Below are 72,089 nucleotides of genomic sequence, written 5' to 3'. Positions count from 1 at the left end.
CTACTACTACCGATGAGAATGGCACAAGAACAGTATATGGAAGAAATAACTAGATGTTCTAAGTATTAATGTATTTGTTTTTGGTAAAGAGATATACCATCAAAGTGGGACTAACCTGGTCAAAAGAATGTCAACTGATAAAATAAAAATTAATGACACAGCTGGGAGGCAGCAATGACAGCCAACTATGGTAATACTTATGTAAGAAAGTGGGAAACAGAGTGTATGCTTCATTTGGGATATTGGATGGATGCACTATAAATTTATTGCATATATTTCATTTATAGAAGGGAACTGAAGGTGGCCTCATTCAATTTTAGGAATATGTAAATACTTCCAGAAGGATACAGTCCATCAGATCTGAAATGGATATAGTATTATTTTTATGGCGTCAGACTTTACAAACAACACAACAAGCTACAGAGTGGTATATATAACAAATCAGTAAAGAAATATGTATGCGTATCAAGCCCACACCCTAATTTCACTAAATATAATAAAATAATAATTATTCAAGGCCTATCAGATGACTATGGACGACAATATGCTTGCAGAAGTCTTTGTAGATTTTGCAAACAAATCTATGTAAAGGGGATATAAAGATTTTGTTATGAATAAACATATGCAAGAGGTAGTGTATGACATAGCAGTTGACATTCCCTTATTACTGCATGGCTAATACTGCCAAGAAAACAAAATATAGGATTGACAACAACAACAAAAAGAAATATACACTATTTTTTTTTCGTTATGAAAACAATCACTGAGAAAATAGCCTTTTTTGATTTTTGATCTTCTCATGACAAGAATGATGTTAGAGGATCTTTATAAGTACTTTAATGTTGAGAATCATGTTATACCCATAATTTATGGGTACCAAAAGTATATAAGGATCCTGTTCAACCACCAATGCACCCCATTGTATCTAGTAAAGGCTGGGCGACAGAATCCCTTTCTATATTTATAAACAAGATGCTCAGTGCAGTTTTTAGTGGTATGAAAACAGTTTTAACTCATTCCCTCCAGTACAGCTCTTTTGATTGTGTACCTTTAACTCCCAGTGGGTGTGGCTTGAGCCTTTAAACATGAAGTTATCACCTTGTTGTTCTAACACATACTCACTGACAGAGGTCAAACATCAATACAACTCTGTTTGCCATCATGTATGCTTCAAGATAAAATATTCTGATACTCTGTATCTAGCATTGTTTGGAATTATTAATGCAAATATGAACAATCAATATTTGACTCCTAGAGGTGTAGTAGGAGGTAACTGCAGAAACGCCTGGAGGCATCACTCAGCTGTAATGAGATACAAAATCATTACTGCAGAGTTTACACCATCAAATATCTGAGTTTACTAAAGTTCCTGATTTTTATTTTGTGACAATGGATGTAGCATCTTTATTAATGGTTTCCCCAATGCTTGGGGGGGGGGGTACAGAATGTGAGGACTTTTTTGACTGGGAAAGATGGATTTTTTCGTGACAAGATTGAACTTATCTGTACTCTTTTGGGAATTGTTTTAGAAAATAATGTATTTGTTTTTGATGAGAGTTTCTTTCTGCAGAAGGTTGTGTGGCAATGAGCACAGCATGTGCTAATAGCTATGCCAACCTAGCACTGGCACAGTGAGAAGTAAGTACAGTATTAACTGGTAATGTGTTCCATCAGCATATTTTGTACTACAAACAATTTGTGAATGATATCCTCTTATTATGGGAAGGCTCCCTTGAATTGCTAACAGAATTTGTTATGTTTTTACATTCTACCACTGATTTCCTGAGACTCACATACACAGCTTCTGACAAATTGCATTTTTAGACATATCCATCAGTAAGTCAATACTAGGATGTGTTAAGACCAAGGTTTTTAAAAAGGCCACTAGGAAGAATGTATTACTGTATAAGAAGAGCATGCATCCTCGGCACATACTGGAATGTGCTGAGGGGTCAGTTCTTAAGAACTATGAGGCTTTGTAATGATAATAGCCTCCTGCAGAAGAAGTTTGAAAGTTTGAGATCTGAATTTCTAGCAAGAGGCTATGCACAGGATGAGGTAGATAGCTGTATGAATGGGTAGTCAAGGGGTGAGCTTATTATGCCCAACAGCTATCTGAGGGAGAAGCATTACCTACATCTGTTCCACAATGTACAGTGAGGGTTCCACTTACATTTTCATGTGATATAGTGAAGAAGCACTGAGGGATTCTAACTGTCGCTGAAGAATTGAGTGGAGGTGTATCAGAAGCTCCATGGTTTTCTTTTAAGAACAGCCCCAATCTGAAGAGACAACTATGCTATAAAAAGAGAGCATTAGGATGGTTTCCACAGTCCCAGCAGCAAGGCACTTATCCCTGTCAAAGGTTTAGTGCATGTAGTGCTATACAACCTGGCATGGTTTTTAAATATCCCCACTTAAGTTTTTCTGTTGAGTGTAAGCTTTATGTAGATTGTTCTACAAAGAATTTAGTATATGTTTGCATTCTGCACCCTCTGTTATGCTTTTTACATAGGGAAAACCAATCGTTCCTTTAAGGAATGGATTTTGGAACACTTGAGAGATATTAAGAATGGGAGGTAGGAAAATGTATTAGCACACCATGTGGTAGCTGAAGAGAACTCCCATAAGTTTAAGTTTCTGGAGCTGGAGGTAGTTGGAACTGATATTAGGGGCTGGGATCTTGAGAACAAGACAGAGGCAAGGAAACAAGCCTAGATTTTATCACTCGAAGCAGATATGTTTCCAGGACTAAATGAGGTTGTTTCCCTGAAGCCTACGTTGAAGGCACACCCACTTCTACATTGAAATGTGTGTATATATATATATTTTTTATATGAATGTTTTAAAATTTTGTATTTTGGTGTTTTGTAAGCATATTGCAATTATGTGATATAATATTTTATTGTTGTTAAATATTTTTTTACATGTTTCTTGCAACAGGAAATGATGTCACAGTGTTATTGCTATATAGATGGCTTTTCTTTTTAATGTTACTGTCTGATGAAGCGATCTATTGTATTGTGAAACTGCTTACCCATTTTTATTTTTACTTTTAAGTTGAATACATTTAATAACCTAAACCCTTCTTGACCTGGCACTTTGTTTATTTGGATACCGAAAAAACATTGATGACAGATTGTAGCATATATCATCTACCTATAAAAATACATAGACAAGGGCTTTTCCTCAGATCTTTGGCAGATGCTGGAAGTCTTAAAAACAATAAAACACTTCTAAGACAATACAGAAAGTTCCCAAGTATAGAAATTCTGTCTCTAGCTGACATTAAGTAATTTAATTTCAGCTTATTTTCTGAAGTTAACCTCTGTATTCCAGTTTCCACTCTTAATATATATACATTTAAACAGTTACAATAGTATATGTACACTTCTGTTCTCTTCCAGCATGGTACACTGTGGATACATCATTAAGCTCAGTATTTTACAAAATACCTTTTTTAACACATATATCTGTACAGGCCAGTTTGATATACACGTGTCATACGGGTCTAATACAGTTGTAACACAAGCATCTTATATAAATCATGTTGATATTCACAAATGACATATAATTATTTACAAAATTCCAGCTAGCTGTGCTGGCAGTATCTCCCTTTGTCACACTTCATCCCCCCTCAAAGACTCAAGCTGGCTTTTCAAGTGACCGGTGAGAAATTTTGCTTGAGAGGGATGAGCCTATCTAGGAATGCATTATCCTATTCCCTGTCTTGAGACTTCAGCTGCCTTGGGTTCCTATCAGAAGAGTGAAAGCTAAAATTAGTGGATGCTCTTATATCGAAGTTTAAAACGCGAAACCCAAAAATGTTGAAGGCATGGAACATCAATTTTTTTTCCCATGGAAAAAAAATTGATGGGCCGTTCTCTGGACTTTGCTGTTTTCTCCACTGTGGTGCGATTTCAGAGTTGGTATATTTAAGTTGGGGGTGTGTGGGGGGCACAATCCCACCACACCGGGTTGTGTGGGGGTGAAGCCCCCCACTTTATTTTGCCTTTACATTTTTTTTCTTTTTTTGGAACAGAGAATTTTTTTCCCTGGGAAAAAAATGATCTGTTCCTTCAACATTTTTAGATTTCGCGTTTTTAAGTTTGATAAAAGAGCGTTCACTGTTTTTAGCATTCAATCTTCTGATGTAGACACGCTGCCTAGGAATTGTTGACATGAATACATTGCTGCACTGTTCTATCATATGCCTGAAACTCTTGGCTCAACCATAGCAACTTGGGATTTTGCTGGCTGGATCCCTGTAGCCATAGATCCATCAGACTTCTCATGCCTTCTACTGCAAATACTTAGCACCAGGGTCTCCCTATCATGGTATGGTTTCATGGTGTTAACATGGTACAGTTTGTGCCCCTGCCTCCTACTTAGCAGTTCTACCATGTAGTTAACAGCACTGACCTTCCTTACCACTTAGAAGGGTCCCTCACAAGCTGGCTGCAGCTTGTTGTGTCTGACAGGAATGAGAACCATAACCTGCTGCCCTACAGCATTCTCTCTAACTCGAGCATTCCTGTCATACCAGACCTTTTTCTGCCGATGGGCTTCTGCTAGGTTCTCCTGGACCAAGCCCCTGAATTCTTTGAGCCTTGTCCTGAGATTTAGAACATATGCCACAACTGACTCCTTGTGGGATTCATAGTCACCCTCCCACTCATCACAAATCACATCTAAAGGCCCCCTCACCCTATTCTCATACAGCAATTCAAAAGGTGAAAAACCTGTGGATTTGTGGGACACCTCTCTGTAAGCAAACAACAGATGGGGCAAATATTTTCCCCACCCTCTCTTGAACTAGTCTGCAAATGCCTGTAGCATGGTCTTTATTGTAGAGTTTAACCTCTCCACCAGACCATTAGTCTTTGGATGGTAGGGGGTGGTCTTCAGGTGCTTCACTCCACTGTGGTCCCACAGACAAGCCAGCAGGTCTGATGTGAAACTGACACCTCTGTCAGTCAGTATTTCTTTTGGGAAACCCACCCTGCTGAAAATTTCTAACAAAACATTTTCCACCTTTTCTTCCTCAGTGGAGGACAGGGCCACCGCTTCAGGGAATCTGGTAACATAATCTACTACCACTAAGATATACTTCCTCCCTGTGGAACTTGGAGTACTGAGAGGCCCCACAATATCCATAGCTACCCTCTGAAATGGCTCCTAAATCACAGGCAAAGGCACTAAAGGAGCTTTGACCTTGTCTCCTGCCTTGCCTTCTTTTTTGGAACTGCTCACAGGTCCTGCAGTAATCCATTACATCCCTGGAAATTCCAGGCCAATAAAAGTTCTGCATAATATGTCTCTTGGTATGCCTTATGCCCTTATGATGTGCAAAATGAATGTTATGGGCTATGGCTAGAATTGCCAGATGGTAGGCTCTGGGCACTACTCACTGCTATATTCTTTCTCCTTTAGCCCTCCCTCAGGGGTCCACCCTCTATACAGAAACCTTTTATCCCAGAATACAGATTCCCCCTTTCCTTGAGAATTATGTGCCTCACTGGCTACCTCCCTCAAGCCTAGTAATGTAGGGTCTGAGATCTGAGCCTGTCTCAACACTCTCTTTTTAATCCTTCCCAGCTCCCATTCCACAGGAAGTCTGGTATTCTCTGGCAGTGGTGCCTCGCTATCAGCCTGGGTACTGCTACTCACCTCTGCCCTTGTAGTCTCTCTGTTCAAGGGAACATCAGTACTCACCAGCAGCTGTGGCTCACCTTCAGTCTCACTGCTATAGGGTAGCTCCCTCCCTGAAGTAGCAACCTCCACTGTCCTGACTTCAAGTGGGCATGTAATGCCCCTGCACTAGCCCAGTAATCAACGAGCCTCAATACTCATCACTGGCAACAGTGAGGGACATACACATTGGGAGGATGTCAAGTACACACACAGTAAAGTGCAATTTCCATTAAGAGCACACAGAGATTACAGTCATTCTGGGACTGGTTTCTCCCACTCTCTCCAGATCCCCAATAAGACTCCCCACTGTCACAGCAATAAGGTTGGGATCTCAGCTGAGTGGTCAAGCCAAAACCTCCAGCACCCTCTCTGCCCAACCACTGCCTCATGTCCCTGCTCAAGTAGCTGACACACACACTCACTTTAAGATTTGATTTTTATACAAACACACACACACACACACAAACACACACACACGCACACACACACACACACACACACACACACACACACACACACACACACACACACACACACACACACACACACACACACACACACACACACACAGACACACAGACACACAGGCACACACGCACACACGCACACACGCACATGCACGCACGCACGCGCACACGCACACACACACACACACACACACACCTGAGAAAGGCTGGCACAGGTTTACTAGTTATGCCCCTTTCTGCCCAGACTATAAGGTAGTTATCACTGCCACCAGCCACTCTTATCAGCTATATATATACATACATACAATTCTGTTCTTTTCCAGTAGGGTACACTGTGGACACATACTTGAAGCTTAGTACTGTACAAACCCTGTTCAACACACACTTCTGTACTAGTAGTTTAATATATACATAACATATAGTTCTCTTAGATTTGTAAGGCAAGCATATGAATCATGTTGATATTCACAAATGACATGATTATTTAAAAAAATCCAGAAAGCTGGGTTGGCAGTATTTCCTTATGTTACATTTCTATAAAAAATCATATTAATATTCACAAATGACAGAGAATTATTTGCAAAATTCCAGCTAGCTAGGCTGGCAGCATTTCGATTTGACACACTTCTTCCCCCCGAAAACTTAAGCTAGTTTTTTCAGTGACCCTTGAGAAATGTTGCTTGAGAGGGTTGCGCCTATCCGGGAATACCTTACCCCATTCCCTGTCTTGAGATTCCAGCTGCCTTGACATTGCTGACCCCAGTACAGTGCTGCACTGTCTCATCATATGCCTGCAACGCTAGGCTCCATCATAGTAATTTGGGATTTGACTGGCTGACTCCCTGCAGCCACAGATCTCCCTCAGACTCCTCCTGCCTTGTACTGCAAATACTTAGCACAAGGGACTCCCTGTCATGTTAAGGTTTCTTCATGTTAACATGGTACAGTTTGTGCTCCTGCCTCCTGCCTAGCAGTTCTACCACATAGTTAAAAACACTGACCTTCCTTACCACCTTGTAGGGTCCTTCCCAAGCTGCCTGCAGCTTGTTGTGTCTGACAGGAATGAGAACCATTACCTGCTGCCCTACATAATACTCTCTAGCTCAAGCATTCCTTTCATACCAGACCTTTTTCCTCTGTTGGGCTTCTGCCAGGTTCTCCTGGGCCAAGACCATGAGTTCCCCTAGCCTTGTCCCGAAGTTTAGGACATATGCTGCAACAGACTCCTTCCAGGATTGACACTCACCCTCCCATTCATCTTGAATCAAATCTAGTGGTCCCCTCACCCTATGCCCATACAGTAACTCAAAAGATGAAAAGCTAGTGGATTCCTGGGGCACCTCTCTGTAAGCCAACAACAGATGTGGCAAATATTTGTCCCACTCCCTCTAAAACTGTTCTGTAAATGCCTTTAGCATAGTCTTGAGTATAGAGTTTAACCTCTCAATAATACCATTAGTCAGGGGATGGTATGGGGTGATCTTTAGGTGCTTCATCCCATAGTGCTTCCAGAGACAAGCCAGGAGGTCCAACATGAAATTGGCACCTCTGTCAACCAGTAGAACTTTTGGTAAACCTACCCTGCTAAAAATTTCTAACAAAGCATTTGCCACCTTTTCTGCCTCAATGGAGGACAGTGCCACTGCCTCTGGGTGTCTGGTAGCATAATCTGCTACTACTACGATATACTTTTTTCCCTGTGGAACATGCAATACTCAGAGGCCCAACAATATCCATAGCTACCCTCTGAAATGGCTTCCCAATCACAGACAAAGGCATCAAAAGAGCTTTGATCTTGTCTCCTACCTTGCCTTCCTTTTGGCACTGCTCACAGGTCCTGCAGTACCCTGTTACATCTGTGAAAATCCCAACTCAATAAAAATTCTGCATAATACGTCTCTTTGTACATTTTATGCCCATATGACCTGCAAAGGGAATATAATGGGCTATGGCTAGAAGTGTCAGATGGTAGGCTCTGGGCACTACCAACTGCTGTATTCTCTCATGCTCTAGCCCTCTCTCAGGGTTCCACTCTCTATACAGTAATGCTTTGCCCCAGTATACAGGTTCCCCCTTCACTTGAGAATCAGGTGCCTCATTAGCTACCTCCCTCAGGCCTTGTAGTGTAGGGTATGAGAGCTGAGCCTGTCTCAGCTCTCTCTTTGTAAACCTTCCTAGATCCCCTTCCACAGGAAGTCGGGTATCCTCTGACAGTGGTGCCTCACTGTCAGCCTGGGTACTACTTCTCACCTCTGCCCTTGCAGTCATTCTATCAAAGGACACATCAGTACCCACAAGCAGCTGTGACTCACCTTCAGTCTGACTGCTGCAGTGTAGCTCCCTCCCTGAAGTAACCACCTCACCAGTCCTGGCTGCAAGTGTGTAGTCTGTCTGGGTCTCCCCCAGGCTACCAGACTCACATGCTTGTCTCCAAGCTTGACTGCATGTAACTGCATGCACACACAGTATTACAGTACCAAAATAATTTCCTTTCAGGACATCTGCAGGGATATCCTCACCTACATGTGGGCTTCATTTTCCACCCTCCCAGTCAAGGTGAACCCTTGCCAAAGTTATTTGGAATAGGGTCCCTCCTAAAGCTCTGACTGGAGTAGGCTGCCCAAGCAAGTAGTGCTGTTTTGCAACAATTGCAGGCTTCAGAATGGTTAGGTCAGAGTCTGTGTCTTTCTTAGCAGTGGGCTCTTTCCCATCCACTAAGATATAATATAACCTCTTGTGGTGGTTTGGTACCCTTGTTGTTTCAAGATAACTTACTGCTGGCATTTGTCATTCCCACTTACTGGCACTCCCATCTTTTGTTCCTCACCTTGCCTCAATGGACATCTATATGCTACATGGCCCCACTGGTTGCATTTAAAACATTTAACCCTTGGTCCTGCATGTGATCCTGGACTAGTGGCTTCCTCTGCTACTGGAGGACTCTGTTGGGGCAGTCCGGGCTGCCCATCATGGATTCTTTTAGACCCATGTGCATCACTGGGTATTCCTTTCCTGTACAGTGATGCCCTGCTTGCTAGGTATAGGCTTCCCTTTTTCTCCAACTCATCTGTGGTATTGCATTCTCTATCTGATAACCAGATTCTTGTGTTCTCAGGCAAAGTGCTAATGGCTTGCTCTCTCACCAAAAGGTCTGTCAACCCTTCAAAAGTGGTGACCTGACACCCATCAATGAAGATAACTGCTTTGCTCAGCAATATATTCACACACACTTTCATCTACCTTGCGTCAATGCTCACAAAACCTTCTTCTATAAGTGTCAGGTGTTAACTTAAAACACTCTAATAAACAATTTTTAACTGCGTTATAATTTAAGCAATCAGTATCAGACAATTTAGAAATAGCAGTTACAGCTTTATAATGGAGTAAGGAGGTCAGGAACTGTACTCAGAGCCCTTGGTCAACATTATATTGTTTACATACCCTTTCAAACATATAAGTATCAAAATTATAACCCTCTGTAAATTGTGGAAGAAATTTACTGACCTTTATTGCTTCTGGGATTTGGCTATTCCCTTCTCCATTACCTCCACGACCCTGGCCAAAAGTCAGCATCTCTTTTTCATGTTGTCACTGTCTCTCATTTTCATCAGCTTCCAGATGTCTCAGTTTCTCTGCTGCTTCTAATTACATTTGTTTATCTTGCCACAGTCTCTCATTTTCTTCATCCTCCAAATGCTGCATTCTCTCTGCTGATTCTATTTCCAAATGTTTGCCTCCAGTTCAAGTCTCTTTAACACCAGACAGATTTTTAAGTCCTCTGAGGCAAAGTTGAACTGTCCATTTTTGAGAGTTGTACTTTCCCAAGGTTAGTCTGGTTGCCCTCCTGGTTGCTGGTCTGTGATAAAGCTGTGACTAAGGCTTCAATCATTTCTGCTTTAGTCAGGTTGGCATGCACCAGTCCTTTGGCTTGGCACATCTCAGCCAGCTGGCTCCTTGTCAGCTTGCCATAATCCTTTGCTGACATCCTTGCCTGCTCTCACTGACTAAGCTAAAAAAATAAATAAAATGGTTGTGATATGAAACTTTGAATGTTCAATGTGTGGCTGCTTGAGACCACAAACACCTTCTTTAGTGACCACCGTTTACAGGCTACAGGAGTTCAATATCCACACCACTGAATCCCAATATGTGGATATCTCACCACTGCCAACCAATAAGTGTGATGATCCCCCACTGGACCAGTAATCAAGGAGTCTCAATCCTCCCAAATGGCACCAGTGGAAGAAGTACACTGAGAGGATGACAAGGTTAACACACACTATTTCCAGATCTATCTCTCTGCATCAAGTGCAATTTCCCTTAAGAGCACACACAGACTGCAGTCAGTCTGGGGTGGGATTCTCCCTCTTTCTCCAGACCCCCAATAATATTGTCCACTGGCACAGCTATAGTGTTGAGATCTTAGCTGAGTGGCCAAGATAAGAACTCCAACACCCTCTCTGTGCAACCAGTGCTTCAGGTCCCTGCCCAACTAGCTGACGCATGCACTCTTTGAGGTTTGATTTACACACACACACACACACACACACACACACACACACACACACACACACACACACACACACACATTGGAAAGGCTGGGACAGGTTTAGTATCTATGTCCCCTTTTGCCCAGACTATAAAGTAGTTGTCACTGCTACCAGCCAACTCCTTATCAGCTACTTTAAGGCCCTTAACAAAGGGTGTCCAATCTTACTGTGTAATATTAATATTAATACAAATGGTAGTTTGATCAAGAGCAAGGCTGTTAGGAGTGGCCTACACAGTGTCACCAAATAAATATGCAAGTACACTCAAAACTTAAATATCTCTACACAGATCAGCCACAAGGAAAGGTTTAAATCTATTTAATAATAAATAATAAAAGAACAAGAAAATACTCAGTATATAATCACAGTGACATCAGAGTTCAAAACCATAGGAAATATTTAAAACAGCATTGCAGAACAGTCTCAAATAAATAAATAAAAACATCTAAACTATGCATCACTATATTTCTGACTGAATCTAAGAGAATTACTATACCTTAGTTAACTTTCTTAATTGGAGCAAGGCAGATGTGTGGTGAATGGGTTGTTTTGTTGCCAGGTCCAAGACAGAATACAGAATGCTGTGTGTCTCTCTCAGACACCTCTCAAATTAATATCTCAAATATTTTTGCTGGGCTAGCTTGCAGAATGACATAATTTCTTGTCATCTGACTTCTAGTCCCCAGCCCCAAAACAACCATTGATGGCAGCTGGAAGCATTTAGCATCTACCTGTAAACATACATAGACAAGGGTGTGTCCTCAGATCTTTTGCAAATGCTGGAAGTCATAGAACGATAAAAGAAGTCTGAGACAATATGGAAAGTTCCCTAGTATAGACATTCTATCTTTAGCTGCCATAAAGTAATGTAATGTAATTTCAGCTATTTCTCTGAAGTTAACCTCCTGTATTCCAGTTTCCACTATTAAAATATATACATTTAAACAGTTAAAATAGTGTATGTACATTTCTGTTGTCTTCCAGCAGGGCACACTGTGGATACATCTTTAAGCTCAGTACTTTACAAAATGCCCAGTACTTTACAAAATACCCTTTTTAACACACATGTCTGTACAGATCAGTTTGATATACACAATGTACAGTTCTAATACAGTGTAACACAAGCATCTTATATAAATCACATTGATACTCACAAATGACATATAATTATTTACAAAATTCCAGCTAGCTGTGTTGGCAGTATCTCCCTTTGTCACACTGGAGAAAATGTAGTATAACTGGCAGCTAATTTTCAAACAGACTACCATTCTTGTATGAATGCACTATTTTTCATTTTTTTATTTATGAAATCTTAAAAAAGTTTCAGAGTTATAAGTGTATTGCTTTTGTTGCTATTTTTAGCTATAGCTAAAGTGACACTAGAGTTTTTGAAACAATACCCACTACTTCATTAACCCTGCGAAGGATGCCATAAACATGGACTCCTCATTCACAATGCATTTCACAGATTCAATGTGTGAGTCACTAATCCTATCATGTTCCAAGAGCTGCTCCTGAAGGCAACCTATCTAGTGTCCCCTTGTATGAAAGAGAGGAATTTCTAGGCTATACTGATCAAATTACCTAAGATCAATATGAATACCTCTTTGTGCCTCACATGAACATATTGCATAGCTACTGTGACTAAACCACTCAACAAAAGTAAATTAATAAGTAAATGTATAATATATATGACTTGTCGCTATGACATGGCCAGCATTATATACAATTTAATAGTACTTCTGAACCAAATAGAATAATACCTAACTATATGTGCATTTCTTTTATTATTATGAATTCCATTTCAGTGAGAAAAAAAAGATTTTGAATCAGCATTTGCACAAAACTTATAAAGTTGTATTTTCTGTGTAGGGTAAAATCCAATTCATCCTCTTTGCAGGGGCTTTACTAGTGTACTCCATATTTAATATAATTAACACATAGTTTCGTATTTCTTGTGCAAAAACAATTTCTTCATGAAGTGCAGTCTTGTAAGACTGGAGTTAGTTTTGAAAAGGCATGCATTTATTTACTTCGCTCTGACTTCTGCTGTTCTACTTTCCTTTTCACAGACCATGAAATATTAATTTGTAGAAGGTAATTAATACTACTCCCAGTTTAACGCTAACAATTTTCCCTTACTTTTTCTGGAAGAACATAAGTTAGCCAAAAGCATAGTTTAATTGTTAACATAATAAGCAGTATAAAACATTATTTTGTCCTAAGAAGGAATTTAATTTGTGTCGCAAGTATAATTATGTATGTTATGATAAGTAACGACATGTCAAGGATGTCATACTTAATTGTAAATGCTTGTAGTTTATAAGTGCATTGTTATAAACTGCATGAAGTGCTCTGTATGACTGCACCCTTGTTCTGCCATCTCATACAGGTAGAGGTTGAATATCTCCTATTTACTGTTTTAATTTATTTATGACCCCAACTTCATTCATCCTGCTTTCTGCATTCATTTGCCTGAGATGGATTGACCTGACCTTCCCTTATTGTGCTGTTTATTGACATGCCGTCTTTAACTTACTAGAAGATCTTGTCCTTCATATTACAAAGCAGAGCCGAGCACAGCAGTCTGATGACCCACTACTGGCAGAATCATGAGTACTAGCCTTGAGCTTGTAATCTTATTTTATTGCGGTTTTATAATGAGTAATTACACACTAGTGATTATATTGCTGAGATATTTTTGTGGTACAGTACTTGGCAACATTCCTAACAGAACAGCATGTTAGTTTTACATTACAGAGCTCTTTGTAGGTAGTACTTCAGTGATAAGGGAATGCATGGACATTTCCAGAATATACTGCTACCTTTATATTACAGAAATTATTTCACTGTACTAGTGAATGCTTGCATTCTGAACTAATTGCTTGACACTCTTTGCCAGTAAACTAAATGTTTGTTCATACATATGTCTGTGTTGCTGATTTATGACCCACAATAGATTAAACAAAATATTTTACACCTAACCACTATCATATATTATTTTCTCTGTTTCAGTTACTTCCATTCTCACCAGTTAATAGGGAATGCTGTACATACTGCTCAAATGTCCAGATTTTCGCAGAAGGTCTAGATTTTTCTTCATATTTTGGGTTTGTTCCTCATAAAATTTGTGGTTTTCTGGATTTTTGTGGCAAATCAGTGATGATCAAATTCACTAAATAATGACAGGCATTTGAGTTTCAGACTTCATATTCTTCAGGAAATACACGGTAACACAAGCCCTTTTATTCTAGCAACTTCCTAAGTTTCGAAGAGCAATATTTAAACATTGCCCCTATTTTTGGGATTTGTCCTCCCATTATTTTTGTCTTTGTCCAGGTTTTTTGTGCTTAAAGGTTGAGAGCTATGATACTCTATTACTTCAGTTGTTTTCTACTTCCTGAGCAATGATGTGCTGCCTGTCATCAGGTAAAGCATTTAACCATTGCATTTGTTCTCCTTTCATTACTGCTTAGTAAGGCACTGCTCACTGCTGTTACTAATCAACATTACTGGTTACTAATTAACATTACTACAACAGAATGCTTTCTGCACTTACGGATAGATGAAGCATGCCCAGCTAATATGCATATGACTAATTATTTTTTTCTTTCTGTTGGGGTTCATTGTGCGTCATTTAACCCATGTACTTAGGATGTTCATTATCCATATGTTTTCATTCATTAGAAAGCACGTGCTGATGCTGATAGACATTCACGCTAAATAACACACCTAGACTTGGTCTTTAGTTCTGGCTTGTTTGTTGTCTTAATTTTGTTTCCTGTACACAAAAATGCCTGCTCATTTTCATGTCTTTAAGCATGAAATTTAAAATTGTTTTAAGATGACCTTTTCCTTTCTCTCTGTGATTACAAAATGTGCATTAGTACTTTTACCGAACCTGGCCTTGCTAATATGCCTAGCATCCATTATCATTTTTGCTTCTTCTCTTGTCTTACTTCTTTTTTTTTTCATTTGTGTCTTAATACATAAAATGTCTATTCAACCTATAAATCCATTGAACATGTTCAGTGTGTCGTCATTTAAAAGTTCTAATGGAAAAGGGTTTTATTTGTTAACCATATATGATGACTAGACATATATGCCTATTCTCAGTGGCAACCTGGAGGCACTGCTTAACTGATTTGTTCAACATTACACAGTTCATAATTACTGAGTGAGGCCTAACACCCTGCAACCATCCCTCTGACTTTTTATGCCTAACATCTCTTCACTTATTTATCTGACTAATTCTTCCCACACAAAACCGTCCTGTTTCCTTTGTATCTCTGTCACTCACCTGCTGGTTGTCATATGATTGTTTTAATAAGCAGGGCATCCTGATCAGCACTGCCACCTCTACTATGCTGATTCTCCTTTTGACATGCTCACAAATGTTCCCTACTTGTTCAACAAGTCTCAAATTACTTTTTATAAGATGTTACATTTCAACTCCATAGTTTCCTTCCAGATCTCTCTCCTTTATCCTCAGTTTCCTATATTTCTCATCCTTACCCAACAGGTTTTCAACCAGTTTACCAGTATACCTGACTCATCCTAGGATCCTCAATAATCCACCAGGCATCTAGAACTATTGCATTCAGGTAATAAGTAACCAGCACAGGGTAATCTGCAAAATGCATGAACTGATCTGCCTGGGCCCTGTAACCATTTTGCAACAGTCTTCTTATGTTTATAGCTAATTCTTCATTCACTAGCAAAAGTAAATATGACAAGATTAGCCATCCTAAATTGGGATGCCTTTTCAACTTTCACCTCTTTTGTCATGGACCCTTTTATGACAGTTCTTATTCGTGAATCATTATTAGGGACTTCTCTCAACCTCTTAGATATTTGCCACATCTCCACTTCCCATATCATTTCAAAAGTGAAGCTTCACTCAGTATAATCAAATGTTTTTACTTTAATATCAAGAAATATGGCACTTGTTTCTTTAACTGTCTTCTTGAACTTACTTCCAGGAAGGACCCAGCACACTCATTCTTTTTCTACCAACTTATCATTGACAAAGCCTCTGTGGTTGTTGCTTATTATGTGTGGCCACAGACTTTTCAGCCTATTCTGCAGCACTTTGACTAGTATCTTTCCGTAATGATTGATTAATGATACAGGTTTGTACTTGCCTGGGTTGGCACTCTTGAATAGTATAACTACTCATGCTCTTGTGTACCAGATGGGAAAACTCAGCCTTTCTTTGCTCTATTAAATAACTTCCATTTTTACCAGTTTTCCTTCTTGTAGACATCTCCACAGGGAGACCATCCTCCTCTGATATTTTGTCCATCTTCATATTCTTGAAGTCCACCTTAATTTTTTTGTATCTCAAACTCCCTTCAGGCAATCAAGTGATTATCTATTTCTGTTCCTTACTCGGCTTGTGTGTTCCCACTTATCCATGGGGTTTCTCAGGCTCTACAAGACTTAATCCTCATCTTGAGCTGTAAATCATATTGTACGACTCTGCCACTGTTTCCTTACCTCTGCTCCTTGAATGACTAATTCACTAATATAATTATGTATTTCCCAGAAAATAAACATCCTTTCTTTTGTCTTTCAACCTCCATGCCAGTGTCTTTCCATTTTTCCCTTGTCAGCCAACAAAAGTCATCCCTTAAAGTTTTTTTCTTTTTCGTCTCTGCCATTTCTGCTTCAGGTATTTCATTCCTTAGTCCCTCCTACATCATGCCCATTTTTTCCTCAGTTTCTTTCCTTCTTTTCATTTGTCTTTGTTTCTTCTCACTATCAACTTCAAAATCAAGATTTTCTTCCATTTACTTTCTTTCATCATCAGTTTTCCTCTCTAGACTATGTTAGTGTCATCACAGATGCATGTCTCAGCTTTCAGAAACATCACTGGAAATCCCCACTATGACTTCTTGTATTATAGCAACAAAGTGGCTCTGTCTCTCTGCATTTGTCTTTGTTTATTTGTTTGTTTTACTTTATTTATCTGTGGCCCAGAACCTGATGACTACCAGGTAGACATTCCTCACCATGGTGTTCTCATCATGCAGGCAGTCATGGGAATATCTTTTTTTTTTTTCATTTTTTTCACCCTGTTTCTTCCCATCCTCTCATTTGCATGCCTTGACATTTAACTCTTCTTCCAGCCTCAACTTTGTCCATTTGTTGCTTAGTTAGTTTGAACCAGACCCAATTATTTTCCTAACAGGATGAAAGCCTCATGGTCCATTGTACCTGTCTTGATGACAGAGATGAGAGTTGGAGATTATCAAGTGGGCCATTCTTTAGCTATATGGGTGAACTTATCTCCCTCTGCTGCCATGGTAATGATTTCTGTGAATGCATGACTGCATGTACTCTGTGGTGTTCCCCGGAGATGATCCTGCCTACTGTGGTGAGACATGAGCATCCAGTGCTGCTAAAGGAACAGGCATTGGAACAAACCCTCCCAGGATGGACACACCCACCTTTCACACATCAGCTCTTTGCTTAAACTGATCCCAGGTTATTTATTTTATTCCCTCTGCAATGATTCTTTTACTCTCTAATTCCCCTCCCCTTCCATTCTTTCTACTCACATCAATTTTAAATCAACTTATACATTGTTGAAAAAACATCTTTTCTTTTTCTCACACTCCTGGGCTTTCCACCACCATACATCTAATGTGAAACTTATTGAATATATCCTTTTAGACACAATCCTTAATAAAGTTATACTCGTTTGTCAATGTGTACCTATTGTGCCATGTATATATGCACTCCCCACACACTGCATTTTTTTTATCTGCTCTGATATTCAGACCTTAGCATATGTTTCCTCACTTGTCAAACTTTCCATCTATCTCAGGCTTCATTGTTACAATAAAGCATCTACTTATAATTTCATATTTGCCACCCCACATCTGCCTTTCCATGTTAAAGTCATCACTCAAGGTATTCATATTTGCCCGCATTCCGTCCATATATTATACCAGCTTTCTATAACATTTTTCATATCTTTCCACTATGAAGCACCCTGTCTTCATACCCAAATTTGATCAGGGCTTTTTGATCAAGATCTGTACTCTTGTCTGATTCCCCATGATGAATAAAACCTACCACATCCCAACTTTAATGCCACTTTTTTTCATTAGCTTAATCTTGTATAAAAGTATGTCTTCTCTTTTTATCTGTAATGTATGGATAATTCTTCCTTTATGGAATCTAAAACTCATCCTATGTTCCATGAAACCACAAAATTCCCCTACCTCCACCTGGCCTAACTCTTTGTTCCACCCTCTCCATCATAAACTAGGTTCCCATATATCCCTGGACAGAAGCACCCATACCAGGAATTGTATAAGGGAAGATGATCTTCCATCCCCAACATACCTCTCCTGTTTGGCTTAACATTCAATTTTGTTTCTCTCCCTCTCTCTGTCAGTTTACATACCTCTGAGTCTATTGCTCCCTTTCCATATGCTAATTCCCCTTTTGTACCTAGTGCATGTCCTCTGTTTTCCATTTCTTATTTGAGTCCACAGCTGTTCATAGGTTCATACTAGGCTATATGCCCTAGGGCATTTATAAGCCTAGCCAGAGTGTGTTTGGCTTTCGCCACCCATTTTAAATTAATTTTGCTATGCCCTTTTTTGAGGTTAGTATACTGTGCCTCTGTCTAACAGTGACACAGAAGTGATACCCGAGGTAAACCTACGATCTCCCATCCACTCATCAAGATTCCTCTTGAAGAGAGTCAATGAGGGACTCTGCCTAACCTGGACTGGGATTTTATTCCAGAGTGAAGGGAGCCTCTGGGTTATTAATCTGTCCCTCCAGCATGTCCTATTTATTTCAGTGCTGAGGTTCAAGTCTCTCAAGCGCGCAGCTCGATGGGATTTGGATTTTCTGAGGTGCAGCATGTCCATTAATTCCGGGTTGGACATGGCTTTATACGTCAGGCACAGATTGTCTCTGAGCAGGCGGTATGCCACTGAGTAGAGCTGGTGTTTCTTTAACCGGGAGGCATATGGCATCTGTTTGAGCCCTTTGATCCCCTTGGTGAGGTACTTTTGGGGTCTTTCCAGTTGCTGCAGGTGGCTGGTAAGGTAAATCCCAAAAGGGGCATTGTACTCAATTATGGGCCTGATGAGGGATGAGTAAAGAGGCATGATGACCTCCCCTGATCTAGATGTGAATCCCTTCATGATTAGGTGGGCTATATAAAATGTTTTTCTAACCACTTTGGCCACGTGGTTGCCAAATGAGAGATTGCTATCAACTTGGGTCCCCAGGTCCCTAATTACTTCTTCTGTACTTAATGGATTACCACCTATGTGGTAATTTGTGGGCACTTTGTTTTTGCCAAAGGGGATGACTATACACATTTTGGCGTTTAGCTTGAGGCCATGGCTCTGGCACCAGTTGTCTGTTTCTATGAGGCCCTTTTGGAGGATGCTTGTGTCGGCTGGAGAGTCTATTATGGCACCCAGTTTGCAGTCAACTGCGAACTTGGTCAGCCACAGTCCTTCCGTGTTGGCCTGTACCTCTGAGAAATATATACCGAACAAGAGAGGTCCCAGGACTGAGCCTTGTGGGATGCCACTTGTAACTGGTTTGGAGTCTGACATGGCTCCAGCAATTCTAACCATGTGGGTTCTGTCCTAGAGCCAGTTTGCAACCCATCTAGTGACATAGGGGTTTATATTTAAGCTGGTGAGCTTATCTACAATGCCCGAGTGGGGTATTGTATCAAAGGCTTTTGCGAGGTCCAGGTAGGCTGTGTGGACCACCTTCCCCTTGTCAATGGCTTTGGTGACTGTTTCAAAGAAATCGACCAGGTTTAAGAGAGGGGAAAAGTGGGCCATTCTTTAGCTATATGGGTGAACCTATCTCCCTCTGCTGCCATGGTAATGATTTCTGTGAATGCATGACTGCATGTACTCTGTGGTGTTCCCCGGAGATGATCCTGCCTACTGTGGTGAGACATGAGCATCAGTGCTGCTAAAGGAACAGGCATTGGAACAAACCCTCCCAGGATGGACACACCCACCTTTCACACATCATCTCTTTGCTTAAACTGATCCCAGGTTATTTATTTTATTCCCTCTGCAATGATTCTTTTACTCTCTAATTCCCCTCCCCTTCCATTCTTTCTACTCACATCAATTTTAAATCAACTTATACATTGTTGAAAAAACATATTTTCTTTTTCTCACACTCCTGGGCTTTCCACCACCATACATCTAATGTGAAACTTATTAAATATATCCTTTTAGACACAATCCTTAATAAAGTTATACTCGTTTGTCAATGTGTACCTATTGTGCCATGTATATATGCACTCCCCACACACTGCATTTTTTTTTATCTGCTCTGATATTCAGACCTTAGCATATGTTTCTCACTTGTCAAACTTTCCATCTATCTCAGGCTTCATTGTTACAATAAAGCATCTACTTATAATTTCATATTTGCCACCCCACATCTGCCTTTCCATGTTAAAGTCATCACTCAAGGTATTCATATATGCCCGCATTCAGTCCATATATTATACCAGCTTTCTATAACATTTTTCATATCTTTCCACTATGAAGCACCCTGTCTTCATACCCAAATTTGATCAGGGCTATTTGATCAAGATCTGTACTCTTGTCTGATTCCCCATGATGAATAAAACCTACCACATCCCAACTTTAATGCCACTTTTTTTCATTAGCTTAATCTTGTATAAAAGTATGTCTTCTCTTTTTATCTGTAATTTATGGATAATTCTTCCTTTATGGAATCTAAAACTCATCCTATGTTCCATGAAACCACAAAATTCCCCTACCTCCACCTGGCCTAACTCTTTGTTCCACCCTCTCCATCATAAACTAGGTTCCCATATATCCCTGGACAGAAGCACCCATACCAGAAATTGTATAAGGGAAGATGATTTTCCATCCCCAACATACCTCTCCTGTTTGGCTTAACATTCAATTTTGTTTCTCTCCCTCTCTCTGTCAGTTTACATACCTCTGAGTCTATTGCTCCCTTTCCATATGCTAATTCCCCTTTTGTACCTAGTGCATGTCCTCTGTTTTCCATTTCTTATTTGAGTTCACAGCTGTTCATAGGTTCATAGGTTCATACTAGGCTATATGCCCTAGGGCATTTATAAGCCTAGCCAGAGTATGTTTGGCTTTCGCCACCCATTTTAAATTAATTTTGCTATGCCCTTTTTCGAGGTTAGTATACTGTGCCTCTGTCAAACAGTGACACAGAAGTGATACCCGGGGTAAACCTACGATCTCCCATCCACTCATCAAGATTCCTCTTGAAGAGTCAATGAGGGACTCTGCCTAACCTGGACTGGGATTTTATTCCAGAGTGAAGGGAGCCTCTAGGTTATTAATCTGTCCCTCCAGCATGTCCTATTTATTTCAGTGCTGAGGTTCAAGTCTTTCAAGCGCGCAGCTCGATGGGATTTGGATTTTCTGAGGTGCAGCATGTCCATTAATTACGGGTTGGACATGGCTTTATACGTCAGGCACAGATTGTCTCTGAGCAGGCGGTATGCCACTGAGTAGAGCTGGAGTTTCTTTAACCGGGAGGCATATGGCATCTGTTTGAGCCCTTTGATCCCCTTGGTGAGGTACTTTTGGGGTCTTTCCAGTTGCTGCAGGTGACTGGTAAGGTAAATCCCAAAAGGGGCATTGTACTCAATTATGGGCCTGATGAGGGATGAGTAAAGAGGCATGATGACCTCCCCTGCTCTAGATGTGAATCCCTTCATGATTAGGTGGGCTATATAAAATGTTTTTCTAACCACTTTGGCCACGTGGTTGCCAAATGAGAGATTGCTATCAACTTGGGTCCCCAGGTCCCTAATTACTTCTTCTGTACTTAATGGATTACCACCTATGTGGTAATTTGTGGGCACTGTTTTTGCCAAAGGGGATGACTATACACATTTTGGCGTTTAGCTTGAGGCCATGGCTCTGGCACCAGTTGTCTGTTTCTATGAGGCCCTTTTGGAGGATGCTTGTGTCGGCTGGAGAGTCTATTATGGCACCCAGTTTGCAGTCAACTGCGAACTTGGTCAGCCACAGTCCTTCCGTGTTTGCCTGTACCTCTGAGAAATATATACCGAACAAGAGGTCCCAGGACTGAGCCTTGTGGGATGCCACTTGTAACTGGTTTGGAGTCTGACATGGCTCCAGCAATTCTAACCATGTGGGTTCTGTCCTAGAGCCAGTTTGCAACCCATCTAGTGACATAGGGGTTTATATTTAAGCTGGTGAGCTTATCTACAATGCCTGAGTGGGGTATTGTATTGAAGGCTTTTGCGAGGTCCAGGTAGGCTGTGTGGACCACCTTCCCCTTGTCAATGGCTTTGGTGACTGTTTCAAAGAAATCGACCAGGTTTAAGAGGCAGGATCTGCCCTTAACAAAGCCGAACTGGGTAGGATCCAGTGTCTGTAGGTCCCCAATATCTTTATTTATGAGGTCCATGATGATTCTTTCCATAACTTTGCAGACCAAGCTAGTCAGGCTTATGGGGCGATAGTTTCCAGGATCCGTTGAGGCACCACCTTTGTGGAGAGGGACCACTGTTGCTGTACGCCACTCTTTGGGAACATATCCTGTAGTAAGGCTGAGATTGAACAGTAGTTTTAGGTTTGGGTTTAGCTCTTCTTGGAGTTCATGTAGGACGCAGCCTGGGACACTTTCTGGTCCCATTGATGCTGTGTTTTTTGCTTTGGAGAGGGCGGCTCTTACCTGAGCATCTGAGATGTCAGGGGGGCAGCATTCTGCTGGGATAGATATTTGCCCTTTTGGTGGGGAGGGGGGGGGGGAGAAGTTTGCGCTGAACCTGTCAGCTAGGATGTTGGCAATGTCTGTGGGTTCGGTGTATTTTTTGTCATTTTGGACTAATTCCGAGCATATATGGGAATTCCCACCAAGGTTCCTACCGTAACTAAAGAAAGCCTTGTGATTATCCTTAGTGTCCTGTGCAATTTTTCTCTCGAAGCTGGCCTTAGACGATTTTATGAGTGCCCGTAGTTTTTTGCTAATACTGATCAGAGATGCCTTCCCTTTTTGGGATTTTGCTCTGTCATGTAGTAGCTTCATCCTTCTATTGTATAGTTTGTTTATGGCTGGGGTCCACCTGACAGGACGTCTGCCTTTGGAGGACTGGGTCTTGGTTTTATCTGGGATTGCATGATCTATGCATTCCTGAAGGTGTTCATAGAATGCGTTTATAAAGGATTCTGTGGTCTGGGCCGTATTTTCCACAGGCCCGTGGGCTTTGAAGGATTCCACCTCGGTTTTGAGGAGTGTGAAATTTGCTTTAGGGAAGTTTTTCACTGTGGTTTTCTGGGCAGGGGGTGGGGTCGGGATGTGAATATCCAGTGAGATTAGTTTATGGTCTGATCTTACCAGTGAGGGATACACTTCTGGTCTGGAGCATAGAGTCCCCATGTTGGTGATGATCAGGTCCAGTATGTTTTCCCCTCTTGTGGGAGTGGTAACAAGTTGTTCCATAGCATTTGAGTCATAAATTCTAGGAACCTTTGGGCTAGCGTGTTGGAGCTAGACTAATGCTCCCAGTCTATGTTTGGGTAGTTGAAGTCGCTCAATATAATGGTGTTTGGAGAGACCTTCATATTTTCCAGTGTTCTCAGGAAGGCCGAGTGGGGTTCCTGGGTTTGGGACGGTGGTGCCCTGTGGCTGTGCAATTGCATTGTCTTTTCTTTCTGTATAATCATTTCTCCTGTCACACAAAGTACTGTATCAGACTTCCAGACTTCCTCTGAAATAAATTGTCTTATCACAATGAAAGTGTCAAATATAAATGTAACCTACTTAACAGGCAAACGAAGGAAACACTCAAATTTTACACAACTACAATTACAGATCAAAATCTGTACAATGCAAAACATATGCTACTGTTCTGAAAAAAATGTAAACATCCTTGTGGGAATGACACCTGTATTGCATCTGCTTTTGTCAGACTCCATTACAACGGTTCTCCCTCTCTCTCCTTCCATTTACTGTCTTCCTGTTGCCCAACATTTACTATCAATTGCAAATTATTGCACTCATTTTTTTCCCTCTCTCTCATGTACACACCCTGATCACAATTTGCCCACTTGTTTCTCTTTCTTGTTAAACTACATACATTATTTTCCATGTTGAATGAAAACCTTATGGACCATTGTTTGTTATAAACAGAAATGTCTATTCCCCTTCACATCTTTAAGCATGCAACTCAAAAAGTGTTTTAAACTCACATTTTCCTTTCTGTCTGCAACTACAAAGTGTATGTTAATACTGCTAGCCAACCAGGTTTGCTAATATGCCTAGCATTTTTCATCATCATCCCTGTTTCAGGATATTTTATCATTGTTTTACCATACATGTGATTACACACACACACACACACACACACACACACACACACACACACACACACACACACACACACACACACACACAATATACATTGCACCATTTCTTAGTTTCTGCTTTTAAAACAGTGCAATGCATCCCATCTGGCATGCTTTTAAAACAGTGCAATGCATCCCATCCTGCATGCTTTTAAAAACTGCAATGTATCCTGTTCTGCTTGCTTTTAAAACAGTGCAATGCATCTCATCCTGCATGGTTTTAAAACAATGCAATGCATCTTTTCTATTCCCCCAAATGCTCTTAGTATGTGTTTTCTAGATGTCAGCTTTCTTGATGAGCTGTGTTATGGCAGTAGATATCTATATTCCACTTTCATTTTTCCAATGCCCTGATTGGTCCTCTGTGGAACTTAAAACACGTCCACTTCTTACTGCGCAAACACTGATCACACTAACTCTCTGGATACTCTCCCCTGCAAATCATTGCACTTCCGTCAATGTGAACGCAAATTAGGTTATGACTCCTTGCTGATCACAACACTTAAAATATTTAAGAAGAGTCACTCTGGATCTGATTATTACAGAATAACATAAATATAACTGTAGTTTTTTGGTTGCACACTAAGACATCCTACTTTCACAATAGATGCAACTCATGTCAGGAATCCCCAAGAATAAGTCATTACACTTAGTTCATAAATCATTAATCTAAGCCCAACCAGTTTTGAATTTGGTGCATCTGAGGGACCCTGTGGTCACAGACACAATCTTTACACTATATATAGAATGCACCTGCGCTTGCTATTCTCTTCTAAGACTGAGTCATACCTGCAAAATCAGCGAGCAATATACCACTCACCTGTCCAAATGTTCTCAGAATGTCCAGATTTTGCCTCATAATTTTGGTCTGTTCTTCATAAAATTTGTGGTTTCCTGGCAAATCCCTGAGGATTAAAGTCACTAAATAAGGACATATATTTAAGTTTCAAGACTTCATATTCACCAGAAAAAAAATGCATGCTAACACACATCCTGCTATTCTAGCAACATTATAAGTTCATAAGAACAATATTTAAAATATATCCCTATTTTGGAGCCTTTGTCCCCCTACCCCTTTATTTTAGTCTTTGTCCAGATTTCTTGCACTAGGAGAATGAGGGATATGGATAGCAACACACAGTTTTTACTTGATTAAGCACCCAGCATCCTGCCACCTTTACTAACATCTGCAGAGCAAGACCTTTTTGAGATTTGTTAATATATCTGTGTCAATCCATTGAGTCAGAGGCAAAGAATCCTTCAGAGATGCTAACAAACTGTGTTGGAAAACACACTGAGGTTCCTGGTGAGGACTGGCCAGAAGAAAGGCCTGGTGATTTATTCCTGTATCTTTGCCATGGATATTCTGTGGATGACCCAGCAGGGTTTCCAGGAGTCAGTTATATGTCAATAGTAATAAACACACACACACACACACATGTGCATGCGCGCGCACACACACACACACACACACACACACACACACACACACACACACACACACACACACACACACACACACACACACACACACACAGTATACATTTCACCATTTCTTAGTTTCTGCTTTTAAAACAGTGCAATGCATCCCATCTGGCATGCTTTTAAAACAATGCAATGCATCCCATCCTGCATGCTTTTAAAACACTGCAATGTATCCTGTTCTGTTTGCTTTTAAAACAGTGCAATGCATCTCATCCTGCATGGTTTTAAAACAATGCAATGCATCCCATCCTGCATGCTTTTAAAACCGTGAAATGCATCCCATCCTGCATGTTTTTAAAAGAGTGCAATGAATCCCATCCTGCTTGCTTTTAAAACAATGCAATGTGTACCACCCTGCATGCTTTTAAAACAGTGCAATGCATCCCATCTTGCACACTTTCCAGAAATTAGCCTGATAGGTAATAGTGACTGTAGTAAGGACTGCAGGTAGCTTCATCTTTTAAGATGCCTCATAGTAGGCCAGAATGCTTTTTTTTCTGACATTGTCAGTATAATACATGTTTTTTTCATGATCAGCTAAATCCCATCCCATTTTCCATATGTTAATGTTATATTTCCTAATGTTTGGGGTTATGCAACAGTATAAAGAAATGATTTCTCCCAGTCTCACTGACAAAGCACAGCATTCTGTACATAGATGATAAGGATAGAGGATAAATCCAAATAAATGGACATTTAGCAGCATACAATCACTTGCCAGGGGAGGGATAGCACTCTCATTAACTTTCAACATCAAAGATCACATAGCAATTTTCCTATTATCATGATAAATGTACATTCAGAAAAGCACCATACTTTATCATGTAGCGTGATGTTTTTTCATGTGTTTTAAGCCTGCAAACATAAGACCAGAAATATTGAAACCACTAGAAGAAATATGTTTTTACAGTTTAGGTTTTCAATATTTTAGCCAAATTTATTTTATGTGCGGTTTAAGAGATTTGGCATGACATAGCAAGAAGTGTAATGGTTTTTAGTCTCAAACTGCAATTGCAGTGCAATTACATTGCTTCAAGCAGTATAATGTCAGGCAGGAAGCAGTAACTTTTTCCATCTTGTGATGTTTGCTATTTACTCACAATTGTGTGATCATGGAGATGGCAGTATAAGTAAGATGGATCTGCACAGTCCATGTCCCCCATCACCCAATATCCTCCACTTCCACCACCACCACAACATACAGTACAAGACACCCCTAAAAAAAAAAAAAAAAAAAAAACATATATATATATATATATATATATATATATATATATATATATATATATATATATATGTATAAGTCAAAGAGTAAAAAGGTCACACAGACAAGCCGGTTAGTAAAAACTACAAGAAAACCCAGCCAAGCTAGACCTTTCACTGTCTGACACCTTAAAACTCCTGTAATAGAGGCCCATGGGATATATGCAAATGAACCTTTAAGGACATCAAGTGTTTCAGCAATATGGCTTATGAATGTCCATGACTGTTTACTTTTTCTTTCTAGGTCTTTGTGGATACATTCAGACCAATAAAGCCAAACTCCACTAGCTCTGAACATCCTTGTTTCAGCCTTCTTATGACCTTGTCAGCACAGCATAAGGGAATGTTTGGCTGTACTTTAGAAACACATAGTCTGTAACTCAGCTGATGTCCATAACCATTAAGGTGTCTGCAAAATATCCCAACTAGCATCCAATCCAAAGAGTAAAAAGGTGACACAGAGAAACCAGTTAGTAAAAACTACAAGAAAAACCCAGCCAAGCTAGAGTTTTCACTGTCTGATACCGTAAACCGTCTGTAATAGAGACCCTGACAGTTGATGTCCTTAAGGGGTCATTTGCATATATCCCATGGGCCTCTATTACAGGAGGTTTAAGGTATCACAAGTGAAAACTCTGCTTTTCAATTTTATTGCTGTTTGCTTTGAATTTTAATGGAGCCACTGTTAGAAGTCCAGTGTAGATGGATGCACATTTGGAAGATTTTTTTTGTCTCATTAGTGATCCCTTTATAATGAGTAATAATCATTGCATTTTTTCATGATACACCACTAATAATGATAATAATAATGATGGGCTTCTCATCTCTTTGGTCACTTTGGTCCTTCCATAGTCAGTTCATTATAAAGGGTCTGTTCTCCCTGACTACTTTCTCTGCTAGAGCACCTCTCTGAGTGCATATTATTGGCCATCCTTGGTCAGCATCCCCCAGTGAGGACTGACCTTGTCAATCCATTTTTGAGGGGAGCACTCCTCCCTGTGGCACCTCCTCCTCACTGATTAAACGGTGGTAATGCCTGTAAGTCTTGTTCGACTTAAAACCTGTCCATCACTTCCCTTCATTGTATCTGAGGTCCTCACACTTGCAAAAGTGGCTCCCTTCTCTTGTCTTACTTTGAAGGACAACATTTACAGTACCAATCTTCTCTTCTTATCTGCACTTCTCTTTGGCACCATCCTCAAGCATATACTTTTCTGTCTTACTTGTGACATACTGAGAAGCAGTCTCAGAAAATGTGACTTTTATTTTCCATGATCTGGGTAAAGACCAAAGGTGTCCAGGTCCCAAGTGTACACCTGCAATGGCCATCCCTGGAGATGACTAGTCAAGCTAGATAAGCCATCCAATGGACTATGGAGAGCAATTTCCGGGTATACCTGGCTTGTATTCAGAGACTTCCATAATTCTGAGATTATTACTTTACCCATGTTTCCCAAATAAGTTTGCCTTGAATTCTTAATTTTAATTGGTTATCGATGTTAATGTTTTCTTTGTACTAGGAACATAATCTCATCTGGTCTAAGTTCACTGACATCCTGTTTAGCTCTTCCTTTTGCTACTTCGTCTATGTATGTAACAGTTTTGTACCATGGGCTACTTTATTCATAGTATCCATTATTCTTTTCAGTAAAATAGGATATCTTACCCTTTCTGAGACTTTGTGCATGGTGAAATCATTCTATAACCTTTCCAGCTTCTCTTTTACTTGAACTCCCATTTATGATCATGTTTACTTAATTTATTTCAATCCACCAGGTGGAGTAGATGAGAGTTCAGTCTGTTATGTTGACCTCTGGTCCATCTCCGTCACATCTGAATTGGCTTCCACTACCTTTGGGACATACTATATAAGTCTCAATACCCAAGAAGCACCCCATCCAAGCTGGCCACTAAGAGTTTTGCTCTTCCTAAAATGAACTCCCAGTGGCATGGACAATACTTCAAAGAAAGCACAGAACAGTGACTTCTTGGTTCCCCTCAACTGCTTATCAGCAAGTTATCCAGATAGTGCACTACATTTTCTTCTACTTCTTATGCCTTCTCTAAACATATGGCAAATATCTCAAATATTCATAGGTTCATAGGAGATTACTAGGCTAATGTCTTAAGGTCCCTTACAAGCCTAGCCAATATAACCTGACTTTACCCAATATGTCTAACATACAAAGCTATATCAAACCCAGAGCTGTTCCACATGCTCACTTAAAGAAATCCCAATCCCTCTGAGCTGCACACTTTAGGGACCTAAACCTTGTCGCTACAATAAACAGAACATGCTGAAGGGATAGATTCCTGTCCCAGAGACTTCTCATACTCTGGAACAAACTACCTATCTATATCAAACAAAGCTCCTCATTAGCACTCTTCAAGAAAAATCTTGATGACTGGATGGGAAATAGGAAATTCACTCCGGGGATCACCTCTGTGGCTCTGCTCGACAGGGGCACAGGAAAATAATTTTTTTGGGTGGAGAAAGACAGGGTACCTTTTTGGCTAGGCTTATATAGTCTAATACCTACCTATGAACCTATGAACCTATATATATATCCCCTAGGGTCAAGAGGATGGCAAGGATTTGTGCCTGTGCATTGAGTATCTTACTGATTACTCCTGTCCATAAGGGACATAGGCACCAACCCAGCTATGAATTTGTGATTCCCCATCCATTGATCCAAAATTGTTTAACGAAGGCTAGAGAAGTACTCTGCTTAATGTGAATAGTGAAGCCTGTTCCAAAGAAGGGACAATCTCTGAGACACATATCTGTCTCTCTAGCATGTTTTGTTTGAGTCACTGATAGGTTTAGATGCCTAGACCAGATAACCCTTTTGTTTGACTTGTAGATGTGTAGCAACTCCATCAGTGCTGAATTTGTGAGTACCTTGTAGGTCAGGCATGGGTCACCCTTTGATAGCTGATAGGAGACAGAGTAAAGGGCTAGGGCTTTTAGTCTAGCACAAGCAGATATCCAACATAAAAACTTAATTTATCAAAAGAATGAATTGGCACACACACACACACACACACACACACACACACACACACACACACACACACACACATATATATATATATATATATATATATATATATATATATATATATATAGGGTCTATATTACATGAACAAGTGATCAATATGTCGAGTACAACATGCTCGACATACTTTGATCGCTCGATCATGTAACTTGAAACCCAAATACACTGAAAAAAACAAAATCGAAAGATTTTGTTTGTCCCATTACAAACATACAACACACACACATACAACCAATTCATACATACCCCTACACACTCACATCACTCACAAACCTAAACAAACACACATACTTTTAAAAGAGCCCCCCCCCCCAACTAAATATACCAACTCCGAGATCGCTGTACATTGGAGAAAGGGCAATTTCCTGGTAATCGCACAACGTTTGACACAAGCAATATACAGCGATCTCGGAGTTGGTATATTGAATAAAGCAGCCTCTTACGAAGCCATTCCTAACAGTGTAGCATGTTTATGTCACACGCTACACTCACCAGGAAGGCCGACCAAAACATTTTGGTACTTCAAATTTCAACATTTGGAGGTTCTGATTACATGAACAGTTGATCAAAGTATGTTGAGTATCTTGTATTCGACATTTTGATCACTTGTTCATGTAATATAGACCCATATACATATATGTGTGTATGTGTGTGTGTGTGTGTGTGTGTGTGTGTGTGTGTATATATATATATATATATATATATATATATATATATATATATATATATATATTTATATGAAAATCCAAACAGATGCAGAGCAACAGTCAAATTGCTGTAGATGCTTAGTACGGTACATACCGAATGGGATGTTATACTCAATTATGGGCTGGATAAGCACTGATTATAGGGGAGTTATATCTTCTTTTGCTCATGAGGCAATGCCTTTACTAATCAATTGAGCTACATGGAAAGATTTCCTTACAATGGTAGACACGTGGTGGTCGAAGTTAAGGTCATGGTCAACCTGTGATCCCAGGTCCGTCACCAATTCTTGGATACTTAAGATATTGTTATTGATTTGATAGTGTGAAGGAACATTGTTTGTGCTGAATGGAATGATGATGTATTTCTTTCCATTCAGTTTGAGACTGTGACTAATACACCAGTTGCTGGTCTGTGTGAGAGCATCCTTGAGTATACTGACATAATTTATGGATTCAATGATTGCGCCTAGTTTCCAGTCATCTGCAAACTTGGTCAGCCACAATCCTTTAGTTTTGAGCTAAACTTCTGAGAAGTATAAACCAAACAGTAGGGGGGCAGCACTGACCCCTGTGGAGCCCCCCTGGTAACAGGTCTGCTGGTTGATGGGGAGTCACCCACTTTGATAGTGTGTGTCCCACTAGGCTATTAGCCTCTTTTCAGTAGAGACCCAAGATGGTATTTATACTATCAAGGGAAATTTGACCAGAGCATTTAAGATATTCCCCAACACTTTTCAAAAAGTGCCATGGGACGTTTTACACCCACATGAGCTCTTACCAGCTCAGGCAAAATGGGGCCTTGGTTTAACATCTCATCCAAAGGGTGACACACTTAGGAGTGCAGCACACCGTTTATGCTGCACTACAGTGTCAACAATTCATCTACCTGGTATGGGAATGTAATTCACAGCTTTCTGTACCAATGCAAGTATGCTACATGTTGCACTACTGACACTGTTGAGTTGCCCTTGGATGAACCAACAAGCATGGGACATAGGGCAGGGAGTGGGTAGGGCATTTAAAGAAACCTGCCAATGGCAGAAGAGGAGATTGCTGAGCTCCCAGGACTGCCTTAAGATCCACTTCTGGACCCAGGTGCATCAGAAGTAAGTCTGGAGGGGCTAAGAGATAAGCTGGTAGACCTAGCATGGATGTGGTACACTGGGGACCATGTCAGGAAATAATGATGTCCCAAGCAGACCAAAATAAAATAAAAATAACAAAATGGATTAGGAAACCCCATGCTTTAATTTGTGACAGGTGGGAGGCAGAATGTGGTTTTGACAGGAAGTTTACTGTGGAGTACATTCTGTATTTCAGAAATAAACTTAAGGAGCTCATAGGCTTGGCAAAGGAACATACTGCACAAGTGTAATAGCAGCAAAAGTGTAACACAACTGGACAGATACAGTAGAGGTCTATGCAGTTAGATAAACATCTGTGAGCATGTGAGGGCCCTTTCACTGTTGTGAGCAAAGAAAGAAATGCTAGTAATGTGGTGGAGATTCCAGACAGGAACCAGAAACACAAAATCTACCATGTTAATATGATGAACCACTACCATGGTAGGAAGGCACTGGTACACAGGATTTGCAGTGAATCAGAAGAAGGACTGGGGGGGGGGGGTATTTAGGCTTGGGTCTACCACTTCTGTGAATGAGGTATTGCTGTCACAGTAGCTATCCTCCACTCAGATTTAGTTAATCCATCCATTTGGTGATAAGCATTGGTGTAGCCAGCACACAGAGTGCCATGTAGACACAGGAACTCAATATCCAATCAGGAAGTTTGAATTAATGATCAAGATATAAGTTGCCATAACAAAGTGGTCCTCTTTCCAAAAATGCAAGTTACCTTTCTGCAGAAGGATTTGGGTAGTGTGACTAAAAGAATGTGTCTTTATCGCAAAGCTGTATTTTTGAGTGACTCAGAATCAACCATGACACAACAAAATAATAGACAACAGTTCCCTTACTGTAAAAACACAAAAACATGGAGTTTAGTTGAGTGCTTTCATTACCTTTATTAACTACCACAGAACTTCATCAGATAAAATGGTGCTTTTTGTTCCATCCCTTTTATATAAAAAGTATCCAATTACATGACTTTATTAATAAATTAATCCAAGCCCTTAAAGGTCCATGCACATTAAAATTCACAAATGCTCCCTCCTATGCAAAGCTGCTTAAAATCTTAAACTAATGCTCTAAAATAACAATGACAATGAAATAAAAACATAATAAATGAAACATTTTTTTAAAATAACAAAACCAGAGCTGGTAATTCTTAACTAACCCCTTAATGTTAAAATATTTGACCTTATCAGCCTTTAATGATAACAAACTACTGATAGATATCCTGTAATTTATTCCTGGATATTGTGCAGCATTCAACAGTACCTGCTAATATGTCTATATTCTAAAGAGGGAGATCCATTACTTCCCCATTCATTTCTGGTGACCTTTTCTAAGATACAAAATACAATTCTTTTTAATTACTACACTTCATACTATGTCTGTATAAAACATTAGTATTGTTTTTTTTACTGTGTACTCATGTTGATATATCATTTTCCTTAACTGATTCTCTGTTTTTCCAGCATAAAAGGCAGCGCATGACAAGCACAAGGCCACATACACTACTCCCCTAGTAATGCAATCAAAGTTACCCTGTACCGATAACACCGTTTTGTTGTGCCATATGTTGTGTCATATGACAATATCATTAGTTTCGTAGATATATCTACAGTCTCTGCAAGTATTGCATTTTCTCATTCTTCCAAGCAGGATACTAGTGTTCTTTTCATTTTTCTCAAAAATATTTTCATGTTCATTCCCTTTCTGAACACTGTCCTAGGGGGTTGTCTTAAATTTTTAGTCAACCTAAATGCCCCAAACACACCACTCCATTTTTTTTCCATAATATGTCTAATACTGTGGGAGTGTTAGTCAAAAGTTAACACGCAACAGGTAGAGTCAAAAACTTCCTTCTTATTCCCTGTAAAACTTCTATCTGGATGTCTCAAAAGGGGGGCATATGTAGTAGCTCTATCCTCTAACACAAAGACTTCTTGCTTGTCTAACAAGGGTACAGGGTAACTTATCTCTTTAAACATTTCCTTTAGTATACTAATTCTGTTTTGTAATTGTTCTTCCTCAGTTATTAGTCTCGAGAATCTTATCCTCTGGCCCTTTACTAAGTTCCTTTTTTGCCAGTGTGGGTGTTTGCTTCCATAATGCAAAAAAACTATTCTAGTAGGTAGGCTTTCTGTAAATGGAAGATTCAAAATAGTTAGTTTTCCTATTTTTGTAAATGTGTAAGTCCAAATAATTGCAACTCTTCTCTTCCACCATATATGTAAATGTCAAAAAATTAGTTGTTTAATAAACTTTAAGTGCGTTCAATAGCCATACACTTTTCGACAAGAAAATACCTGACTTCGTCAGAAGTTAACAAAACAGTGAAACCCACTAATGGGCTTGGTTTTATACTGATTCGTTAATTAGATAAGTACTCAGTTTAACAAATTAAAACCAGTTTACTGGTACCCATTAATTTATTATGTAAGCAAGGGTCCAGTAAAGAACAAATTGTTTTTAAAAAACTTGTAAAACATCCCTAATAATGAAAATAGAAGAGGTATAAAAGTTAAAAACTGGAAGTTAGCCTTTAAAAATTAAAAACACTCAACAATTGGCAGCAGCAAGCTATTGGAAAGTACAAAACCTAACAAAAACATTATTGTGAACGTTGTTAGAGGTTTTACCTAAAACTTGGAATCCTTGCAAAATTATATCAATACTACAATATCCATCAAAAAACACCAAATATTTCAAAATATTTTATTCTGCAAGTTGTTGTACGTAGTGTGGACAATCGCAAGTTTCTTGTACGACCCACTACCCTTCCAAATAAAATTGGCTACAAAAATGGGGGCTAAATGTACTGGTTTAAGGTACATTCTTAAAGGTGTTATACTTATACTGAACTTGAAAAATTAAAATATTTAGTCGTGGAAGATGATAAATATAATAATAATGACACACCCATGTAGGTCTCCTACTATAGGTCTACAAAATGTTCCTACCTACAGACTGTACAAAGTGTATTACCCAATCGATGTGCACATAAGAATAAGTGGTGATCAAACTTAGTTGGTACAGAATGAAATGCGTGTCAATAGGACCACTCTATATATACTCTGTCTGTACATTAATTTCCAAAGCAGATTAAGAATATATAACAATATATAACAAAGATGGGTACATTTAATATATAACACCTGAATGTTTTCAAGTGACTACCACTATAGATTTTCCCAAATTTAACCAAGTATTAATGCATTAATGCTCAACAACCAACTATTTCCAACAACTACCTATCAAGATTTTTCAGTCTTAAAATACATAATATGGAGCTCATCTCATTAATACCCGGTCTCTGATTAGCGTTTACCCTCAGTTGCCAGAGTAATTCTTTCCTTTCGAGTTTTAATGAGTCGTGTCCTCCCTTTACATCCCTGACCTGTTGGTCTATGACTCTAAATTTAAACTCATGTCCCGGATTATCATTGTTATGTCTGGCAAGGGCATTAGACAATTTATTACACCTAATACTATATAGGTGTTCGTAAATCCTTTCATTCAACCTCCTGTCTGTCTTCCCAATGAAGAAGGCCGGACATTGACAGCACTTTGCCAAGTACACAACTTGTTTCCTGCTACAGCTGAACTTGAAATGTGTCTTAAACCTGAATTCTCCTATTTCAAAATTGCAACCTTCATCAATGAATTTGCAATACTTGCACATATTGCACATAAACATACCCTTTTTAGTTGTGTAAGGTTGCCTACTATTCTCAAGTAGTTCTTTTAGGTTACTATCCCTTTTATAAACTATCCTAGGTTTAGTTGGTAGTTTAAACTGGAGTTCACCATCATGAGACAAAAATCCCAATTTTTTGAAATAATGTTGTAAATGTATTGGGAGTCTAAGTTAAATGTGCAACAGAAACTAGCAGAAAAACTGGCATCACACATTTCCCTAACTTCTTGATTTGATGTCTGGTTCTGAGTACTAATTTCGTTGTTCAGCAAAGGCACATAAACTTTTAAAATTCTTTTGAGTTTTACCTCTTCCATGATCTCATGTAAGAAGTCATGGGGGTAACCCCTTCTCAAAAAGAATTGAAGTAAGGTTTCACATTCTAACAAAAAATCCTCATCATTTGTTGTCATTCTAGCCGCCCTCACCAGCTGACCTTTTACCACTGATTTCTTTTGGTGTTTTGGGTGGCAGCTAGAAAAATGTAGAAAGGAATTAGAGTATGTTTCTTTCCGATATATCTTAGACTCCCATCTTTTCATGTTGTAATCCTTCCTAAGGTCCACATCCAAGTAGTCTATTCTGTCACTATTGTATTTGAATGTAAAGGAAAGGAAATCTGTCGAGTTATTGAGAAAACTCATGAATTCCTTGATTTCTATTGTAGTTCCACTGAACATTACGAATATGTCGTCGAGGAACCTTGTATAGAAGAACAGTTTGGAGTTATAACTACCATCGTTTAACAAAAAAGATCTCTCCCAATATGCCATGACTAGATTTGCTATACTCCCTCCACATGGGGAGCCCATGGCTATCCCAATTCTCTGATGGTATAGGCATTTTCAAATTTTAAATAGTTGTATGAGAGGACCACGTCAATTAGCTCTCCTACCAAATGATTTTCATCATTTGGTGCTCCCAATAAGCTCAACATTGCAGGTACCAAGTCTATTGCTATGTTGTGGGGGATAGAAGAATAGAGGTCCTTCACGTCTATGGTTACTAACAGGCAATCAGGGTGAAACCCTAAAGTGTTGATGGAACTAAGGAACGACCATGAGTCTTTTGTGATTTGCCTTTCCTTTTTCACGTATTTTTGTAAAATCCTGTCCAGCACCTTGGCACAAGTATACGTAATACTGTTCCTCCCGTCCACTAAAGGCCTCATAGGAGGGTTATTGATGTTTTTGTGGATTTTGGGGATACCGAACAGCATTGGGATTCTAGGTGTTAATTGCTGCATGTAGCTATAAGTTTCCCTATCTATACGTGCCTCAATATAAAGTTCCTCTATGAAACTCCTAACCCTAGAGTGGGCTATATTCATCTCATTAATAGTTGTTTTTGAGTAAGTATCACTGTCCAAAATATTATACATTTTAGTGGTGTAATCACCACTGGACATAATAGTGATACCACCCCCCTTATCTGGCTTCATCAAACGAATAGGGGCCTCCCTAAGGAACTGTAACTCAATTCTTTCTTCCTTGGTAATGTTGTGGCTATTATATCCATACCTAGGTTTTTGTTTTTTCAAGTTCCTTAGGTCTATTTCAGTTGCCCTCTCGAAGATGGCTAGTGTGGGATGTAATGGGGGGTTATAAACACTAGGTACATAAAATTCAGATTAACTATTTAAATCTTTGCCCATAAGACATAACAAATTGAGTTTCCTAGTGAACAATTTCAAGTCAATCAGGGTACAAGCTAGATCAAAGTGGGAGGATGGTACAAAGGTGTATCCCTTAGCCAACAATTCAACAGTCTTTGTACTGATGTTATAATCGGTGTAATTAAACACCTTGAAATCACCACTCTTATTGACTAGGATTCTACAATCCTGATTCATAGGCAAAAGGGGGTCATCACTTTGTGCCACATTCACCACCTTTTTCTTCTGGCCCCCCTCCTTTTGTTGTTCTGCCCCCGTGTATTGGAGGCTCCCCGTCGAAAATTTTGGCCCTGGTGGTTACCATTTGGGTTCACTCCATTGTTATTATTAACAACTGAGTTCTTATTCTGGTTCGCTATCCTTTCACTCCTCCTAACATCAGTGTTGTTGACTGGTTCATTGTACGCCATGTCATCTTCCCATTGACACTCGTTTTGGTTACTCGAGTCACCCTATATAGCCACAGTGTCTCCTCCACTCGTACTCGCTCCTCCAATAGTTAAAGGGGTAAAGTTAGAATGCACTGGTGGCTTAGGGTATGCTTTACCATTCTTATAGTCATTCAAGTCTCTAGTGATTTTTTTACTTTTAGTGAGGTTGAGTCTACTGAGGTGCTCGTCGATGCTTGTAAAGCATCTCTCATATTCGAACTGATATCTCCCATAGTCAGTGTCATTTTTAATGGCCTTATCCAGTTCATCAATTTCAGTCAATAAAGCGTTAATTAAGATTTGATATTGCTCACAAAATAGGCCTAGCAACTCTAGCCCATGTCTGTCAAACAATGTTAGTAGAGCAGCATGGAAAGACGATCCTTCCACCAGTCCTGCAGGGAACTGCCACTGCCTTAAGCCTTTTGGTACTATTTTTAACTTCATACATTCTCGGAAGTATGCAACTTCCAGTTGTAACTTCCGAACTTTGAATAATTTGTTGTCAAAAATAGTAAGCTTAGTTGCTAAATCATTGCTTACCTCTTGTTCACTCACCGGATTGGCAGTCGTTCCCCCATTATTAAAATGAAACTCTCTATGCACCCATATATCCAAAGTTTGTGCCGGAATAATAGTCCTTTCAGCTTGTACGGTTCTGATTCCCAGATTCACTGTTTGTGTAGGTAGTTGGTCACCATCAACCCGGTTCCGATTCCCCGGGTGTTGACCTGTACCGTTGCTGCCTCCAGGTCGATTAGGCACACAACCGGTTCCACTGCTTTGTTCTCTTTGCGTATTCATTACGCTTCCTCGGGTGTTGTTGTCTCTGTCCTGTAATTCGCATTGTATGCAAGCTGTAGCACTAACTTGCTGTGACAAACAGTCCACTTTTTGAGTTAAAAGCTTTATTAGAGCTGTTAAATTCCCTTCACTCTCTTGGGAATTGGTGTTAATCATGAGAGGGCTTCCTGGATCCATTTCGTTACTGACACAAACCACAAAACCAACGAAAAAGCGACCAGCAATTAAAACACATAGAAACGGAAACCTCTCCACAGAAAATGGTTGAAGCAACTGTTGTTTAATAAACTTTAAGTGCGTTCAATATCCATACACTTTTCGACAAGAAAATACCTGACTTGTCAGAAGTTAACAAAACAGTGAAACCCACTAATGGGCTTGGTTTTATACTGATTCGTTAATTAGATAAGTACTCAGTTTAACAAATTAAAACCAGTTTACTGGTACCCATTAATTTATTATGTAAGCAAGGGTCCAGTAAAGAACAAATTGTTTTTAAAAAACTTGTAAAACATCCTAATAATGAAAATAGAAAGGTATAAAAGTTAAAAACTGGAAGTTAGCCTTTAAAAATTAAAAACACTCAACAATTGGCAGCAGCAAGCTATTGGAAAGTACAAAACCTAACAAAAACATTATTGTGAATGTTGTTAGAGGTTTTACCTAAAACCTGGAATCCTTGCAAAATTATATCAATACTACAATATCCATCAAAAAACGCCAAATATTTCAAAATATTTTATTCTGCAAGTTGTTGTACGTAGTGTGGACAATCGCAAGTTTCTTGTACAACCCACTACCCTTCCAAATAAAATTGGCTACAAAATGGGGGCTAAATGTACTGGTTTAAGGTACATTCTTAAAGGTGTTATACTTATACTGAACTTGAAAAATTAAAATACTTAGTCGTGGAAGATGATAAGGATAATAATAATGACACACCCATGTAGGTCTCCTACTATAGGTCTACAAAATGTTCCTACCTACAGACTGTACTAAGTGTATTACCCAATCGATGTGCACATAAGAATAAGTGGTGATCAAACTTAGTTGGTACAGAATGAAATGCGTGTCAATAGGACCACTCTATATATACTCTGTCTGTACATTAATTTCCAAAGCAGATTAAGAATATATAACAATATATAACAAAGTTGGGTACATTTAATATATAACACCTGAATGTTTTCAAGTGACTACCACTATAGATTTTCCCAAATTTAACCAAGTATTAATGCATTAATGCTCAACAACCAACTATTTTCAACAACTACCTATCAAGAACTCTAACAGCGAACAAGTTGTGTACTTGGCAAAGTGCTGTCAATGTCCGGCCTTCTACATTGGGAAGATGGACAGGAGGTTGTATGAAAGGATTTACGAACACCTATATAGTATTAGGTGTAATAAATTGTCTAATGCCCTTGCAAGACATAACAATGATAATCCGGGACATTAGTTTAAATTTAGAGTCATAGACCAACAGGTCAGGGATGTAAGGGGAGGACACGACTCATTAAAACTCGAAAGGAAAGAATTACTCTGGCAACTGAGGGTAAACGCTAATCAGAGACCGGGTATTAATGAGATGAGCTCCATATTATGTATTTTAAGACTGAAAAATCTTGATAGGTAGTTGTTGGAAATAGTTGGTTGTTGAGCATTAATGCATTAATACTTGGTTAAATTTAGGAAAATCTATAGTGGAAGTCACTTGAAAACATTCAGGTGTTATATATTAAACGTACCCATCTTTGTTATATATTGTTATATATTCTTAATCTGCTTTGGAAATTAATGTACAGACAGAGTATATATAGAGAGGTCCTATTGACACGCATTTCATTCTGTACCAACTAAGTTTGATCACCACTTATTCTTATGTGCACATCGATTGGGTAATACACTTTGTACAGTCTGTAGGTAGGAACATTTTGTAGACCTATAGTAGGAGACCTACATGGGTGTGTCATTATTATTATATTTATCATCTTCCATGACTAAGTATTTTCATTTTTCAAGTTCAGTATAAGTATAACACCTTTAAGAATGTACCTTAAACCAGTACATTTAGCCCCCATTTTTGTAGCCAATTTTATTTGGAAGGGTAGTGGGTCGTACAAGAAACTTGCGATTGTCCACACTACGTACAACAACTTGCAGAATAAAATATTTTGAAATATTTGGCGTTTTTTGATGGATATTGTAGTATTGATATAATTTTGCAAGGATTCCAGGTTTTAGGTAAAACCTCTAACAACGTTCACAATAATGTTTTTGTTAGGTTTTGTACTTTCCAATAGCTTGCTGCTGCCAATTGTTGAGTGTTTTTAATTTTTAAAGGCTAACTTCCAGTTTTTAACTTTTATACCTCTTCTATTTTCATTATTAGGGATGTTTTACAAGTTTTTTAAAAACAATTTGTTCTTTACTGGACCCTTGCTTACATAATAAATTAATGGGTACCAGTAAACTGGTTTTAATTTGTTAAACTGAGTACTTATCTAATTAACGAATCAGTATAAAACCAAGCCCATTAGTGGGTTTCACTGTTTTGTTAACTTCTGACGAAGTCAGGTATTTTCTTGTCGAAAAGTGTATGGATATTGAACGCACTTAAAGTTTATTAAACAACAGTTGCTTCAACCATTTTCTGTGGAGAGGTTTCCGTTTCTATGTGTTTTAATTGCTGGTCGCTTTTTCGTTGGTTTCGTGGTTTGTGTCAGTAACGAAATGGATCCAGGAAGCCCTCTCATGATTAACACCAATTCCCAAGAGAGTGAAGGGAATTTAACAGCTCTAATAGAGCTTTTAACTCAAAAAGTGGACTGTTTGTCACAGCAAGTTAGTGCTACAGCTTGCATACAACGCGAATTACAGGACAGAGACAACAACACCCGAGGAAGCGTAATGAATACGCAAAGAGAACAAAGCAGTGGAACCGGTTGTGTGCCTAATCGACCTGGAGGCAGCAACGGTACAGGTCAACACCTGGGGAATCGGAACAGGGTTGATGGTGACCAACTACCTACACAAATAGTGAATCTGGGAATCAGAACCGTACAGGCTGAAAGGACTATTATTCCGGCACAAACTTTGGATATATGGGTGCATAGAGAGTTTCATTTTAATAATGGGGGAACGACTGCCAATCCGGTGAGTGAGCAAGAGGTAAGCAACGATTTAGCAACTAAGCTTACTATTTTTGACAACAAATTATTCAAAGTTCGGAAGTTACAACTGGAAGTTGCATACTTCCGAGAATGTATGAAGTTAAAAATAGTACCAAAAGGCTTAAGGCAGTGGCAGTTCCCTGCAGGACTAGTGGAAGGATCGTCTTTCCATGCTGCTCTTCTAACATTGTTTGACAAACATGGGCTAGAGTTGCTAGGCCTATTTTGTGAGCAATATCAAATCTTAATTAATGCTTTATTGACTGAAATTGATGAACTGGATAAGGCCATTAAAAATGACACTGACTATGGGAGATATCAGTTCGAATATGAGAGATGCTTTACAAGCATCGACGAGCACCTCAGTAGACTCAACCTCACTAAAAGTAAAAAAATCACTAGAGACTTGAATGACTATAAGAATGGTAAAGCATACCCTAAGCCACCAGTGCATTCTAACATTACCCCCTTAACTATTGGAGGAGCGAGTACGAGTGGAGGAGACACTGTGCCTATACAGGGTGACTCGAGTAACCAAAACGAGTGTCAATGGGAAGATGACATGGCGTACAATGGACCAGTCAACAACACTGATGTTAGGAGGAGTGAAAGGATAGCGAACCAGAATAAGAACTCAGTTGTTAATAATAACAATGGAGTGAACCCAAATGGTAACCACCAGGGCCAACATTTTCGACGGGGAGCCTCCAATACACGGGGGCAGAACAACAAAAGGAGGGGGGCCAGAAGAAAAAGGTGGTGAATGTGGCACAAAGTGATGACCCCCTTTTGCCTATGAATCAGGATTGTAGAATCCTAGTCAATAAGAGTGGTGATTTCAAGGTGTTTAACTACACCGATTATAACATCAGTACAGAGACTGTTGAATTGTTGGCTAAGGGATACACCTTTGTACCATCCTCCCACTTTGATCTAGCTTGTACCCTGATTGACTTGAAATTGTTCACTAGGAAACTCAATTTGTTATGTCTTATGGGCAAAGATTTAAATAGGAAATCTGAATTTTATGTACCTAGTGTTTATAACCCCCCATTACATCCCACACTGCCCTAACTGAAATAGACCTAAGGAACTTGAAAAAACAAAAACCTAGGTATGGATATAATAGCCACAACATTACCAAGGAAGAAAGAATTGAGTTACAGTTCCTTAGGGAGGCCCCTATTCATTTGATGAAGCCAGATAAGGGGGGTGGTATCACTATTATGTCCAGTGGTGATTATACCACTAAAATGTATAATATTTTGGACAGTGATACTTACTCAAAAACAACTATTAATGAGATGAATATAGCCCACTCTAGGGTTAGGAGTTTCACAGAGGAACTTTATATTGAGGCACGTATAGATAGGGAAACTTATAGCTACATGAAGCAATTAACACCTAGAATCCCAATGCTGTTCGGTATCCCCAAAATCCACAAAAACATCAATAACCCTCCTATGAGGCCTTTAGTGGACGGGAGGAACAGTATTACGTATACTTGTGCCAAGGTGCTGGACAGGATTTTACAAAAATACGTTAAAAAGGAAAGGCAAATCACAAAAGACTTATGGTCGTTCCTTAGTTCCATCAACACTTTAGGGTTTCATCCTGATTGCCTGCTAGTAACCATAGACATGAAGGACCTCTATTCTTCTATCCCCCACAACATAGCAATAGACGGGAGCACCAAATGATGAAAATCAATTTGTAGGAGAGCTAATTGACGTGGTCCTCTCATACAACTATTTAAAATTTGAAAATGACCTATACCATCAAAGAATTGGGATAGCCATGGGCTCCCCATGTGGAGGGAGTATAGCAAATCTAGTCATGGCATATTGGGAGAGATATTTTTTGTTAAATGATGGTAGTTATAACTCCAAACTGCTCTTCTATACAAGGTTCCTCGACAACATATTCGTAATGTTCAGTGGAACTACAATAGAAATCACGGAATTCATGAGTTTTCTCAATAACTCGACAGTTTCCGTTCCTTTACATTCAAATACAATAGTGACAGAATAGACTACTTGGATGTGGACCTTAGGAAGGATTACAACATGAAAAGATGTGAGTCTAAGATATATCGGAAAGAAACATACTCTAATTCCTTTCTACATTTTTCTAGCTGCCACCCAAAACACCAAAAGAAATCAGTGGTAAAAGGTCAGCTGGTGAGGGCGGCTAGAATGACAACCAATGATGAGGATTTTTTGTTAGAATGTGAAACCTTACTTCAATTCTTTTTGAGAAGGTGTTACCCCCATGACTTCTTACATGAGATCATGGAAGAGGTAAAACTCAAAAGAATTTTAAAAGTTTATGTGCCTTTGCTGAACAACGAAATTAGTACTCAGAACCAGACATCAAATCAAGAAGTTAGGGAACTGTGTGATGTCAGTTTTTCTGCTAGTTTCTGTTGCACATTTAACTTAGACTCCCACTACATTTACAACATTATTTCAAAAAATTGGGATTTTTTGTCTCATGATGGTGAACTCCAGTTTAAACTACCAACTAAACCTAGGATAGTTTATAAAAGGGGTAGTAACCTAAAAGAACTACTTGAGAATAGTAGGCAACCTTACACAACTAAAAAGGGTATGTTTAAGTGCAATATGTGCAGGTATTGCAAATTCATTGATGAAGGTTGCAATTTTGAAATAGGAGAATTCAGGTTTAAGACACATTTCAAGTTCAACTGTAACAGCAAACAAGTTGTGTACTTGGCAAAGTGCTGTCAATGTCCGGCCTTCTACATTGGGAAGACGGACAGGAGGTTGAATGAAAGGATTTACGAACACCTATATAGTATTAGGTGTAATAAATTGTCTAATGCCCTTGCAAGACATAACAATGATAATCCAGGACATGAGTTTAAATTTAGAGTCATAGACCAACAGGTCAGGGATGTAAGGGGAGGACACGACTCATTAAAACTCGAAAGGAAAGAATTACTCTGGCAACTGAGGGTAAACGCTAATCAGAGACTGGGTATTAATGAGATGAGCTCCATATTATGTATTTTAAGACTGAAAAATCTTGATAGGTAGTTGTTGGAAATGGTTGTTGAGCATTAATGCATTAATACTTGGTCAAATTTGGGAAAATCTATAGTGGTAGTCACTTGAAAACATTCAGGTGTTATATATTAAACGTACCCATCTTTGTTATATATTGTTATATATTCTTAATCTGCTTTGGAAATTAATGTACAGACAGAGAATATATAGAGTGGTCCTAGTGACACGCATTTCATTCTGTACCAACTAAGTTTGATCACCACTTATTCTTATGTGCACATCGATTGGGTAATACACTTTGTACAGTCTGTAGGTAGGAACATTTTGTAGACCTATAGTAGGAGACCTACATGGGTGTGTCATTATTATTATACTTATCATCTTCCACGACTAAGTATTTTAATTTTTCAAGTTCAGTATAAGTATAACACCTTTAAGAATGTACCTTAAACCAGTACATTTAGCCCCCATTTTTGTAGCCAATTTTATTTGGAAGGGTAGTGGGTCATACAAGAAACTTGCGATTGTCCACACTACTTACAACAACTTGCAGAATAAAATATTTTGAAATATTTGGCGTTTTTTGATGGATATTGTAGTATTGATATAATTTTGCAAGGATTCCAGGTTTTAGGTAAAACCTCTAACAACGTTCACAATAATGTTTTTGTTAGGTTTTGTACTTTCCAATAGCTTGCTGCTGCCAATTGTTGAGTGTTTTTAATTTTTAAAGGCTAACTTCCAGTTTTTAACTTTTATACCTCTTCTATTTTCATTATTAGGGATGTTTTACAAGTTTTTTAAAAACAATCTGTTCTTTACTGGACCCTTGCTTACATAATAAATTAATGGGTACCAGTAAACTGGTTTTAATTTGTTAAACTGAGTACTTATCTAATTAATGAATCAGTATAAAACCAAGCCCATTAGTGGGTTTCACTGTTTTGTTAACTTCTGACGAAGTCAGGTATTTTCTTGTCGAAAAGTGTATGGATATTGAACGCACTTAAAGTTTATTAAACAACAGTTGCTTCAACCATTTTCTGTGAAGTGGTTTCCGTTTCTATGTGTTTTAAAAAAATAGTTGTGTTGATATAATCTATAAACTGTGGAATTATCTTGGCATCCCCTTCCCACAAAATAAGGATATCATCCAAAAACCTATAATATTTTTAGATAAATTTCTGGTACTCTGACAAATATAAATATAGTTTCCTACTACCACAATACTATATTTTCAAACACCAGGACTGCTGCTGCCCCCATTGCTACCCCCTTAGTTTGTTTAAAATATTCACCTTGGAACCAGATAAAATTGTTCTTCAAGACCAAATCCATTAATGCTGATAAAAATTAAACTGAGTCTTGTGAAATTCTAGTGCCTAAGCTCAAGACTTCATTAAAGTACTCAATACCCTTGTCATGTGAAATAGTCATAAATAAGTCTTCTGTATCAATACTAAGAAAAATAATATTTTCTTTGTAATCACTTTTAGCCAGACATATTAACAGATGCCACAAGTCTTTTAGTATGTGGTCTTTTCCCTCAAAAAATTCCTTTAAGTGGTGGTCTATAAGTTTAGCTATAGGCTCAGTTTTAGAGCCTCTTGCCACCAGTATAGGTCTCTTAGATGGATCCTTTATAGATTTATATATTTTTGGGATATCAAAAAAGAAGGAATTAGATGATTTTGTACTTTTAAATACTTAATTTCTTCCAAACTGAAGTTGTATTCCTGAAATAATTCTTCTAATATCAAATCCAGTCTATGACTATATATATTTACTTAATTCAAGGAAGCTGTTGTAAAGCATTCACTATTGTATAAAAATTCAATCATTTTAGCTTTGTAATTGTGCTGGTCCATAATCACAACGCCTCCATCTTTGTCTGGTTTCACAGTCCTGACAGTACTGTTATTAATGAGTTCAGATAATGCTTTCTGCCCTTCATTAAGCTTAGAATTATTGCTGTACACTGTTCTGATATCTAACTCACACAATTTTTCAAATAAAGCAACAGGGGGTAATAAAAGGGGGTTGTATGTACTGTTCCTATAAAGTCTTTATGGAACGTTTTCAGTAACTGTTTCATTGTCCAACATCAATTTTAAATTAATATTTCTTGCAAACTTTTTTATAGCCAAAATACACTTGACCATATTTGCTTTACACTGAGGTATAACATTAAACCCCCTGGAAAGCAATATTCCATGATTTTCAGTTATTTTGATATTACTATAATTATGAGTTTTTAGTCCGTCATATTATGCAATGATATTTATTTATTTATTTATTTTATTTATTGACATTTGTTAACCGGGTTAGTCCAGCAGGGTTTGTGACTCATTTTCAGTGGAGACCCAAGGAGAAAAACTCCAATTTAACAACACAGTATACAGAAAAAGATATAAACTTGACAATGTAAGACAAATCTGCTTAATTAATAAAAGTAAGTGGAACAGTAAGACAGGTGGTGAACTAGGTAATACAAAGTATATATAATACAGAGTATATGTAATTACAATTCAGAGGCAAACAATTTACATATTTACAAGAAGTAGATTAGTCATTAGGAGAGAGGTATAGTGAGTAGAATAACTTGTTTGTGTTTGAGGCATTGAGATTGTACATGCGGTAGATAAGGGAGAGGTGTTGAAAGTTTAGGTTTGGGCTTGGTAGGGACAGATCTTAGTGTTAAGTAGATGGATTTTAAGTTTTCCTTTAAAGTGGGATAGGTGGATGATGGCACGTAAGTCTTTGGGAAGGTTGTTCCAAGCTTGGCTAGTTGAATATTTATATAGGAGTTTTCCTATTGTTTTTTGGGTTGATAAGTATGGAGTAGTAGTTGATTAGAGGAGCAGAGAGTACAACTTGGAGAATAGCAAGAGATGAGAGAATTGAGAACAGGACAGAAGGAAGGTTTGTAAAGAATGGTGTGTAGCATTTGAAGTTGGGATAGAAGCAGTACATGTGGGAACTCAAGACATTGGAGAGAATTTAAAGATAGGCAGTGATGTGCATTATATGGGGCATTAGTGGCAAATCTAGCTATCTTATGATATGTCTGTTGGAGTTTATTTAAGGTTGTAGTTTGAAGGTTAGTGAATACAGGGGCTGCATAAGTGAGGGAGGGTAGGAGAAAGACTTGGGCAAGGGAGTGTCTTGTGCTTGTTGTTAAGGATCTTTTGTTACTGTAAAGTAAGCCCAGTTTCTGGTGTGTCTTTTTTAGGCTTTGAAGTATGTGCATGTTGAATTTAAGCTCACCGTCAATGATTACACCTAAGAGTTTGGTGTGGGTTTCTGGTTTGATAGTAGTGTTATTCGAGGAAGTGATTGTAAAGGTTGATTTGTGGAGAGAGAGTGAGTGGGGAAGAAAGAGTAAGAGTTTTGTCTTTTTGGGGTTAAGGATGAGAAGGTTACTGATTAGCCATTGTTCAGTAGATAGGAAGACCTGTTGTGTGCAAGTGTGAAGTTCAGAGATGTTGTCAGAGATGGAGATAAGAGTGGAATCGTCGGCATATTGGATGAGGGATGATTGCTGGCAGGCTGCGAGGAGGTCGTTAGTAAATACATTGAAGAGGAGGGGACCCAGGATGGAGCCTTGGATTACACTTGTTGGAATAGATATGAATGGAGAAGAGGAAGAACGCCATTTCACAGATTGTTGTCTACAGGATAACTAGCTGGAAAACCAGGCAAGGGAGGAGGAGGATAGATTGAGCATAGCTAGTCTGATAGCAGAAGGGGATGGGAGACTGTATCAAAGGGCTTGGAAAGGTCGAGGAAAAGACAGCAGATTAGTTTATTATTGTCTAGGGCTTCTGCAATAGTATGGGTGAAGGACAGGAGGGCAGTAGTAGTGCTATGGTTAGGACGAAAACTATGCTGAGTAGGAGTGAGAATATTGTATGTGAGGAGGTGGTTTAGGAATTGTGAGGGTATGCATTTTTTGAGAATCTTGGAGGGGTGGTAGGATAGCTATGGGGCAATAGTTAGATGGGTCAGTAGTGTTTTCACCTTTATGTAGCGGGATGATGAAAAAGGATTTCCAGGGGGTTGGGACAGTGGATTCCTGTATAGATCAACTGATTAGTATGGACACTGGATAAGCTATGGGGTCTGCAGCTAGTTTGAGGAATTTAGGAGGTAGACTATCTGTGGATGGGGAATAGGGTTTGAGCTTATAAAGGAGAGAATGAATGTAGGAGGTAGAAACAGGATGTATGGAGAAAGGAAGGATGTTAGATAGGTTGGGAGGGATGGACAATATTTAAAAAGTCATCACAAATGTCTCTTACTGCTGGTGTTGAACAACGGTTCTCCCCTTCCTCCACCATTGACCCCTCACTTGGTGTTGGTAGCTTTGTTGGTTCTATTGGTCCTGTTGTTGTGTCGGAGAAATATTCTTGTCCCTCAGTCTTACTGATCTCCTTGGAAGGGAAGAAAAATCCTGTCGTAAACTGGTCTCCTCTTGTTTGGAAAAATGGCTTGTTTGTCTGATTCAGTAGGACTCTGTTGAATAGTCATCTCATCCATCTCCACAAAAGATACTCTGTGGTCTGGGTGACCCTTGGGTAAGAGATAAACCCATTTTTGCTTGTAATCCTCCCAGTCTTGTGTGAGTTTCTTTTTCTTTCTATTTTTTATTATCTCCACATGTTGTTCAATCCAGGAAAAACACCTTTATAAAATTCTTCATTAGAACCAAAGAGGGGATCTGTTGTAATTTCTTGTTGTGACAAAAGAATTTCTTCCCTGACTAATTATCTCATAAAATCCAAACCATTATGGTCAAACAGTTTGAGGAGTTCATGGTGCAAAAGAGAACCATTCTACATGTTATTCAGAAACTTACAGATTCTCAGTCCTTTAGGTACTCACTCTAACCTGATACAATCCTGGAAAAAGAAGATTGTCTAATTGTAATCCCCTATATTTCTTTAATGTTTTTTCAAGTTTTCTGTTTAAATTTGTACAATGGTTCTTCCTTTGAGTTGAAAGCCTGTCTAGAATTTAAATTTGTTAAGACAAACCCCAGAATTCATGAAGCTTGCTCCAGGTGCAGGCGTACCGTTGGCGTTCTAACACCAAATATGGCCTCCGAGAGATTCAGGTACTAGCTGTTTCCACATGCACTACCTGCATATGCTACGACCGCACAACTCCCGAGCCTTGTATGCTAATTATCCCAAGTGCAGCAGTGTAGCATGCAAATGAAGGTATGTAGCGATTCAGGAAGTGGTGCAGGCATAGTGTAAGCATGCAGAAATGTAAACCGTAGAAAACGTTTTACATTTTTGCAAACATAAAATCGGAGGCATGACAGCTGACCAAACACATATATCATATTGTTAATATATGCCAATAGCTAAATATATAGTCATTGGCATAAAAAACATGTACAAAATATAAAATTAGCATTTAATATATATATAGTTGCACTATTGCAACATGGAAGCGCAGGGCAGCGGTGCGCAAAGGTGATCGCAAGGAATATATAAAAATATAGAATAAAACAGCAATGAAACACATATCACGATTTCCCCATAATAGTCAGTGGGAGACATGCTACACCATACTTATGGCATAAGGGTTGCTAAGGGGTAGTGACAGTGTTATGCACAGTAGCTAGGAATTAGTAGGCAATGCCATGCAAATGAGAGGAGTAATAGTGAATTGCAGATTCCCCGCTGGTGTAAGGATGCACCTCACAGTGTAGCGTTATAAAATCAAGGTGTGCCCTTCAGATAAAGATGACATCAAGAGAGGGGTGTGTCACCACTGCTGTAAGCACATTGGAGCATTGCTAAACATGTCTACCCCTAGCTAGGCAAAGCTGCAGGATAGGGGTGTGTCGAACTGGCCATAGCTATGCTTAGCTGAGAGTACACAAGGTAACCGAGTATAAATGTGAATAGAGATGAAAACGCACGTAAACCCGGTAAACGGGTATGTGCGGCGCGCACTGCAGCTGAAACAAGGAGGATATAGGGAAGAAATAAAGAAATGCTGCAGCAGTGAAATTGGAGTACAAATGACTAATTAACACCTAGGAGCCTACAGTGGGCCATTGACAACAGCTAACAAGGCTGCAAGCAGCTAACTGCAGAACAGGAAAGGGGAGGAGCTGTACTGCAAAGAAAACAGTAAAGTGTCAAAGCTGAACAAAGCCGATTTGCAGTATGTCAGCAACAAGGCACATTTTGCCATGACTGGGTAGGGAAAGTACAAAACAAGAAAGATGGCAGGTGGATGCATGCCTGATAATGGGAGGGGATCCAGGTCTAAAAGTGAATTAAAGGGCAACAGATTAATCAAGGCAGGTAAGTACATCTCCACAGTAAAGGCCCCACACTTGCAGTACTCATTGCAGCTGGAATAGCTCATACACACCCACTGACATCAGCAGCATCCATAGCACAATACTATAAAGTGTGAAAGCACCTCACACACATTTGTGTATTCCCATACACTCTGCACCAGTGGTGTATACAGACAGGGAACTTTTATTATGTACATGTTAGAGGCTGCCATAGCTTTGATCCACCAGCATGTGTTGGAGACTGAAGGTGGTGTGGAGGATGATGCACACGACCACCTCAGGCACCAGAGGAGGAGAGTGTTCAGACCCAGGTAACCTACCAGAGGCTACATGATCTGGAAATAGTAGAGCATTACAGGGTGGACAGGGACATCCTACTGCAACTTGTGGAGCTGTGCCGGCCACATCTCAGAGCCAGAACAAACAGAGGGGAACCCATCCCAGTGGATATGAAGGTATGTGTAAGCCTGAGAATACTAGCTACAGGTACCTTTCAAAGACCAACTGGGGATATCATGAGGATCTCACAGGCATGAGCATCCAGGGTACTACACCATTTCCTGGATACCATGTTATCACATGCCAATGAGCACATATACTTCCCCTGAATGCAGGAAGAGTTGGCCAGCAATATGCGTCTCTTCCACCGCATGGCAGAATACCCAGTGGTACTGGGTGCAATAGACTGCACGCACATACACATCAAGACACCACCCAGTGAGCAGGGTAGGCACTACAGAAACTGCAAGGGATATCTCTCCATCAACTACCAGGTCATGTGGAATGCCCAGGGCATTATCATGGATGTGTGTGTTGGCAGCCCTGGAAGCTTTTATGACTCCCACATCTGGCATGCCTCACAGCTGTATCAGTTATTTGCCAGGGGGCCATCCCAAATGGCCACCTGTTGGGAGATGCTGGCTATGCACTAGAACCGTGGATGATGACTCCCATCAGAAATGCGTACATGCCCATGCAAGAACGCCATAATGAGGCACACGCACAAACCAGAATCATCATAGAGCGTGTGTTTGGGATGCTGAAATCATGGTTCCGTTGCTTCAATATATCTGGTGGAGCCTTGCAGTACTCTCCAGGCACATGTGCCCACATCTTCATAGTGTGTGCCATGCTAGACAATATGGTTCTGCAGAAACAGTTACAGCAGGGACAGAATGGTGAAGACCCTCATAGCCCACCACCACTGCCAAGGGCCCCACAGGCACAGAGGTACTCAGACCTTGAACACCCTGAGCCAGCCCCAGTAGGCAAACAAAGGCATGCCCTGTATGTCCATGCCTTGGCAAAGAGGGAACGTATAGCACACACACTGACAGTGTAGGCACCTAGGGACTGACACCTTTCTCCACCTGCACACACAGTAAAAATGGATGGCACACACACAAAACTACCTGTAAAGTGTCATGTATAGGCAGTCTACTGTGTGCATCCAACATAGGCAGCCATCAACTATTGCACACACAACTGCCATTGGCACAAGGTAAGTCAACATCTGAACAATAAATTAAGCTATCGGCATATGCAGATACTGTATGTATAGATTCATATGTAGGTACTTAGCCAACTGCCAGGGGCCATTCATAAGCCCAGCCAAAATGTGCCAGCTTTTGCCACCCCATTGATTCAATAAGTGTCCCTCTGTGGAGCAGAGCCAATGGTGGGATCCCTGGGGTGCATCTACTGTTCCCCATCCATTCTTCAAGGTTTCTCTTGCAGAGTGTTAGTGAGGGGCTCTGTACCATGTAGTTAGGGATGTTGTTACAAAGTATGGGGAGTGTCTGTGACAGGAGGCTGTCCCTCCAGCATCTTCCAGTTATTGTTGGGGCAAGGTTCAGTTCACTACAGTGTGTGGCTCACTGTGACATGGATTCCCATAGGTGGAGCATATCCATCAAGCCTGAGTTCAACATGGCTGTGTTGGCCAGCGGAGATCATCTGTGGGTGAATGAGATGCCAATGAGTAAAGCAGGGGTTTATTCAGTCCGGCTGCATAGGCCATATGTTGGAGGCCAATATTCCCCTTGGTAATGTACATTCGTGGACCCCCCCCCAGCTGTTGGACGTGTCCTCTGAGGTACATCCCACATGGGTTATTATACCCTGTGATGGGACTGATGAGTGATGAGTAAAGGGGCACTATATGCCCAGTATGTCTAGATGGGAATCCTTCAGTAATCATATGGCCTACATAGAAGGACATCCTAACTACTGTGGAGATATGATTGTCAAAGGGGAGATCACTATCTACCTTGGACCCCAGATACCCCATTACCTCATCCATATTAAAGTGGCTGCCACTTATGTGTTAATATGTGGGTGCCAATTCCACAATGGAATGACCATGCAGTTAGTGGCACTTGGCTGGAGGCCATGACGTTGACACCCTGTGACATTCTCTGTGAGGCCCCTTGAGGGATGTCTGTGTCAGCTGGACTATCAATCATGGCTCCCAGTTCACAGTCATTGCCAAGCATGGTCTGCCATAGTCTACCTGTGTTTGCCTGTACCTCTATGAATGTATGTATGCCAAACAGTAGGGCTCACAGGACTGAGTCCTGTGGGATACCAGTCATGACTGGTCAAGAGTTGGACCTGGAGACCGCTAGTCGTACCATGTGGGTTCTCTGTGTAAGCCCATTGGCAACCCAACCTGTGATGTATGGGTGTATGTACAGGCTGGTGTGTTTATCAATAATAACTGAGTGAGGCATGGTGTCAAAAGCCTTGGCGAGGTCCAAGTAGTATGTGTGAACCACCTCCCCTGTCATCTAATGTCTTGGTGACTGTATGTAAGACGTCAAACAGGTTCAGTTGGCATGAACTGCACTCAACCAAGCTGACCTGGGTTGGGTCACGTGTTCGGAGGTTATCAATGTCTTTGTTAATGAGTGCCATGAGGATGCAAACTATACCACTGCAGACCAGGCTAGTCAGACTTATGGGGTGGTAGTTACCATGGTCAGTTGTGATTCCACCTTGATGGAATGGAATAACCATTGCCACGTGCCATTGTATGGGCATATAACCTGTGGAGAGGCTGAAATAGGAAAGCTCAATTAGGTGGGGGGCAGGTTGTCTTGTACAGTTTGCAAGATGCAGTCTGGGACAACATCTGCCTCCATTGATGCTGTGTTCTGCTGTTAGAGAGGACCATTTCCACCTGTGTGTCTCTGATGTGTGGGATACTGTACCTTTTGGGTAGTGTTGTGGGCTCTTTAGGGGGTGAAGTATGCACTGAATGTATCTGCAAGGATTTTGGCGATATCAGTAGGGTCAGCATATTTTGTGCTATATTTCACCAGTACAGTGCAAATCTGTGTGTCACCACATAGATCCTTGACATAGCCAACAAAGGCTTTATGGTTATCTTTTGAATCCTTGCGTATTCTCCTGTTGATGTTAGCCTTGGATGATGTCATGAGGGACCTACGTATCATACTAATAGTGGTCACAGATGCCCTTTGTGGGATTTGCTGTTTGCCTGGAACACTGTCCTACTTCTTTAGTATAGCCTGTTTAGTGCAGAGGTCCACCAGACCGGTGTCCTTGTCTAGGAGGAGTGAGTATTGGTTTACCAGTGATGGCATGATCCATACCTCCATGTAGGTGCTTATACACTGCATTTGTAAATCTGTCTGTATTTTGAACAGTGTTTCCACTTAGCATGGGGGCTGTGAAAACCCCCACTCCTGTCACTAGTAGTGTAAATTTAGCTGTAGGAAAGGTATACACTGTGGTATCCATGGGTGGGGGAGATGCTTGGGTGTGGAAACAGTGAATAGTTCATGGTCAGATCTAACCAGTGACTGGTTAACCTCCGCTGTGGTGCACCTGTTGCCCATGTTGGTGATGACCGCTTCTAGTAATTTCCACCCCACATTAGGGAGGTTACCACCTGATACAGGGCATATGAGGTGATAAATTCCAGGAAGCGCTGGGCCTGGACGTGAGTACCGGAGTAAGTTTCCCAGTTAATGGTATGGTAGTTGACATTGACCAATGCCAGGGTGTGCATTAGGACTGTCATGTTCTCCACTGTCTCCAGGTCGGTGGAGTGGTGGTCCTGGGTCATGGAGGGTGATCCGTAACAGGTCACAGTTTACATTGCAGTTGTGGCTGATGTTAGCTGCACATGGATGATCTCAGAGGTATCATGCTGCCCCACTAAACTGGAGGTGTAGGTATTCCTGATGAATATGGATACAGACCCTCCATGTCTGTCAGTTCATGTTTTGTGGCTGAAATGTGCGGTATGGATTGTAGTCTGGTAGTGCTGGTGTGCTCTCAATAGCCTTGAGACAGATCTCAGTTATGGCACAGATGTTCATGTTGTCCATCCTGAGGAGTGCTGTGAGTGCAAGCATGTTGTGATCACAACCCCTGGTGTTGAGTAGCATAACCCTCATTGAATCTGCTGTTGTGCTGTTTTCGGAGCTGGTATTCATCTTCGAGACTCTCCTAAATAAGGCACCATGGGGACACCAATAGCCTTGGCCAGTATTCCAAAGCCTAAGGCTGACACATAGGCAGTTATGGTATCGTTGCATGCATGTTCCCCATCTGTGCTTGTTTTTCATCTCTCCTGTAGGTAACTTACTGGTAAGCAATAGAAAGCCTTAAACTTATACAAGTCTTCTAGCTTCCAAGATAGGCTTTTGGAGTGACTAAGTATCAGTGTTCTGTATGTTCTTGCTGTAATTAACTGTTTCCTGACTACATGGTAATTTCTTACTGTATATTGTGATCTGAAGGTCTGTTTATTCACGTATTATGGCTGTAATGGCCTGCACTTTAGAGGTTCACAGACAGCCTACTACCTATCTGCCTAAGGGCAATTAGAATCATAGCTACAGTGTGTTGGCTTTCCCCGCACCATTGATGAAGTAACTGAGCCTCTGTCAGGCATAGCCAATGAAGCAATTCCAGGCAGAGTTGCTGAAAGCTGTTGAAGGCTGGGGTTCTGGAGGGTGATAGGGGCACTTAGTGATCTAAAGAGGGCATGTTAATGTGACAATTCAACACCATTCAATTCTCCAACAGGTCTCGCAGCTATCAAATTGGACAGGCTTCCCCACCCCCTGGCTGTATGGTTCTGGGACACATGATCCCAGGGGTGTATATTCTGTTACCCATTCACACAACAAGGTTTCCCTTGAAGTGTGTCAGTGACAGGGCTATGCCTAATGTAGTTAGGAATGTAATGTATTGTCTCACAGTACATTTGTTATATGTTGTTATTTCAAGAGTATGTGAAGCTCAGTGAGTTTGGGGGCCTCCGCCCTTTGCTTAGCCTAGCTTACACATCTAAATAGGAAAAAGGCAGAAGCAATGTTAATGTCAACAGTGTAATGGTTACAGCATCTGCATAGTATCTGTGCATTCAAGGTTCTAATCCCGATAAAGGCAGGGATGTGTATCATGTTCAATAGTATACCTTAACCACAGCTTGCATATATAGGTAGTAATCATCTGTATAATAAACATTCAAAACACCCATATAAACCCATGTGTGCTGGAGAGTACAGTCAACAGAGAATGTAATGTTAAGTCAGCACATAGTGAGATGTCACTTCACTGACATGTATATACCCTGAGTAGCTAGCGGATGTGGCCATGTTTGCACGCATAGGATATACGTTACAAAGTTTGTGTAACTGTGTTTAACTGCTGCTATAATGTCACACAAACACTTTTAAACATGCTTACAGCTGCTTAAATGAGCCTTGTTCTGGAGTAAAAAACATTTGTAAAGCATCGCAGGTGATAAGCCCTGGACCATGCACACTATAGTCATGGGACTTACCACTAAGCCATCTGAAGGGTATACATGTTTTGTGGTCTTGAGACTACACATTATACCATATGCATTCTACTCCACTGTAGCCATGGTATTGGCTAAGGCAGTAGCAGCGCAGCTAATCTGCATGTAATTAGCTACTTAGGAACACCAATTGATTATCGGGATAGCACATGTTACTGATCTGAAACTATAAAAGGTTGCCTTGTCACACATTCAAACCATCTGTATCTACTTGTAGGACAGTACAAAACAATGAAAGACAAAATGAAAATGAGTATTATACTAGTCAATAACACCTCCGATTACTAAGAAAGTATGTAGAACATGTAGTATGTCTGTGTATGTAGTACCTGTACTGTAAGAATTACAGTGTAATCAATGCATATAGTGGAAATAGCTATCTTGTAGTGATTTATTGTTGAGCAGTAGTAATGATTGTAGTATTCTATATGTGTACTGCTGTAGGTCACATGGCAAACTCGGCATACACCACAAGGAATGATATGGGCTTGAAACCCACCAATTCACTTCCAGCCACTGTCAGTGTCAGGATTGGTCCAACAAGTATGTGCTATAACAGGGGATAGTATATGTCAATATATTGTAACAGTCGACGTATATATGGGTGTATAAGTAAGATGAACATGTTAAAGGTGGGCTTACCATGCAAATATGGTATGCAGTGTGGGATATTGTGCCAATATCTGTGTAATGTACAGTATTCTAGGCAGATCTGTATTCTATTCTACATAGCAGTTCTGTTATGTTATGCAAACAGTAGTTATGTCTATTGGCAATTACAATACTCAGTAACAGGATACATATCATTTGTATTCATCTGACAGTTTAGCAGCATGATAGCAAAGATAATTGGAAGAGCCAGGTAACTATCCATGTACATAACACATGTAATATTCACCTCTCTAGTAATGTTTGCAAGCAATAACAGCTGTGCATGTGTACATGTTATGCAAATGTGTAGTGACCCTTGTTACAGGGCTGGACCTCTCTAGTATCATTTGCAAGCAATAACAGCTGTGCATGTGTACATGTTATGCAAATGTGTAGTGACCCTTGTTAGAGGGCTGAACCTCTCTAGTATCATTTGCAAGCAATAACAGCTGTGCATGTGTACATGTTATGCAAATGTGTAGTGACCCATGTTACAGGGCTGGACCTTTCTAATTCTAATATCATTTGCAATCAATAACAGCTGTGCATGTGTACATGTTATGCAAATGTGTAGTGACCCTTGTCACAGGGCTGGGCCCAATGGCTATATGCACACCGACATAGAGTGGATAGTGAGAGTAGAGACATACTCGTTGAACTACCAGGTTTGTGTAGCTCAACCTCTCATTGCCAACCTAACAGCTGCTTGGCACATACTGTATGTAAGGTAGTGCACAGCACTGGCAATGAAACAGGTTGCATATCATCTTTAACTCCAGTGTAACATCTGCAGTAGGAGTGTAAGATGTAGAAGACAGCTGCCCATGTGTAATAGCCGCTTTATACGTGATGGCTCACTCTATCTGATTATATCCTGATCATGTTGATAGTGGCATCAGAGTCTATTGATACATGACTCTGTTTGGAGAGTGAGTGTCTGCGCCCAACAGAGCTCATGGTCCTGGTGGATATGTGTATACCCAGAGAAGGAAACAGACCTGTGGACACTTGCATCATCTGTAATCAACTAACAGGGTGTGATGTGCTCCTCAGAGGAGGATTGCTGCTAAAGATAGCTACAATGTTTTCGTAATAGCCAGTGTTGTCATGTCCATAACACAAATATTTACGTGAGCATCACTGTCTAGAACATCTTCATATGCAACACGTAAACTAAGTACAGTACTTGGTACTTTTAGTACTGAATGCTCATACAGGCATGTCCACTAGTCAGTTACTGGTGTTTACTAATGTCATCTTTGTGTATGTGGCCATCCTGGGGGAATGTAATCTCTATGCCATGTACACTGCCAAACCTACCTCACACCACTCCACACACATTGTTTGGGATGCAGATACAGGGGTAAGCTGGAAGGCAGCCCAGTCTACAGCCATGACTGGACTGGACAGTCATGAGGTGTAAGTTAACACATGCAGCTCATCAACACAACCAACACATACCCTTACCAGAACACAGTAAGGACACCAACACACACTACCAGAAATCACGAACATTCACAGATGCTTCTAAGTATCTGGCCAAACAAGTGACCTCCCCAAGCAGGAAGAGACAGACACCAAAATACACAAACTGTATCACATAGTTTGCATAATTGTGCCACACCTCAGAACACGTGACCGGAAACCTGCCCAACAGTACTCATTTGTGAATGCAAACTCTAGCACTATGTTACACACTGACATATATGAGGGCATACATACTGTCAGCTGCCTGTCTGCCATGATTGGCCACATACCCATACACTCAGACAACCTTTTGAACTGTACATATGGCTCTGGCATATACCATGTTGTTGTGCAGGACCTGTGATGCAGTAGCCTGGACTGCATGGAAACACATGTAGGAACTGTCAGGTCTTGTAGCCCATGCAGGTATGTCCCAAGGCCTGGGTAGCATTCTGCCATTGGCCAGAATATACTGCAATACAGGGACAGAAGGACTATATTCCACAATTGTCTAGTGTAGTGGTGTGAGTCAAAGGGTATCCAGTATCTGTCGTTCTGGGATAACATGCTTGACAGACTATGATGCTTTGCCAGACATGGCCTGTACCTGTCACCCCTGGGAATCTGGATACTGCCAAGGGCTCATGCTTCCCCTACAGTGCCTTCATCATGCATGGTTCAAGTGAAGGTCCACTGCTGTTACAGGGACAGCCAAGCAATAAACTGCAGGTCTCGCTACACAATGATACATGTCAGAAACACTATACAGACACATATTTGTCAATCCCTAACATGGAGAACATATATGTGCAGTGGCTGAGACATATTTCAATGCTCCGGAGAGCATACCTGCATGACCATGTTATAACACATACCTCGCCTCTTGCCCATTATCCTTTATTAAAACATACGGGCCGCAGGTGTGTCCATATTCCTGAAGGATATGTACACCCCCCACGCTAGTTGCACTTGCATAACGTCAGATGCATTATGCTGAACAACTACCTTTGTGCCAAAGTGGAATTCAAATTGCACCTTGAGACAGATCACCCACCAGGCTGCGGATTTCCCAACTGTCATAATGTGCTGTAATGGGGAAGATTAGGTCTGAGACAGAACCATAATAATGGCTACTCTCAACTATTCCATTATGAACTGGGAAGACTCCTCATGTACCAACACCTGCGCTCAGTGCATGTTGGATTCCATTGACCCCACTGACCTGGATCACAGTGGTCACACAAACAGGGCTAACAGTATGCTACACATAGTTAGTTTCCAATGCCAATGTTATGTTTCCTAAGAGCAGAGTGGTGACTGTCATGGCACCCATGCAGATGGGCAATGCATGTGCAAATGCTGAATCCTACACAAATGAACCTTAAGCAGTCACATATGTGCAGTGATTGTGCCATTGAAACAGAACCAGGATGCAACCCAACACAAACAAGAAGGCAAACTGGTGGTACCATGCTTTAAACTGTACCACAGAAGGTAGTAACTGTTGCAAGAGTGAACACACATGAGTGCAGGTGATCCCTGGTCAGCCTCAGTAAGATGCAGATACACCATATAAAACCACACAAAGCTACTGTGAAACTAATCAGCCACATATTATGAGGCCAAGCACAGAGCATTCTATAGCTGTGTCATTAATCGTAATGGCAACAACAAGACCTGCCGTGCTGCACAGCACTATGACATGGGAAGTACTGCACCTACAGAAATAGCACCTGTTCATCCAGATAGGGTCTTGAAGAACCTAAACCCACTCCCACCTCCCCCCCAACAGGTACACTTAGTAATATATCCATGTACACTACAGGGCCCCTGTAATAACGACTATGCAGGTACAAGCTGCACTCTCTAAAGCCAGACATACAGCTTTCATGAAACCTGTCAACATCCTAGGGTGTATCCTACACAAATGTAAGAACATTCTGCTATCCACATACACATCATGTTCAATCATAGCTCCATGTCAAGCTGTATACACACCGAATGGTGTACAGCAACAGTTATCACACCCCACAAAGGGGGAGACACCATTGATAATGGGAAACAGTGCACAACTACCCTGCTGAGTCTGGCCTGTAAAGCTATGAACCATGATCAACATATTTGATATACTTGGTACAGATGTAGATGACAGTAGGGTTGATTCACACTGCATACCATGACCTTGCCAGGTCGTAGGACACCATCACCCATACTGTGGTCCAGCTACACTCAGTAAACTAGGTGTATATTCCTATGTTACAGGAGTGGTTGGCAACTAGACTGCTGGCAGAACCAACACTACAGAAGGTGTCTGATTAATACACGCACATCAAACCAGTGCCAGCCACAGTAATATATGGTTCATTCCTGGTACTCCCCCTCTTTGTTATCTATACCACACACACTAACACAGAAGGCATCAGCCTATTGATGCTTGCAAATGACTATGAATTAGGAGCAATAGTCGACTCAATGTGTGCTCCGTTCAACATACAGAAGGGCCTTAGTGTGTCAGATGTGTGGTGTGTGGCGTATGGCCACAATCTGACAGCTACATATTGCATTGTCATCCCCTATGTTACAAACCCTGTACCCATGAACTACCACCTAGGCAGAGGTCAACACAATGGCAACTGTGTGTATGGGATGCACCTGGGCAGTACTCATTCCTTTGATAGTTACTTCACCACACCAGACAGGTAGTCATATGTGGCACCCCTAATCATGACAGGGTGCCATGCTCAACACCCATGTGACCCATAATAGATCACATATTTCCTTTAAGGGTTATTGCCCATGTGTAGATAGCCTACACTGCCCTTCACAACCCCTAGCTGCACTAAGTAGCATGCAGCCTACCCTGAATAAAGCCATGTCCAACCCAGAGGTGTTGGGCATGCTACACTTAACACATCCTGATTCCAAATAAACACATACTTCATGGGCATCCAGCTTTCTCGTACAAGGATCACAACATGCCTGACAGTTCTCTGCCCCATACACTTAACATACTCTAGCCATACTATGCATCCCTGTCCAGCGAAGCTGCACATTGCCCTTCTCTGTGACATGGTGTGATGACCGCATGCCAAACATATCAGTAACCCTGTGGATGAGTTCTGTGGCACTGCTTGAACTGGCCACTGAAACTTACCTGTCTGTTGCCTACAGCTAGGTAACCTGTCTGCCTAGGCTCATAAATGGCCCAGGGCATATAGCCTACTAGATCACTATGACCATACATGCTATAGTTGATATCCAACCCTGCAAATACTATCAGGCTAGCTATTGTTCCATGTGTTACACATGTGCAACACAGGCAATACATGGCAGGATGCTACACTGCTGTACAGTGCCATGTAGATGTATATGGCAAAACACATACATGCTTGCAAGTCAGCAGGGTCACTGGTCATGTCCCTAACAGCTATGTATGACTATATATGTGACATATACACAGCATTAAGGTTGATTGCATTAATGTGAACACATCCAGGCATGTGCTGATAGGCAAAGACACCAGTACAGGCAAACAGACATGCCCACATCAAGACAACGTCCACATGGTGTATGAGAAATGTCATAACATGACACACATATATGGCGATAACATCACATCACCAGTAAGTGTCAAATGTGTGTGACTTATACATGTCAGTGGTGTTAGTGTCATGTAGATTTGCAAAGACATATTTGTAATCTTAATAAATGTGATACGCATGTATGTTCAGTTGTACTGCTGTACTTCTCTATGAGTTACTGTGACCTGTCTCCATCATTATGTCTTCCAGGTATGCCACATAGCAGACTGCCGGCGTACAGCTGCTTGGAGGATGAGGTCCTCATCCCATACCTCCTCAACAACCACATGACACTCTTCAGCCATGTGCCACAGGATGCACAACAGTGGGATGCCCTGTGGGAGAAACTTTGCAGGAGGGTAAATGATGTTGGCAGTCACAATCACACCTATCAGCAGGTGCTCTGCCACTGCACTGACCTCATAAGATGGGTTAAACAGTGTGCTAATGCAATCGCCAGGGAACAAGGTGCAACAGGTGGGGGCCCACTCACCCAGCCCCCACTCACACGTACTGAGGAGCTACTGGCCAACCTTGGGACACTTGCAGACCTCCATCCACAAGCTTTAGCTGGTATTGTGGAGGTGGGTGTCTCTCAACCACCAAGCCTGGAGTTGCCTGGTAAGTCACTACTGCACATATAACACAACTATATTTCACATAGTTACATGTGTTACTGTACAATATGTAATGTAACATCATATGCAATGAATGTATGCACATGCCACATACTATAGCCTGCTACTCTATGTATGGTCTGCTACTCTATGTATGCACAGATGTGCATACTCCATAGTATAGTGTAGTGTACTGGCTTATGTGCTAACATGGACATTGCACCCTGTAGCTATCACACAGGTGTGGATAATGATCTTAATGCTGTGACACTCCTGTTTAGGTACCTCTGGCATTTTGCAGTGACAGCAGCCTGTCAGGTGAGATTACTATTATTTACCAGGCTTGATAATGCATGGAACATATTAATTGCATGCTATCTGCCATAACACATGTACACATAATGTATGATGGTCCTGTTAATGGACACTGGTCAGACCTGCAATGCATCACAGTGTTTATCTATGTGAAACAATTGAAGACTATATGAAACACCTACACTAATCCTTCCAAACTGTCATTGCCAGATGTGTGGACAACAGTGAATACAATGGTGGAGGTGTGTTCCACTGTAGGGACAGGTACTACATATCAGCATTACACATGTTTGGAATACAAACAGTACTGTACAGAGAGCATATGTGTGCACACACTCTAAATGTGTTGGAGCTAGAGTATGACCGGTCCACAGGATACACCCTTGTGGATAATACCCTTGTTATGAATGTCACACAATTTCATGTGCTATCTGACAAGTCCATGACATGTAGTGGGCTGACTGCAACACTGCTCAACTATCCTGCAAAACATGTCTTACATCCCATACATACCACCCTTTGTCTGCATAACCATGTCCTCAGTGGAGCATATGACATCTATGGGTGTATGCCATATGGGATAACACTGGCATGTGAAATAGGATGGCCATCATGACCATTGGACAGAACATGTGTAAACATGGCCATGGAGGATGGCCAGAGACATGAAGCAACACACACAGTAGAAGCGATGTACATGTGTGTATACCCTGTTGTACATTGGCTCAACACAATACAACTATGGCCTTTGTGTAATGGTGATATTGCAGATGTGAAACACTAAACATCATACAGGCCTGTGCACAGCTTGTGTAGGCATAACATGAAACCTCCACATAACATGTCTTGAGCATCTTGAGTGTGTCACAACATGGAAGCATTTACCTATATAGTATACAAATACATACATGTGTTGCACAACATACACATACAACCACATCAGGCCACAAATACAGTACATTCACCTGGCTGGTGTCAGACATCACTGCCATGCCTGCTCCTCCTGTATGTGAGGTACACAGATGGCATGTGGGACATAGAGTAATGCTAAGTCAGCCATGTGTGGGCATAGTTGCCAGGCATCAGTAATATGGTTGCAGGTGTGCACGGGTGTCATCCGTATACTCTTCTGTGACCTGTGTCACAAATTCCACATTAGGGTTTAGTGTGTATACACCTCAGTGACGTGGGTCATATTCCACATTAGATATGTATTGTATGTGAACATAGTCATGGCTATGAACTGTCAGTAGCTCAGAATGTATAGCACTTGTGAAGCCACATGATGCCCTGCAATGGATATGCACATCAGCTCAATGTGCAGGATGTCCCTGCATATTTGTAGGGTGGACAAACAACATTGCATAAGCTGAAGGCCCATGTTAGTATAACATGTACCTGCATTGCAACACCATTACCATACTGTAGATTGGAAATGACACCATTGTGTTACACATGTATGCATGTCATTCAACACATCAGCAGATGACATGTCATACTACATGTGATTGGCATGGTCATATGCCACACAGCAGGCCGGAGTACTGTAAACCTGTGCTGGTCTGTGACACCATTGCAAAGTAGGGACAGCCATGTCAAACATGTGTGTACAGCCACATGCACAATGTCTAGACTCAGCTCAGGGGTAGGAGGAATAATGTTGAAAAGACATGCACTGCTTTGGGGGAGATATGCAAGCTAGGGCTCAGACTAACATAGTATGCAGTCGACATACCCTACTGCTCATGTCCTCACACATAGGGGCGGTGGCCAACACAAAGCATCAGTGGCAGATGTACAAAGGTCAGCGATGGTCCGTTAACATGTGGTGTATGTTGAACACACCATGGCAGTGTGGTGCAACTGTGCAAAGTGCATGCATTGTGTTGCAGGTATGGGGCATAGGCTACTAACACAAATGGTGCAATACAGGTATGTATGCTAACCACCACTATAATTGTGTAAGGTGCATGCCACCTGCTATAACACATGCATGCTGTTGTGTGCAACACAGGGATGTATGATAACTACCACTATAATTCTCTAAGCTGAAACTATAATTGTCTAAGCTGAATGCCATTTGTCATATCACCTGCATGTAGCGTGTGTGCCTGTGTGTCTATCTGTGTGTTTGCCTGTGTGTCTGTCTGTCTGTGTGTGCATGTGTGTCTGTGTGTATGTGTCTGTCTGTGTCTGTGTGTGTCTGTGTGTTTGTCTCTGTCTGTGCGTGTGTCTCTGTGTGTGCCTCTGTCTGTGTGTGTCTGGTAATGTACAGTTCTTGCCTTCCCCTCACAGGTGTTGATGTGGGTGCATTGCCGTTCTGCGGTCCACCTGATGTTAGTGTCCCCACAGACTCTAGAAGTGATAATGATAGTATGATTGAGGCACAGGCAGGGTTGTCAGGGGCTGAATCTGTGCCATTGGTTGCCATTCCACCTGTCTCCCCCTCATCCTCGCACACAGTTCACCTGCCTACACATACCCCATCACCACTGGCCATAGAGGAAGGACAGTTGGCTGGTGGTAGCATTACACAGGGAAGTGTGGAGACTATGGAAGGTGTGCCTGCACACCATGATCCCAGTCAACTGACTGGTGATCTTCCACACAGGCATATGCCCAGCGCTGCTCGTAGGAGGACCATTAGCCAACATGCCCCTGCGAGACCAAGCACATTAGCTGGAGTCACCAGATGCATGTTTCGGGTTGTAATGGAGGCACAGGCATGTGCTGAATGGCACAACAGAGAAGATCTGAGGCTTCAGAGGGCTGCTGTCGTTCATTAACTGACAACATCCAGGCACTTGCAAATGCTCACCATCATCTTGCAGATGTTTTAGAAAGATTGTTGGGTGACATAGTGGGAGTCCTTGACCATGGCATGTCCATCCTCAAGCGTGGAATGTCCATGCTCGAACATCTGGTGGGAGTGAGGCATTGGGCACATGGAACTAGGTCACCTACATCACCTGTTGAAGGTGTACATGAACATGCTACTGCATATGCCCACTCCCATAGTGTCAGTAGCAGCAGCAGTGCAGCTGGTGCTGTGCAGTCCATACTAGGACACAGCAGGCCATGTGCACATGGTCCTGGATGGTTCTAGCAGGGACATGATTCCAGTGGACATGTGTCATCAGACAGTACCCAATCTGGACCTCTGCCTGGTATTGCCCGTGCAACCTCTGGCAGGCAAGGGCACATGGCCATGGCCGGACATCATGAACTGTGAAACCTGCCTTGTACAGTCTGCAGCTCTCAATAATACCCCTGTGTAGGCCAGTCAGATGCCAGGCCTGTGTGCATGCATACACACACACTGAAAACAAATCTAGGGCACCTCAACACACACACATAACATCCACACACACCCAATGATATCACAGGCCCTAACACACACATGATGTCATCCAATGGTGCAGCCTGGGCCTCTGGCAAACATTATCACCCTGTGCATATGATGATGCCTGTGCCGCATCCCTGTCATCCACACCATCAGTGCAGGGACATGCTCATATGGTCTGATGCACAGGGTGAACATACTAGGTAGACAATTGTAGATTAATATTGTTGACTAGTGTTGACAGGCAGCAGACATACCATGTATTAAAGTTTTAGAATGCATTTTGTACGTTTGACAGTATGTATCATGTAACAACACTAACAGCATGTTGATCTTGAAGTTCTGCCTTCCTCTTTCAGGTGTAGTTGTATGTGCCGGGGGATGTTGGTGTCTGCGGTTAGTGTCCCATATGTGCATGTTGACTACCCACAGGTCAGTATGACAATACCTGCATGTACTTTGTGGCTTCCACATCACAGTTATATTCTCCCATGTTTCAATTATGTTTACTGTTCTAATGATCCAAGAGCATGATAGCTGTGTAGTAAGCTACTGTGTTCAGATCTGTCACATCCATAGTGCGTGACATCACAGGTATAGTTACCTGGAGCACGGAGGAGGTAAAAGAGTGGTATGCTGGATGACAAGGGTAAAGGCCAGTGGAAATAGTGGCTTCTCATTGGGAAGCAGTAATACCCACTGCGATGACAGCATGCAAACACAGACACACCCACACACTCAGTGATTCACAGACACAGTAACACATACACAGTTGCCAGTGTTTGGGTGAGAACCCCTGCCTATGTGCATATCATCATTATAGTACTACACAATTACAAGATGTGCCACAGAGATTACACATGAACAGGTAGTTGGAATTGCCTAAGATCGAGGACATTGACAGGGATACTACAGTGCAGTGAGTGTATGTGGGGAGGGGGGTCCATCAGTAGGCTATGTAACCACAGGTCACACCCCAGGGTGTACATGCTAACAGGCAGTTAGAATGTCCATATACGATTGATGATATCAACAGGGATGCTAGATTGCATTGATTGGATGGGGGGAGGGGGCATTAATATTTCACTATGCTAAAATACAGCCTCACTCCAGGGACCGGATAGCCACACACACACACACACACACACACACACACACACACACACACACACACACACAGACACACACACACACACACACACTCTGTGGCATTCACAAAGATATACAACTATGTCACACACATACAGACACTTTACATGTGTGAGGTTCAACCACCTGCCCATGCCTTTCTTTCTACACTTCACTCTGTACTGGTGTCAACAACAGTGTTCAGAAGAGTGATAACATGTGGGATGTATTCCCAACCATATGTGACATTTATGGACACACACACCCACACGTGCCAGTACTGTTAATCAAACACCTGCCTATCTCATGATAGGTATTACAGAAGTACAGCACTATCACATCCGGTACAAAGCTTGCTAACTCTTTTCTTTGCCAACTGTGCTGATATATGCACAATATATGCACAGGGGAGATATTACTGTTACAGGTGTCATGAGGTTTGCCTTCAGTGTCACCCTTACAGCATTCTACATTGTCTGTCTTCCACTTCAATTAACAAAACCTGACCTTAGCGGTTACACAGGTTATTGTAGGACTGGTTGTAACAAACCAGTGAGCTGTCCTCAGTAATCATTCATCTGCAAAGAAGCCCCACCACTTAGTTGTCATGTCCAAAGATCTGTCCATACCTCATGTATGGCTTACTGTACTTAGAGCATATCACCATATACAGTTGGCAATGTTGAGGGTGTATTGCAACAGCATGCTGTACTATGACAACAGTCCCTTCACACATCAGACACTGCACACACATGGAATCTACACAAACATCGATACATGTATACATATGCGGTCTGCATCAGTACGTGCACTAGCAGGTCAAGAGGATACATTCCACACCTTCTCCACGCCATGTGTGAAACATAGCCAAGCATTACACCATAATGGATGTTGTATTCATGTACTGGTAGGACACCACCACCTTAACTGAGTAGCCAAGTGTACATATATGACAGCAGCACATATCAGTGAGACACACACTGCATTATTCCATGTCATGCTCCTACAAACTGTTACTTGACAGTGCCATGGTGAAGCCAGAGCACTGTAATGGTCAACAGTGAGCACATGATATTTGCCACACACACCTCATGTTTACTGGAAGAGTGCCAGCAATGTGCTCTGTTAGAGCTAGGCAGTACACTCAATCAAGCATGTGCAAGGTCTGTGGCTTTAAACATCTCACCCCAGCATATACTGGCTATTGGGGTACTAAGGCTAATGTCCAGGCAGCACACAGCATGCATGGCTTGCAATTGCTGACATGGGGTATATGTAGGAGCTGTGGCCACACATGGCTGTACATGTCATGAACATATCACCTGTGACCACTCAGGAACATACAGAGCAGAGCTGGATTTCCCTGAATCTGTCAATACATGGCTTGTGTAGGTCCTTTGATCCTGTTATTTGGGTATGTTTGTATGCATTGCATTAGGTGGACATGTCTAGAAACATACATGCCACATGGGGTGTTGTATGATATGATAGGTGTCATGGGTGACCAGTAGAGAGGGAATATTACCTCTGTTAAAATAGATATCAAACTGTATGTACTGTTAGCATGTTATCTGCCATGTGCATGTGTATAATGACTGTAGCCACCTGTATGTAGAAAGGATAACGAAAGCTATGGTAATGTCATTTACGTTGCATGAGTGTGGGATGTACATATCCAGGTTAGGTACAGTTAGGTCATATCCAACCATGAGGGTGTTGTTTACTGGTGTAGAGCAACAGTCGACCATGTTAATGCTGACAACATCTGAAGGACCCTGGTATGTGTGCAACTGAGCTGGTTACAAACAGTGGTATTATTGCATTGCATATCACATTATGCAGCTGTGTCTGTACATGGGTACTTTACACAGCTGATGTAGGCCTAGGTATAGTCCACCTATCGAGGGTTATCTGGTCGTCTACCATACTATGTCATACCACATATGGATGTGTGTTGGTAGTCTGGGGACAAGGGGGTGGATGTATATGAGAATACAACCTACACTGCAGCATTTGCCACTGTCACCTGTACCTGACTCATCTTTGATGCGTTATGTTGGAGTAGTGGTCTTTACATGAGAGTAGCCTTTATGAATATGTGTACACCACCACCTGAAATGGTCCATACAACTGTTATGGCCCACATGTCTGGATCTTATATGGAGTTATATGGTGGTAGTGCAATTGTGCACTACAGAGCCTTCAGCCAGGTGTTCCTCACTGCACAGATGTCAGTATTCCCCATTGTAGGTTCTACATTGAGCAAATGGATTACTAAAGCTACACATCTAGCACTGGTTAGCATAAGCATCCAATGCAATTGTCTTGTAGGTGTCAGGGTGTTACTTCTGTGTGTAGGACATTTACCTTGGAATGCAGCTATATGGGTAAATGTGACCTAGGTATTATCCACACACACGTGAAACATGGATGCATGTGCTCTGTGTTGAAGGCTTGTCATTCAGTCATGACAGTCTGGAATGACAGACACTGGACAACCTCATAATAGCAGCAGGACATTGGCTTATTGTTTTGGTCTAGCAGTTGCCACTCGTACCATGACATCACTGCAAATGGCAGTAATGTGCTTGGTAGCAAATGCCTCATGTAAGGTGGCGGACATCAGCAGAAATTGTGTATATGACCAATGTGAGATATACTTAGGTTAGCAGTCCTGCTAATAATGACAATTACTAACACAGCCGGGAGAGGTCATCCTGACACCTGCACCTCAGTACCATTACACAAGGTGGTTCACACATTATGCTTGCACATGCCACTGTCCACAACCTACTATCAATGCATGCCTTTCAGGGCAGCAAGGTGTGTGACACATGCTGTAGGTAGCATCCACCTGTGTGACCAAGGTAACCTATTGTCTGTCATGTCCACACATGCATGAATGTGTATACTTAACATATATATATGTCAGTACTTCATGTACATGTATGCATGTGTATCACACAACACAGACACAGATATATAATTTACGGGCCACATACAGGTATCAGGTAGTAAATCAGTATGATGTGCATATATACTGACAGGTAAGATGTACATAGCTGTAAATCTGTGTGTTTTTCAATAGGAGTCCATTACAACGTGTTCTGTACATGTAAGTGTATGAGCATGCACACTGTGGCCTTCTGCGGTTAGAATTGGAGTGCATCCCAAACAGCCATGTGCTACTAAGTGTATGAGCATACCCACTGCCACCTTGTGTAATTTGAGTCAGTGCATCCAACAAGCCCTTTGTTGCTAAGTGTATGAGCATGCTCAGTATAACCTTGTGTAGTTGTAGTCATAGTGCATCCTAAACGGCCCTGTGCCAAGTGTATGAGCATGCCCACTGTAACTCTGTATAGTGATAGTAGTTCGCCATTCCACAGATGGCCATACTCCAGTTCAGGTTCCTGTTGTGCTACAACTATACCTCTCAGGCCTACCTGCAGATGATGTGTATTGTTTGCGCATACAGGTTGTAATGGACACCTACTTTAAACAGACAGGTTTATAGCTATGCACTTTGTGACTGTCAGTCTCCCTGTTGTGGTCCTCAATCTTAGAAGGGCAGTCTGATTGCCTTGGAGTGTATAATCTCTGTGGCGCATCTTGTAACTACATAGTACTGTAATAGTGATTTGGTGGGAGTTCTGATCCCACCACTGACAACTGTGTGCATGTGTTTGTGTGTGTGTCAGCAAATAGCTGAGTGTGTGTGTATTTGTGTCTGCATCCTTTCATGACCACAGGTTTTGCTGCATTCCAAAGAGATACCTCCTTTTGCACTGGCCTTTATCCTTGTCAACTGCTAAACCTCTCTCTTCCCCCCTCCCCAGTGCAAGTAATCAGTCCTGTGATGTCACCCAGCTCAGAAGTGGAATCAGAGTAAGTGTAATTGTATGTGTTCTGTGGCACATACCCCAACTGCATACCACTGTACTAGTTACCGTTACATAGGCAAAACATGTATGCACAATACTGGCAAGTGTGTGCATGTTTGTGTGTGTGACTACCTTGTAGCCAGGCATACACATGTGTAATATCTTTTAGCACACCATGGTAGCCATCTGTACTAACCAGTGTCTACAAAGTATTACATAGTTAGGAATGGTAAAGAATACACAGTCAAGCACGACTACAGTTGGGTATGTTATTTTCCTGTGCCACTGTCGAGCAGTGACACAGAAGCAGTCGCTGGGGTGTAAGTCCATACCCATCATTCCCCCATCCTAACTCCACAATCCCCGGGGTAGATT

The sequence above is a fragment of the Protopterus annectens genome, chromosome 5.part0, assembly GCF_019279795.1.
Source record: "Protopterus annectens isolate FY-2018-M chromosome 5.part0, PAN1.0, whole genome shotgun sequence".
NCBI lineage: Eukaryota > Metazoa > Chordata > Ceratodontiformes > Protopteridae > Protopterus > Protopterus annectens.
This window is presented reverse-complemented; position numbering follows the sequence as displayed.